This window comes from Astyanax mexicanus, chromosome 3, assembly GCF_023375975.1.
Source record: "Astyanax mexicanus isolate ESR-SI-001 chromosome 3, AstMex3_surface, whole genome shotgun sequence".
Lineage (NCBI taxonomy): Eukaryota > Metazoa > Chordata > Actinopteri > Characiformes > Acestrorhamphidae > Astyanax > Astyanax mexicanus.
The window spans coordinates 54,712,075-54,773,022 of NC_064410.1; the positions used below are offsets into that span (position 1 = coordinate 54,712,075).

Below are 60,948 nucleotides of genomic sequence, written 5' to 3' on the forward strand. Positions count from 1 at the left end.
TTTGTTCTAAATCTGGCACCATTTACATTATAAAAAAATGATGTTGATTAATGTGTATTGTCTCTGTTATTTAGACAAATAAATAAAGTAAAAAAAAATCAGATCAACTTACATACTGTTATCTCATGACTTTCGGCATGTCAGTGAATATCAATGCTGTAATGCAAAACCTTGTACCTTTAAAATGGAATTTTCTTCTTCTTCATAAACCTTCTTGAATTTTAATGAAAATCAATGTGATAAGATTTTATTTCATCATTCTGAAGCATTTCTAATCGCCTATTTATCATAAAATTAAAAAATAAAATAGTGTAAAGAAGAACTGCTATCTTCTCATAATGTCTGTAAGTGAAAATCAGACAGACAAAACTGGAGATAAAAGACTATTGCATAACAGCGGTATGCAAACCCTCATTTTTGGCTAAAGGACTTTTGAAGAAGCCGATCTTCAAGGGTGTAAAGTTTAAGAAAACAGTCTAAAGTCTAGAAATACAGTATCAAGCTCATTTATAAAAAGATTAAACAGATATCCAGGATAAAGTGGAAGGTTCTGATGGTCTGATACTACTGTGAATGTCCTATCTTCACTGACCAGTACAGTCCACCAAATCCCGTTAATCTGCTTGTCCACGTCTCCATTTCTCTTGGACGAGAGAACTGAGGGACTGCACACAGTGGGTTTAAATGATGGACGGCTTGCTTTGCTGTGAGTTAACCATCCCCCCTTTATCAGATCTATCAAATTCTACAATCGTCCAAGTGAAATAATCCTATTCCTGAGATTCAACATTCATTACCATCATCCTGGATCTACCACGATGAACTGGTCCAGCCCAGCATGCCTGCCTTCAGCTGCCACTGGACACCCTGCTCCCTGACAGCACGAAGGAGCAGGTGAGGCTGAAATAATTCTCATCAGGTTCTCAAACAATCAATACTGGCACCCACCAAGGATGTGCGCTCCACACACTGCTATTTCTGCTGTGCACTAATGACTACGCCTCCACAGAACCTTCTGTCAAAATCCTATAGTGTGCAGACGACTCTACTGTTATTAGTCTCAACTGAGAGGACAATTAGAGATGCAAAATTACTATTATAAATTTTTTGGATAAAACATAACCGAACACAATTAAACATTTTGCTTTGTTTTCCCCACCATAAATTAAATAGCCTACATGTATTTTGTCATGCTTTTACCTTAGTAGTGCTATTCTAATCACAAATTTACTTCAGTAGTGCTAATTTAGTCACAAATTTACCTCAGTAGTGCAACTCAAGTCTACTAAAGCTAAGCTACTATCCTTTCCCTGTACAGCTTGTATCTTACCGCTGGAAACAGGCCATCTGTGAAAAGGTAGGAAACTGATTGTAATAAGTCATGCTGAATGCTTTACCTCATTTCGTTTATGTAAGTAGAGTGTAAAACTGAACTTAAACCTGCAGCTTGCCATCCCTCCCTGAAAGCTCTCTCCCACACTCCTTGCCCACTCTGTATACAGCAGTGCCTGCTGCTAAAAACAAACAATCCTATTTATAAAGGAAAGACTACAATATAAAATAAAATAAATCAGTCCTTTTAATCTTGGAGTGGTTAAAACAACTTGGAAATAATGATTCTCAAAGCACCTCTGAGTGTCTGAACTGCACAATCACTTACTGTCTTCAACCGTCTGCTAAAGACCAGCTTTTCTGTGAACTCTTGTTGCATTAAGATTTATGGTATTAAAGCTTAGAATGCATTTATCATGCCTTATTCTTGTCTTGTCTCCACAGGTACTTGCAGAGGTCAGTAATATCTATGCTCTGATTGAATGAATTGAGCATTTCTAGTATAAGTACAGATCTTGGATGACTCAAAGTATGTAAAATATGTGGTCTACAATATTAGCTTTGGTTGTTCCAAGCGAATGTCTAAGCACTCTTGGTAAGTCATTTTGAATAATAGCATTTGCTAAATGGCGTAAATTTAAATGTAGAGGTAAATGTCACCTGTAGTTCTGAGGGATTATTGGGCAAATTTTCTATCCAGTTTTTTTTGATGGTGTTTAGTTTCTTGGGCTGTCAACTTTGGAATCTGAGGTATGGATTTTGCACAGTACAGTGCAGAGTCTGCTGAATCTTTCTGGAGGTCTTCTGTAATCAAAAAGGGGTTTCATTTAATTTTTTTTACAGAATGGTTTTTAATCTAATGGGTCTCAATATGACCATACTACATTATAAACTTGGGAAACATCTAGCTGAAAAAAACTGTTTCAGAGTGTTAGACAGCTGATTAGAGGAGCTCATAGCTGCTGATTATTTGGACGAGGATTGAAGAAATGACTATAGCCATAAAAATCAAACTGGGGTTTCTTTAGCTTGATAAATGTCATCTGAGAGTTCATATTACATGTTTGTGAAACTCTGCTATAAAAGCTCTACTTGTGGTCTAATACTCTTTATTTTGATTGTATGTGGTTTTTAACACAGCCAAAGCGTAACAAGCCAGAATTGTGATGAGCAGTGCTTGGGTCCCGAAACTCCAATTCCCAAAATCCCCAGTGGTGATCAGTGGCAACCATCCACACCAGTGCAGCACATTATATAAACCAAAGTCAAACCACTCATTCCCCTAGTACCTTTCAAGAGGGATGACCGGTAACAGAGGGTGCAAGACAAGACAAGACAAGACAAGACAAGAAGCAAAGAGATCCGAAACGAAAGCCATGAAAAAAGATATAAAAGATCTCAAAAGAAAGCAAAATGTAAAGCAATGAGCTGTGTCATGCCATTTTGTGGCATTTCCTTCGTTCTGTTTCCCGCCTTTTTTGTGCACCTGATCAGGGTTTTGTTTTCCACCCATTTTCCAGTCGCCTCTGTGGAGAACCAAACCAAGTTCCACAAGCACAACCTTTTTGATACAAACACTACTTAAATATTTATAAATAACTCAAATAATCAAACAAACAAATTAATAAAAATATACCTGAGTAAACATATATAATTTAAGATAGATAAATAAGTAAATAAATACATGCATGCCTACATATATATATATATATATATATATTTAGAAAAACAAGCAACCATTTTGCTCTGCACTTGGATCCAACACCACCCTCTCCCGTGACAAGGATGTAGACCCTGGAAAAAAGTTATTTGAGAGCTTAAATCGCTTGAAGCTTCTAAACACTATATACAAAAATAATAATGCCTTACAGTGTAAAGATATTACATTATCATGGTTTACTTGTTATAAAGAGTATGTCATCTTGATCCTAACATAATCTTTCTACTATTTTGACTGATGGTACCAAAACTTTTGCATGCAAATGTATGTAGTTTTGGATGCAGCCAACACAGCCTAATCACACTAGCTGATCTGAGCATGTGATTTTGGTTGAATATGGTTGGAGATGTATCAGAATCTGTGTGGGGATCAGAGGCAGTGGTGAAGCAGTGTTTGAGGAGTGGTTTATAGGAAAGTGTGAGTCGTTCTCTGGCCTCTTCTTCTCCTCCTTTCAGATCTCATTAAACTTCGCTGCAGACCAGCTCTGTCTGGATGGCAACTCAACCGTTTCATTTTCATTAGGGCTTTGGACCACAGGCTTGATTCTTCCCCCATGTCCTCAGCCAAGCTCGGGTACTGGCTCCAACCACCAGCCTGTCAGCTACTGCATCCACCAGTTAACACTGAGCTCATTCTCATTACAGACACCAATCATCTATAACTTTAATACTACTGACTTCATTTATCTTCATCCACAGTGACATCTGTCAAGTAGTGGGATTCAGTGAGTTCTTGAAGTTGATGTGATGAAAGCAGGAAAGATGGGCAAGAATAAGAATCTGAGCCAAACTGTGAATGCTTTACGATTGGAGGATCAGAACATCTGCAAAACCTCACTGAGGTCAAGCTGGTTAACCAGTTTAACTCTTATGCCAAGCTCAGACTACACAACATTTTTGTCCCTCACGATGTTCACTATGTCAGATTAAGCAGTTATCTTCGTTTTGCGTCATTCTCGGGGGACTGGCAACACTACACATTAGTCACCAACCAATCATCGTCTGCGTCCTCGCGTGAGTTCGTAGGTCATCGTGGGGGAGAAGCAAAAAATCTGACAATCATGGCTACAGAAGCCCTTTGCGTGATGGTAGCGCTTTTGTGCTCAGAAAAAAAAAAAAAAAAAGAGGGAAAAGCGACCTTGGGCTCGTTCCTGGGTGACCCAAATGGACATTACATGCTTTTTGTACTCCAGAGAGAACTTGAGGTATGGTAAATATGTAACTACTTAGGTTTCAGTGCCTGTAAACAGAATATCTCATGGAATGAAGTAGATTATTAGATGATTAATAGATTTTTCTTCGTTTTGCAGGTCCAGCAAACTGCAGGAGCACTGTGACGCTTTGTTTTCCCCTGTTTACATCTGTGCACCACAGAACGCTCTGTCTTCCTATTGGTCAGTGTCAGGGAGCACATTGCGGACCATCGTCAAACTAGGCGATAAAATCCAAAAAATTCCGGGCCTTTGACGCTCGCGACACTAAAATTCGGATCCGACGCATGCAATTTGTCAGCGCTGACAAAATCGGGTCAAAATCGAGCTAAAATCGTGTAGCCTGATCCGGGCATTAACCAGCACTGTGTATGTTTTTGTTGGAGTTTGAAGGTTAAGAAGGTCTACAAACATCTTCAACCTGACCAGGCTAATCAACCAGCATCCCTGTGCAGGTCACCCAGCTAACAAGGAAAGTTCTAAGAATGTTTTGCAATATTTTACTTCCTGTAGAGACTGATTTAAGCAGATTTTCCATCCCTCATCCTCACCATGTTCTACAGAGAGACTGTAGAGAGCATATTGTGCACCTGCATTACCGTTTGGTTTGGGAACTGCAACATCTTGGATCGCAAGGCCCTACGGCGGATAGTGAGGTCAGCTGAGAAGATCTTCAGAGTCTCTCTTCCCTCCATCACTGAGATCTACACCACATGCTGCATCCGCAAAGCCACCAGCATTGTGGAAGACCCCACTCATCCCTCACACGGACTCTTTGCTCTGATGCCGTCCAGCAGAAGATACAGGAGCATCCAAGCCTCCACTACCAGACTCTGCAACAGCTTCTTCCCCCAGGCAGTCAGACTCCTCAACACACAGAGACAGAGCTGAACACTTTAGAAAACGTTCTAGTAATCAAAAATTGTAAGCTGGTTAACCAGCATTACCAGCATAATGACACTGGTGTACCGCCATGACCAGCATGACCAAAATCAGACGTAAGCTACACTTAGCTGTTCAGGAGCTGGTCAACAAGCTAGGTTATCAACAAAAGCGTATATTTGTGTTTGAGTTTTTTTTTTTAGCTGATCAACATCACTGACATGAATTAGCTGGTCAACCACTTTAACCATCAAAGACCAGTTTAGACAATCTGAAAAAAGTTACCAATAAAAGCTAGTCTTGAGCTTGATTTCAGCACTATTAAAAGGATAAAAAATATTGATATTTCAGTATCCATCTGCCTATCACAAATATATTAATTTATATTCAAAATTAAAGGATTTTAGATGAAGCTTGTTAAATTTGAAAGCTGTGCCGATCATTTTCAGCTGAAACGTGACACGATTAGCAATTAGCAGAGCTACCCATTATCACTTCTGCTCTAAACAAACTGGAGAAATTAATGCAGTGAGAGTCTGGCACAAGGTTATTTCCAAAATGAGATCTAATTATGATTTTAGACCCACAGCTTCTGCAGCCTCTGTGATTCTACCTTGAAGGAAGAGAGTTAAAGCAATAGCATTAGCGACAGCCCTCTGTTAGCGCTAACGCTCTGTTAGCGCTCTGTGCTGAAGTGAAAATGGCAGCCAATCAGACGGCCTTGATTTTTCAAAGCGTGTTCAGAGCCATGGCCGTGCTCTTTGGTCTGGTTTCTGTCCTCCACATGCGTCGCTGTCAGCGGCTACTGAGGGGAGATGTTTTCCAGAGCTGGAGTTTAGCTTGTTCAGACAGTCGTTTGTGCTGAAAGGATGGCAGTTCATTTTAATTGAAGTAATTTCTTTGTTTTTAAAAGGCTGTTGAAGGTGCCACTGCTCCTTAAATCAAGGACAGAAATTATTTTAGCATTAAATGACTGGGAGGTTTTGTTCCTCAGCAGATTGGTTTAATAACTCACATTAAAGCTGCATCCAAAACCACATCCTGCTATAGACTATGCTAATGAACACACTGCTTGTGCAGGCTACTCATGTGACACACTTATTTGGTAGTGTGTGGTTTTGGATCGAGGCAGAGGTTCACTAAATAACATTGGCTGTGCCTAAACTTGCAAACCAGACTAAAAATAAATAATAATAATTATAATAAAAAATACATTACTAATGGCGTGTAATCTTTTTACTATGGTATGTTTAATATAATATGATGTTACAGAATGTTACACTGAGCAGCACTGCTTTTTGCTATTGTATATTTGGTATACTAGTATGTGATCTTTGGCACAGCCATGATTCTTTATTTTTAGAGAGTAACTTCTCTGTGTCATTAAATAATTTTAAATTCCTAGTTTCTAACCACCTTCAGACAGCCACTGTCCTTTTAGTTTTTTTATGATCTTTGGTATGTTTTAAGTTTCTTTATTTTTTTTTTTTAGTTTTTTTATGTTGGTTTGTTTTAGCGGGTTTTATTTATTTTTAGTTCCTTACTTTTTCTTTTATTATTAGTTATTGCTTGTTTATATTTTACTAGTTTATGTGTTTAGTTTTTTATTTATTTATCTGTAGTCTAATTTTTATTAGATCTATTACCTTTTTTTACCTATGATTTTATGATTCCTACTCTTAAATTATTATTTTTACCTTATTTGTTTCATATCTTAATATATATATATATTTTTAATTATTATCCTCTTTTTTAAAATAATTCTTATACCTTATTATAATGCTGTTTTTTATGCTTTTTTATTACTTATTTTATTATATCTACTTTTTTGTTGTTGTTGTTATCTCTGTCAGTTTCTTCCCTATGTAATTGCTCGGCTGCATTGTAAATGAGGACCACCCTCAATGTACTCCGAGTTTAAATAAAGGTTGATTGATTGATTGTACGAACCAGTACATATAAAATACTTATCAGGTCTTACTGGTACTCAAATATACAGCTCTGGAAATAATAATTTTTCAAACTGAAAACCTATGCAATGTAATCAAGAGGAAGATTGATAATCACAACCATCAAACCAAGCTGAACTGCCTAATTTTTTTGCAACAGGAGTGGCATAAAGTTATTCAAAAGCAGTGTGTAAGACTGGTGGAGGAGAACATGCCAAGATGCATGCAAACTGTGATTAAAAAACAGGGTTAATCCACCAAATATTGATTTCTGGAATTATAAAATTTTATAAATATGAAGTTTTCTTTGCATTATTTAAGGTCTAAAAGCTCTGCATCTTTTTTCCCTTGATTTAGCCATTATTCATTTTCTGCAAATAAATGTTCTAAATAACAATATTTTTATTTGAAATTTGGGAGAAATGTTGTCTGTAGTTTATAGAATAAAACAACAATGTTCGTTTTATTCAAACATAAACCTATAAATAGCAAAATCAGAGAGCTACTTCAGTACAGGATTTCCAGTCCTGCTAGAAGTGAATTTTAAACATATGAAGCCAATTTTCGTTTTTACCATTCATACAAAACATAAGTAAAATAAATTGAGTGACTTGAGTAAAGCCTACCCAACTGCCAATACAAAGGGCGAAAGTATTGTTTAAATAGTATATACTGTTTTTAAAACACACACAAAATAAAATTACAGCAGAAGTTTGGGGAAATTGCATGGCAATGTCAGAGTTACCTAATTAGGACTGTTCTTGGTTGTCCTCATTTTTTTTATTTATACCTTATTTAATATCAGTAAGGTTTGGTAAATATTTTTTATTCATTGCTTCATACACAGAAGTTAAACCATACAAGTTAAGAGAACTTCTAAACACTCATAAACGCTGTATTATTAAGACATTAATAATGTCCTGAAAACATTTCTCTCAGAACATTGGGGAGAGTCCTCAGGATTTGTTGGTTTTGCCGCAGTTTAGGAGAATAAATAATATTTTTAATGAGACTAAATTCCTGCACTGTTTTCACGTCTTGGTATAAAAGGCTCACATGGGGGAGACCAGTCACCAAAACGGCTTCAGACATTCGAGACAGAAACCAAAACATTCTGCGCCTTCATAATATGAAATCTAGGAAACAATAATATAATAAAGTTATGTCACTTTGTTCCAGAACATCTAAATTTCAAACACGACTTTATCTCACGTGTTTTGAATTTTATCTTCATCAGCCCACAGGATTCAGTTACATAATGCATTACGTTTGTTTTGATGATCCTTTGCAAACGTTTGATGTTGAATTTTGTGGTGAGGATACAGGAAAGTTCTTCCTAAATATTGAATGCGTATGATGTTTATATTTGTGCAGGTGTCACTTCAGAGTCTGGTCCCTAGTCTTTCCTAGTTCTCTAGGAACGTTTTCTTGGTCTTTCAGGCCTTAACTTGATCTTCACCATAATTTCTTTATGTTTTAAACCGAGGGAAGTGCTGCCACTATGATCGGGAGATTGCTGGTTCGAATCCTGGTCATGCAGCTTGCCATCAGCTGCCGCAGCCCTGAGAGAGAAGCACAATTGACCTCGCGCTCTCTGGGTGGGTAGATGGCGCTTTTCCCCCTCATCACTCCTAGGGTGATGTTGATCAGCACGAGGCGTCTGTGAGCTGATGTATCGGAACTAAGCCGCTGTGCTTTCCTTTGAGCGCGCTGTGATTCTACTCGGCAATTCGAATTTGAATGCGGTAGCTGACTTCTCATGTGTCGGAGAAGGCATGTGCTAGTCTTCACCCTCCTTGCGTTGAGGCATCACTAGTGATAGGGGGATATACAGCTGACAAGGAGCTTAATGGGTGGGACAATCAGCCTAGCTAAATTGGGAGAACATTATATTTAAAAAAATAATAATAATAATCTACTCCTGCATTGTGGTCATCAGTTATTTCTTATAAATGCGGTCCATTGAAATATTATGTATGCAACCTTTTTTTTTTTTTTTGGTGGCAGTATATGTATATGTGGCAGTATATGTGGCTAAAAGCATCTCAGATCACCTCCTGAAGAGGTTTGAGTGCCGGGATTTGTCTTGGGTGTGCTTTTTAAAGTTGATTTGAGTGTTTATTCTGTTTTTTTTTTTTTTTTTACGTGGCTTGGTCTTATCCAGATATAATCCTGATATTTAAGACAGAAAAAGTGACCAAGTAAGTAAGACGTCATTGATTCTTTGCTTAAATAGTTTGTAATGCCTCTAAATTAACTTTGCCATGTTCACTGTTCTCACAGGACAGCAGTGAACGTCTTCAGGGTTTGTACGTGTTGCTTCTGTAGTTTAGGAATTTAAGACTGTTTATAACGTGTCTAAATTCCAGCACTGTGTTTTCATGTCTTATTCTGAAAGGATCACATGGGAGACACCACTCACCAAAATGGGTTTGGACATCTGAGATAGAAACCCAAACATTCTGAGATGATAAAAAGATAAAATAATAGAATTCTGTTCCAGAACATTTGACTTTTAAACACAACTTTATCATAAGTGTTTTGACTGCTCAGGTTAGTGATGGCAGGAGAGTGTTGTGGAATATTGCTTTCAGTCAACTCAGCCAGAGTAGAACAAGTTTGTTTCAGCATATTACTGAAACAGTAACGTCCAGTGCTTCCAGACCCTTATCTAGATGTAACTATTCTCAATAGGTTAAGAATATCATGGTCAGTTTACCAACAGTCCACTGATTCAATGATGTCTCAATGTGGATGAGTTCTCATCACCTAAAACTCAACCCCAGCAAGACTGACCTTCTGTTCATCCCAGGAACTACGAGCCTTCACAACAATCTCTCCATCTCTTTCGAGAACTCACTGGTCACTCCATCGGCAGAAGCAAGAAGCCTCTGTGTAGTAATGGATGACCAGTTATTGTTCTCGAGCCATATTGCAAATCTGACTCGGTCATGCAGATTTCTCCTGTACAACATCCGAAGAATTCAACCGTTTCTGTCTCAGGATGCCACTCAGGTGCTTGTGCAGTCTCTTGTCATCTCAAGACTTGACTACTGCAACTCTCTACTGGCTGGTCTTCCACTGCGAGCCACCAAACCACTACAGTTAATTCAGAACGCGGCAGCACGACTCGTCTTCAATCTTCCGAAGTTCAGTCATGTGACTCCTTTGCTGCGTTCCCTCCACTGGCTTCCTGTTGCCGCCCGCATCCGATTCAAAACCCTGACGCTGGCCTACAAGGCAAAAAACGGACCAGCACCTTCATACCTGATGGCGATGGTCAAAGCCAGATCTGCACCAAGAGCTCTTAGAGCTTCCAGTACGGCTCGGCTCGAACCTCCATCACTCAAAACACACAGAAAACAGACATCCAGACTCTTCTCTGTGCTGGCACCAAGGTGGTGGAATGAACTTCCACTGGATGTCAGAACAGCAGAGTCACTCACGGTCTTCAAACGTCGACTGAAGACACATCTTTTCAAAGAGTTCCTAAACTAATAATAATAATAAAAAAAAAGGTTCTTAACATGATTAAGCTCTGTGTATCTCTTGATCCTAGTCTACAAACTAGCTTTGGATATCTTAAGTAACTTTGAAGCACTGTTGTAAGTCGCTCTGGATAAGGGCGTCTGCTAAATACCATAAATGTAAATGTAAATGTAAATGATTTGGATCCTCACCAGACCCAGCTCCTTCCCTGCTAACAGGATTTTAAGTAACAGAGCTTCTTTCTCAAGAGTATGGTTTCCATATGCAACACCTGGTTGTAGATATTAGACAGCTGTAACTTGAGGCCATCACTTAGTTAGCTAGATGAGTAAGTTAATTCACATAAGCTTGTTTATGTTAAAATGACTATAAATATTATATAAATATTATATTATTTATCTAAGTGATTGGGCTTAGCGTACTTTTATATAGTGTTTCTGATTGTTTTGGCCGTCTGCTATCAAATCGTATAATTGGAATCTTTTAACACCAAATTATTAGTGCAAATTGTCGCTGTCCAATGAAAAACAAGCATCTCCATTTTTGTCAATTTTTTTTTGAACACTCAAACTGCTCCCTACACTGTGTCAAAATGCCTTGATAATTGGAGCAGTAGAAATTCCACAAAATCACCTGAAATTGACATGTTTTACATTGACTTGCATTTAAAGAAGTTGCTGCTTTGTAAATACTTGTTTTACAGTGAACAATGACTGTATAGCTCAAATAACACAGGAACGAACTGCCATGCTGGTCCTAGCGCTGTTAGCTCCTCTCTGACGAGACGTGCCCGGCTACGTAGCTTCAGTTCTGTCTGTGGGCCAACCCATTACCATAGGTTTCAATGGAGAAACAGACAACTTTCAATCACGTTTTTTTTCCAATATACTGTAATTCTACCTCCATAATTTAAATTCAACAGCTAGTGTAACCTCTGCTTATATTGTCAATTTTTTATATCCCCACAGAATTCGTTTTTAAAACGTTATTCAGCTCTATTCAAAAAAGGTGTGGTTATAGCAAAAGGGCTGGTTATGGGCGGGACCAATAACAGACCGTCAGCTCCACCCCGCTCTGCAGTCTGTGACCGCGAGGCAGCCCTCAGGGGCGGGGTTATTTAAATGAGTAGGCTGCTCTTCAGCAGAGGCTGTCTTTGCATAGAGGCATTGCTAGGTAACTGCCTTGGGCCCCTCCCACTGCAGCCCACTGTAGGGGCCCCATGACTAGCTGCAAACTTCCCATAGGCCTAAGGCTGGTAATTGGGGCCCTTTGGACAGTAATTCACAGATAGTGAGTTCATAAATGGTGATTCTTGTATGTTTAAAATGGAAACAAAGACAACACAATAAATTACATAGAAATACAGATTCCGTCCACACCCTCTCTTTCGCGTTAAAATGGAATATTCCATCCATGCCTTGTGGCCATGCCATGAACGCACACGCGCTGCTTGTGAAAGACGGAATTAAGGTGGAATTAAGGTGAAATTAAGTGTACAAGTGGGATGTGAGCGAAAAAAGAAGGAAGAGGCTAAACTAAAAACAGATGCTCTTCCAAAACTGATACGCTTTTTTTAGTGTGTCAGCACCACCGGACCCGAATGTTTTGGTGGAGGAGGAGGACGAGGAGGTGCCATATCGTCATTTATGACCCAACATCGCGATGGATGGTAACCATTGCGATGCCACGTCCACTTTTTTGTTTTTCCAGAAACATGCACTTACCTTCTTTGGGTCTCCTTCACCTAAAACTTTAGCAGGGATTGTATGGAAAAATATCAAATCAGGGATGAAAATTAAAATACCCTACTGCTATAAATATGCCTAATTGGCATATTATTATATTATTTATTATTATTCTATTTTTATTAAGATATTATTATTTATATCTAGGTTACAGCTTGTCTTCGTTTTTTTCTACATGTCTGTATTAATTTTAAACATTTCATGTTATTCAGGCAAATAGAATAAGCCTGCTCTTGTGCGTCGGGAAACTTGCTCATTGTCAACCAGTGTTGGGCACCTTACTTTGAAAAAGTAATCAGTTATATTTACTAGTTACTAAGGAGTTACCGCACTATAAATGTAACTAGTAAAAGTAATTGACTTACTTTAAATTATGTAAATTCTATTATTATTATTAGAAAAATAACAAACGAAAATAAACCCAAAATGTTGACAAAAATATAATCTAACGAATTTTAAAACATAGAAACGAAAAACTTTAAAATGGTATTGATATAACATAATATAATATAACATCTGCATCAAACAGTTTAGCGTCAGTCACAAGGAAAGCGCGCGTGGCATTGCATTTTTTTAAAAAAAAATTAATAAATAAGGTCCTCTTAAGTGAAGTAAAATATATGGTAGTAAAAATATTGAATTCACATATTTATTGATATTTAAACAAGAGAAATCAGGCAAAATGCACCGCGCTGCACTGAGCTGCGCGCGCTCGCTCTCTCTCTCTCCCGCAGCGCGGAGCTGAATTCAGCGCAAGGCTAGAAATAATTTGAAAACTCAGTTTAGTTAAATAAATTAAGATGAGTGAGGACCTTTAAAGTTAATCAAATATTGTCAAATATAAAGGATAGGTTGAGGTTTTGGGGAGCTGTTTCAATTATTTCAAACGGAAACTAACTGAAACTGATATTATTCTGCGCACTGTTAGATAGCTTTTGATTGTGTTTTAAATGAGTTTTTATTTTATATTAATTATTTTTTATTCATTTTCAATATTTTTAGTATTTTATTGATCAATATTTATTTTTTTATTGATGGGCCCCCAAGCTAAATTCGCCTTGAGCCCCCAAATTGCTAAGTCCGCCACTGCTCTTCAGTCTTTCTCCCTCCTCTGGTCTCTACTGTGCAGACTCGGGTATCAGGATCGCCAACATGGCGGAAGATTTTGGCTTCATTTTCATTGAATGAATGGGAACGGCGACACAACGTCCATCTTTTTTTACAGTCTCTGACACAGACACTGCTTTCCCTGATCAATCGTTTTCTGAATATTTTCTTTTACTAACTACTGCAGACAACGGAGGTTGAGAAACAGATTCTCATTTGCAGCATGAATTTACAACTCAAGAGATCCCACCCCTTGTCAAATGCAACTGTAGATAAAGAAAATCAACTTTTCTCAGTGGTGCTAAAGTTATGGCTAATCAGTGTACAACGTGAGTCAAAAGTAGCTGGACACCCTTTTATTTCAGAAACGAAAAGAAAATGAAATATCTGAATACACCAGCGAGTAATAGTTGAGGGGTCCTATTTTTCAGGAGTATGGCTTCCATCTTGAAATTTCCATATTTAGTTTCTGATATAAAAGGGTGTTTAAACACTGGCATGCCACATGTCATGGGATAAGACCTAAGAAACTATAAAACGCTGCACTATGCAATGCTGCTAATCTGTTCACATGGACAATTCCAGCCAGACGCAACCAGTCACAATCATTACCATCCACTGTGGGTGATAATATTAGCCTTCTATGACATATTCCCAGTATACACAACACCATGGTTCCAGGAATGTTAAATGCACAACTTCAGAAATGGAATGCCTCATCCATCTGCACCTACTATCAGACCTCACTCCAAATCCCATAAATCCACCTGGCCAGTGCTCAACCTCACTCAAAAGATAACACCTCACAACTTATTTGTCTACATACAATCTCGAGCCATCTAATTTCGGTAAGACTTTATTATCAATTTATCTACTTATATCCCAAGACTTTTGGCATGCCTGTGCAAACTTTCAAATTCAATATTATTGCAAATAGAGACAAAAACGAAAGCCGAAAATATTTTCAATTTAGTTTCTTTAATATAATCTTATTTACACGGAATCTTTTCAGAAATGTTTAGTACATTGTAAGTTACATTATTCTTGCATCCAATAAACAGTGACACTCAGGGCCTAATAATAATAATAATATTAATAATAATAATTGTACATAGTAAATGATACTGGTCACATCGTTTGGAAAAAGTCTGTTTTTAAAAACAAAATGTACCTGCAGGCAAAGTCCATATACTCGTCTCCAAACTGACTAGTCATTCCCACTATAACACAACATTAAAATGTCCATCTCTTTTGTGTTTATCCAAGTTCCGAACAACAGATCACCGCTCTAGTCATTTTTCTGAGGGAGTACAACAAAAGCACTCGGGTCACACAAATGCTGTTGAAATGAAAAACTCTGTTCAATCTGTTACATGTAAGAAAAAAAGACATGTTAAGACAGAACAAGGAGTATAAAGGTGTCGGATTTTATTGCATATATCACAAATATGAACATGACCACCGGGGTCCAGCCTACATCAACGCTAACTCAATCCAGGCCAAAGGGACAGGCTTCTTTGAATTAGCAGCAGGTTTAAATACTTTGATTCATACATAAAATAAAAGAGAGTAGTGTACAGCTTTCACAAGAAAAATCAGGCTTTTCTGAAAAACAGGGAATAATGATAATAGCAGCAATACTTAAAAGGACATTACATAGTAATAAATAATTAGTTAAAAAAAAAAAAGAAAGATCAAGTGGTTGCAGAACACTTAGAACTAAGAAATTGGCTCATTTTTCGGTCAATTTTGTACGAAGGATAATTTATATGGTGCCATGCACATCGAGCACTACATAACGAAATCTGAGAACCCCTCACTGCTCTTTACATCCATACGGCAAGATCTGCACGCTGAAGAGATGTACAGTAAAAACGGGGGAGGATCGATCGTCACAGCTGAGAAAGAGTGACTGATGGAGGGAGGATTTTAAAAAAAGCACTGCTGTCCAAGTCATCAGCTCTCTTTTGTATCTATTATTTTCTCCTTATTATTAATAATAATAATGATAATATATCCTACACTGGGAGATCAACGACTCACGCTCATTGGAATGAGAACCAGGGCTGAACTACTTACTGAATGTGCTCGTGAAAGTGCCATAGAAAAGATGTTTGTTCCAAAAAGTGGTTTCAGTGATGGACACAGTGACGGATGAATAACAGTCTTTGCAGTGGATGCGAGTGGATGAGGGTGGATGCGAGTGAGTGCAGTGAGCGAATGCACTCCTGTAGAAGACACGATACAAACCGTTAACGTTAATGCTAATAAGAGAATAAGTCAACAAGAGAACATAAATCAGCACTCTCCGATTAGACGTTAGGACAGTAAGAGCTTCTCTGAAACATTCATGACTCCAAATACCACATTTTTCATTTTTCATAAATCTCCCACGCAATGGAAAAAGCACTACGGCGAGCAGTCTGCTTTAGATCTGCTGGATAAATCCAATAAAAGGAAACAGACCAAAAGAAGTACGTAGTTTATAAAAGGGTGGACTATTTGATACTCAATACTTAAGGATGATTGCTTCACTCACTCAATGTTATCTCTTAAAAAGGAGATTTTGCTTTTAGTTGATCAGAAGAAACGCTCAGTAAATTAAAAACTCACAAAAAAAAAAACATTTATAAAAATCAACAATCTGTGCAACGTGCAAAAAAACAAAAACAAAACAAAAAAACAAAGATGAGACGTTTAAAAAGACAGTTAAGATGTGTTAAGATTGCAAATACTGGCTTTTTTCTGGATAATGCTGACATCAGAGGAATTTCCCAGGGCTTTCCATCCCCTCTTCAGCCTGTACGAGGTCTCTCTCTGTGAGCCATAACAGATGTGTGCTTCTGTGCTTCTATGAGAACACGTTAAACAGTCCCAAAAAAAGAGGGCTAAGACTTTCCGAGCTTTCACATCCTTGATCGTGAGAGGAGGAGAAGAAGGAGGATGAGGGCGGATATCTTTTTTTTAATATATAATTATTAATTAATACCTTTCACACGCAACAAGCAATGAAGTTTATTAATAAAACGTCTAATAAAACGATGAAAAGTGGAAAAAAACGGATACCACTGAAATGTACAAGGCCATCCTATGATGGGTCGCTCATTAAAAAAAAAAAAAAAAAAAGAGCGAGGATTGGAAATATTCTAATAGATCCATAGATTTCAGTTTTGACCTCTTGTCCAGCTCCAGCTTGGACTGGGTAGACTGATCTTGGTCATGTCTTTAGAGTCTCCTGCATGGTGGAGAGCTTCACCAGGACCTCTTACTTTAGACCACAGGCTCAAAGAAGAGGATCAGAGAGGATTATTAGGTTTTAATTATTAGATTATTGAGCTGAATCCTAACCAGACTTAAGACTATGACCCACCATTTTAGTGACCAGAAAAATCATAAAAAAAAAATAAAATAAAAAAAAAAAAAATAAGCTGGATTTCTGCAAGAGGACACAAAAGGACACAGATTCTCCTATTCTCTTTTTTGTGGTACCTGTCATTAAAATAATGCAAATACGAACTTGCATTCCACATCACGATCCCATTTAATAAATAGTCCTAGAGTTGCCTGGAAGTTGTCTGTGTGAATAACCCAGGCTGCTCGAGCGTGTGTGTGTGTGTGTATGTGTGTGTGTGAATGTACGCAAGTTCCTGCCCCTGGGTACTGCCTACCCTCTCTGTGCTCCTGATAGAGGGGCTGCGGGTGATGCTCAAGCCTGCAGGGAGGCAACAGTCTGTCCACCCTGTGCTGGGGGCGGGGTCAGGAGGAGGAGGAGCAGGAGGAGGGGCGTGAGGGAGAATCAGAGGTTGGTAAGGAGCTGTTAGGTGGGTTAGTCAATGCTGGCTGGCGGGCGAGCTGGACGAGACATTTCACTCCACAGCGAAGCCACACGTCTCCTCCACGGCAGTCAGGAGCTTCTCGTAAAGCTTCTCGTAAGACTCGTAAGGCGGGATGTCGATGCGGTTGAAACTGGGGAGGGAGGGAGAGAAAGAAGAAGAACAAAAGTAAACATTAAAATGTTTCATTAAAAACTCTTTCTAGTTGGCCTTACACAATAATTACAATACCACATCATCATACAATATACAGACAACATTACTGCATATTCATTTTGCTGAACTTACTATTACCCTGAGTGTGTACTTAGTGAGGAGATCCCATTAATATGAATGAGCAGGCATGTTAAAATACACTGGTTTAATTTTATTCACATAGGATAGGATATTTTTATATTCCAATTTTAGTCTAAATATTCTTAAGTATTAATTATATAATTATATAATAAAGCATTATTATTCTACAGTATTATCAATATATCAGTGACAAAAATGGTTATTAACAGACAATACAGTTTATTGCATTTTTTTTCAGACAGTTTATCACCCCACGAAGTAGAGCTACTTTGAGCTTGTTAATGGTGTAAAAATAGCCATTTATTTCCATGGGCAATGCTATGCACCCATCTCTAGCATTATAAGCTAGTGTTTTACTACACCCAAAGTCCACTTCACACCGGATTTCTCTTCTAGGTGATGTAAATTTCAAGTCACAAGTGATCTACTGAGGGTTTCTATGTCTCAATAGGGCTTTAATTTATTGTATTAATAATGAATGTATAAACCAATTCCAGTATCTGAATACTCTGCATAACAAAAGTTAAACACTATTTAAAAGAGTGTAATCATATTATTCTTCTAAAATATAGCAACTTAAAAAAAAACACAAAATGGTCAATGTACTTTTTCTTTTTTGAGATAATAAATAATTTAAAAATCAATAATCTAGAAGCCTCACCATGTATGAGCTTTGGGCAAATTGTCCGTGTTGGCATCAATCAAATGGATTGTGAAGAGCCTTGGTCCTGCAGAACCTGTAGAACCTTACAAAGATGCATTCTAGTTATCACTGTTCCCAATTACAATACAGGTAAGACAACAACACAACCTGAAGATTTATATATGTTAAACATTTAAATTAGTTTCCTAGGAGTGTAAAGGTACAGACATCACAGTTCAGTGAGTGCAGTTGTACAAATAACATACGCTCGAAGCACATACAGCGGATAAAGACTGATGAATAATGCAGAATCAAATTTCATAAGCCCGAGTTAAACTCAGAAACCGCTGGCAAGGTCAAGACCATGTAGTAACCAAACCGTGAATATTGTGCAGCTTTACAACCCTACAGCGGCGTACTCTAATGCTAGAGATATACTTGCTGTTTGGCCATGCGTTTGATTAGACAATCGGCTGTGTCATGAACCTACTTTGTCATGTGCTACGCATATAACTTCAACAAGATGGCAGACCAGAGATCACAGTGAGAACTTCCAGATTTACACAATGTGAACCTGGCAATACTAGAGGAGATTAGTCTTTCAGACCTGCCAACCTTGAAAGAATATTATGAGTATGAGCTTTAATATAGGAGAGAAATATTAGTGTAGATGCATACTCTACCTTCAATAAAATGGAAATGTGCCAGCTCTCTCGGTGTGTGTGTGTGTGTGTGTGTGCGCGCGAGTGTGTGTGTGTGCGCGCGAGTGTGTGTGTGTGTGTGTGCGAGTGTGTGCGTGTGCGAGTGCGAGAGAGAGAAACTGCCGAAATGTGAGATCGAATGAACTATATATAAAACTATAATGAACCCTAATAAAAATAAATAAATAAATAAATAAAATATTTCCCTGGGAGATTTTGTTTACATTCCTCCCCTGTCTCTCTGGCATGCTCTGCGTTACTTTAGTTTACACCTGTTCTTGTTTTTCCGCCTGTTTCCTGAGTTCTCCATCTCCTTATAAGGGCGTTTTTGTCCCAATTCACTGGCAGGGTTTTATTGGGTTTACCTGCTTTGAATTCAACTGTTTTGCAAGTGAGTGCAACAACCCTCTGGGCTGGAGAGCTACTAGTTTGTAGCACTCGATCCCATTACACTTAATTTTTTTTTTTTTTTTTTGTGGCCCGCTATGTAATGGCTTGAAAAATATCTGGCCCGTGGTCAAACTTAGTTGCCAACCCCTGCTTTACAATATGGGACTGTACAAACGTACTAGGAGGTCAAAATTCCCGTATTCCCGTACATGTTAGCAGGTCTGGCCTTTGGATAAATTTATGATCACGGCAGAAAAAGACGTCACACAGGCTAATATGTGTCCCCGGTACTGCCGATGCAAAAAAAAATAATAATAATAAAAATGTTTTGAGGACCTTCCCAAAGATCACACTAAAAAGGCCACAGGATACGCAAGGCAGACATCACATGTACACAAACACACAGTTATCAGCAAGTATATCTCTGGCTTAAATCTAATTGTAGATGTTTTAAGCTACTTTGAAAAACTGACCTTACTATTATGAATAAAAGACAATAAGATTAGTGTAACACAATAATAAGAACAGCAAAAGGTTGCTTAAAATCCCAATTATGATGACCTGTGCAACTACTTAACTGCAGCTAAGGAAAAACAATGCAATTAAACTGAAAACGGAGGAAAACGGATCTTAAACTGGCTGATACTAATGATCTGATGTTATGATGTATAATCTAAGCGAGTAGCTTTAATTACATGTGAACAGTGTCTACAAAACTTAAGTATTAAAGGTATGCTTGAGGCTTTAATCAATAATGTACTGTGTGAGAGGAATGGTGTGCATGGCTCATCTGTTAGCCACCTTGCAATGCTTTGAAGCCTTGGAGAGGTACACGTGTTGAACCGGTGACAAACTGGAGCAGCCTTCCCCTCCTCTCCTCATCAAAAGACTCCACAGCCTGCCAGAACCATTTCACTATATTACTGTCAGCCACACAGTGCTTCAGCCGCGTGTTGGCCTTCCAGTCGTTCAGATCGATCTTTCCCAGACCGCCGATGATCAGCTGTGAAAGAGGCACAAAAGGCATTAGCTAAACAAAATGATCAAACATGCTCAACACTAATCAACACTCTACAGTAAAATGAGTAGCCAATAGTTAAAGCAAGAGAATATTATTGAGTCTGAATATGACAGACAGTATACCTCAAGCTCCTTGTTATCAAACGGTTTGAGTAGATGCTGTGGGATGAGCTCGTTGAACCCTTTCTGCAGAGCAAGGAACTGGGCCTCAATGCCTCGCATGAACCTCCAGTTCACGTAGAGTCTAAAAATAAAGAGCAGAAACAGAACATGAGAACTCTAATTAAAACCAAATCAAATCAGGTGTACAGATGAGTGACAACCTAGATGGTATAGTAAATTTGTAGTACGAACACAATATATACAAACATCAGTTTTACATTTCAAATCAATTCCAAACTACTGTGGCTTCCTATGGTCTTAATAGGGCTTTAATTTAATGTATTACTAATTAATCAATATCTGAATATTCATCGTAATAAAAGTTAATTGCTATATAAAAGAGTGCAATTAGTACAAAATGGTCATAACTGGTCACAATACGTTTAATTTCTTTGCCTCTGTGCTTACTCAGAAAATAAATCCAAGAACTAATGAACTTTTAACATAGAAAAGCTGCCTAAAAGTGAATAGTTTAAAAAAACATGCTTCTGAATACATTTAAAATGTATCTGTAACTAATGAATCCTATTGTTATACATATACACATATATATATATATATTTTAACCCATAAGAGCCCAGACCCATTTATTAATTAAAATCACATAAATTCTGTGTGCAGCTCATTAATGTTTGTTTCTTATAATGGGTAAACATTTTAAGATTCAAATTTTGATGTAACATACATGCAACTTCAGAACATATATTTTAACACTTTGTTCCTTTATAATGTTTTATAGAACGTAAAACACAATCAAACAGTTTGAATTGCTAAAATAGTTGGAACAGAACAGTAAAATAAAAAAATACACTTTTAAAAGGAGCTGCTTTTATCTCAAGCACTAACCCAGCATTCCTACATTCTGTAAATAAGGTCAGATGAACAAACACAGATTCACACACTGTCCTGTAATTATGCTTTCAGGATGTTAAGTATATGTCATGTAGGAAGTTCATGAGTTAAAGTGAAAGATAGAGTTCTGTAAGGAACTTTCCACAAGTCTACAACACACATAAGTTAAATTATTATATATAATTTAAGGACAGATATTTTATTCTAGGGTCTGCTTCAAATGCTTATATTTGCTGTTGCAGTTTTTGGCATATTTTGAATAAACAACGGACAATTGAGTGCAATATGGTGCTTCATATAATTGAGTTTGACACCCCTGGTCTACACTATACATATATTATTATTACTTTTTCAATAGACAGACAATAATATATAAACTATGAAAATACAGATGTTTACTGTATATGCATAGTACATTTCTAGACCATTATTTAAATGTACATTTATAGACCATGAGGTTGTACATTCTATGAACAACTTAAAACACTGACATTTATTTATCTTCAATAAAGACCTAACCAGCAGTGTATAAGTCTAGCATCACTTAATCAAGCTGACAGCGAAAAAAAAACAGGAGTGTTTGAACACTCTGCCAAACTTCCCGACTCTGCCAAGTGCTGCCCTCTGCTGGTAGATATGCTCTTAACAGACAGTGTGAGACACAGAAGCTGAAATTATAGCCACAGCCTAAATCCCTCTAACTGCACCTCTGCCATACCTCACATATTCCTTCTTATTCTCTTCCGTAACTGGGATGTTCCTGCCGTTGGGCTTCAGTTCATGCTGGAGGAATTTGCCAAAAGCATTGTGTTCTACGCAGAACGTGTGATCCAGAACAGACGTGATGTCATTCTCTCTGCAGGATGAAAGAAACAGACATTGAGGAATTTCTTTAAAGCCTGAGAACATTCATGAGTCATTCAGGCTTTAGTTTAGAATCTGTGCTGCAAACCAGTCAATGCTCTTGTGCTAGAGTCATGTGAAAAATAACTGAGACCCTATGAAAACCTTTATCCTTTTTTAACATATTTTGGTAAATATTTGGACATTTGATCTTTAACAGAACAATACTGAGAGATGGAAAACATGGCTACAGAGGATTTTGGAGAAGCACGTTTTATTAAAACCACTTTTCCAAGGCTTCGAGTGGCCCAGCAGGCTAAGCACTACCACTATGATCAGGATTCATGCTACATGAATCCTGTTCATGCAGCTTGCCATCAGCTACCAGAGCCCAGAGAGAGCACAAATGGATTTGCTCTCTCTGGGTGGGTAGATGGTGCTCTCTCCCCACATCACTCCAAAAGGTGATGTCGATCAGCACAAGGCGTCTGTGAGCTGATGTATCGGAATAGAGTCGCTGCACTTTCCTCCGAGCACACTATGATGATGCTCGGTAACGCTGCATCAGCCACAGTTTGAAAAAGAGGCGGAGTCGGACTTCACATGTATCGGAGGAGACATTCGCTATATATTCTCATTATTGATTAACCTGCTGATTACTCAATTCATCAATTGATTGCTACAATTTTGAGAAAATCTAACTTGTGTGATTCTCTGTTTAGTTGTATTATTTAGGCAAATGTACAAGGTATGATCATCTATTTTCATATCACAATATACCTAAAAATGATATACTTGGAATTGGATGGACCCATGAACAAGCCAGTTTGGAGAAGAAAAACAATTCTAGGTACCAAATTTGTCTAATAGAAAAGCAGTGTATGTACCACTCAATGAAAAACTCACCATAATTCTGCTTTCAGAATAATTCAAAATCAGCCATTCAACTATCTGATTAACATTAAGTGTATTATTTGTTTGTTTTAGTTACATAAACTAAAAATATGGCTCCAGGTTACTCACAGGATCCAGACGAGGCTTTTGTGAAGCTCTGGGTCCACAGTCTCCAGATCAGACAGTTGAATAGGCTTCCCCAGGAGCTGCTTGTAGAAGGGCAGTGTGAAGCCGCCATTGATGTAGTGACCGTGAAACACTGCCAGGCCCATGATCCGCCCCACAAAGTGGAAATAAGATAAGTGGTCCTGAAACACAGAACAAGTCTCAGCTCAGGCACTCAGTTTGTTGTCTCAGAGACATGACCTCCACAGGCTGCAAACGTCAGAGAGCCATCCTTTTATTTGTTTAACGTTTTCTAAACAGAGCGATTTCCACAGAGGCCGTGACGTTCAGGATAATAACCCTGCCAGAAGAGGTTACATAACTCACAGGGTTGATGGATGAGTCTGGGTTGATCTGTAGTGTGTAGATGTTGTCTGTGGAGTACTGGAACAAGCCATAGTATGGATTCAGCATCTCATGACAAAGAAGATACAACCATTCCCTGAAAAATCACAAAAAAACAAAAATACAAAAGAAAACAAGAAAGTTCATAAGCGGGCCAACTCTACACCACACAGCCTAATACTGTGATTAAATCTCAGCACAGACATTTCAGAACATGCTGGATGTTCTACCATTTCCTTTTTGGCCAAGATAAATCAAACTGTTTTACTGGCAGAAGGAAGAACCCTGAGGGAAGCATGGGGTCACTGTTATGCTAGGAATGAAGGAAGCCAAGACAATATGTCTCACCTTGCCACTCCACCATAATCTAAGCCTTCTTCCCCCCGGAATTTAACCATTAGCCGCTTCTTTAGGTCCTTGGGCCTCATTTTCATGATCTGCCTGTAGGACTCCTATGGGACACACAGAGCATTACATTTACAGCAGCAAAAATTTACAGAAAATTAAAATACAAAATATAATTTAGATTAAACAAGCTTAAATCCCATGCTGTGAACTCAAATTTCACACATTGTCCCTAACAACTATAAATTATGGAAATTTATATAATTTTTAATTATGCATACTGTCAACTGAAACACATTAAATAATTATCAGTGAGTTAAAGGCGAGTTTCCAATACCTTTACAGCCAAACACTGTAGTTCTAGAGAAAGTAAATGTCTTTATTACAGAACCTACAATGCATTATTACCACACTCTAAGCAAACAGGGATCTATTTAGGACTGGAAAACTTTTATTCAGCTCATATCAACCTTAGAATCATTTTTGGTACTACACTGAACCAAATAATATTTTTTAACAGGCATACTATATATTTGGAGCATTGCTGTAAAGATTTGATTGTATTCAGTGACAGGAGAAGTAGTAATGTAAGGAAGTGGGTGATCCCAATATTATTGGATAGTGTTTTAATAGTCATGGCGACAAATAGGCATGCCTATAAAGGGTTACACACAGGCATGACCATGCACCTGCATCTACCACATTTACTAATATATAAACCATTCTGAAAAGTAACAAGCTTTAGTCCACATCAAAATGCAAAACCAGCCTTCATCATTCACCACCAAATTTAATAACACGTCTAAACTATGACCCAAATACATTGTTCTAAGTACTTAAATTATTTATGTGTTCAAAACACTTTCTTAACCCAAATCAAATCTCAGTCAACAAAGTGTGCTTCTCTATTGTGCTGCAGATTTCTTGTTTGTGCTGCTTTCTGTCATCACCTCCAGTGTGAATGTTTTGTGTACATTTTATGGAAACTTCAGATTCAAAATGTGTACCGTATATTTCGCACTATATGGCACATTTAAAATCTTTTATTTTTCCCCAAAATGTATGAATTTTACCAGTCAGGTTGTAAGGAGCAGTTATGCCACTTCACTGAAATAGAGCGTTATACAGGAGTTTCAGTAAAGTTTCTCCAGCACACAGGCAGAAGCAGTATTAGCATTAGCCGCTAACTCTTCCGCTGCTCAGAGGTGAATATTGGCCTGTAGCGAGCTGCTAACCCCGGCTAGTGCTGCTGGAGCAGCATTAACATTAGCCACTACCCGTGCTAAGCCCAAGCTTTTCGGATGTGCAGAGTAAGCAAACGGGAACTGTTGTCTGCGCAATTACCATGTTAAAACAAGCTACGTGGGATGAACAGCTAGCTAATAGTGCCCTTGCTTACTGGAACACTCAGGATTCCTCAGTATTGGGCAGTCAGGCAATATTTGCTAACCATGGCTAGCGGTCAGGTGCTAATGCTAATGCTGCTGCATCCAGCCTTAGTGGAAATCTGGAAATCTAAGCTTACTGTAAAGAAATGGAAGCGCTTCACTCTTTTTATTTTATGAATTACAGTTTTGTTAGCTTTGCTTTTATTTACCCCAGAACCACCCAGTCGCAAGACATGATGAATTAGAAAGAAAACATGGTGAAAAAGCCCTGTTCCTTACTAGTATCGCATAATGCACCTTATAATCCAATGCACCTTATGTACGAAAATAGACGTTTATTGATCGTGTGCCTTATAATCCGGGTGCACCTTATAGTGTGGAAAATACGATACTCTTACTAATTATTTGATTACAGACTGCTTTGTGTTCTAATGAGGTTAGCTCTCTATTCTTTGTTGATGCTGAGAGTGTAAATCAGAGCTACATTGGCTGGATTGAACAGACAGTTTATATTACATATAACCCTGAAGACGAAAAAGGTATAGCAAGTCTTAATCCTGGTCCTGAAGTGCCACATCCTGGCCCTAGCAGATCCAATTCACCTCAGGAAAGTCTTGCATTGCTTAAGCTTTTCTAGATACAGGAAAAACTAAAAAATGAGCAGGCAGTGATGCTCCAAAACCAAGATTGGGTTGTACCGAGTCAGCACTTGGCTATGCATGGACTGTTCACATTGTGCTGCCGTTGTGATTATTTGCAGCCAAGTCATGTTTTAGAAAGGAACATGACGTCATGACTGGTCCAATTTATCCTCTCATCTTTTTCTGGAACTCTTTAATAATGACTACCTTTTAAAAGCTCTGCAGCAATTTCACCTAAAAGAGCAGATAATAAGAGATATTCTTTTCTTCACAATTCAATAATAATATCTGCTACAATCACAGGGTATAGTTTATAAGTTAATGGATAATTTGAGAGATATCGATGTTGTACCTCAAAGATCTCTTCTCGAGACACTTCTATGCGGCAGTGGCCAGCCTGAGGCTGCTGTAGGGAGAGCTCGTGGCGCAGCACCTTGAGCTTCTGGACCAGATCTCTCTCATAGCGCACCGGAAGCTCTCCCTCACCTTCCTCCACAGGTACCTCCATCTGCACCGGCAGAGCCTGGCTCGACTCTTTCACCTGAGAGTGCTGGCTGTTGCACACGCATACAAACATATGTTATAAACAAATGACTGGTTTGCTCACACCTCAGTATTTTATTACGGCAGGTCATGACACAGCACCTGAGTGAAACTTCCACGTGTACAGCTCAATCATATTAATTGCTAGCATATAAATCAAATAAATAAACTCAAACATAAGCAAGCCATTATCATAATTTGGGACTCAAATTACTCTGGGGAGCGTGTTCGATGTAATAAATGATTAACATAACTTAATGAGGGATCATTTAAAAGGGTCAGTAATCAGATGTTATGAGCAGAAGCACAAAGACAAACACTGGATGGTAAATCCTGTAGTGTGTGTGTGTGTGTTTGTGCATGTGTGTGTTTACCTCATGATGTGATGTAATCTGGGGTCTGTGAATTGTGTTGTTCTGTTATTGTGGTCGACAAAATAAATCCTTCCCGATACTGTGCTCCTGATCTCCCAGCCAGGTGGCAGAGGGCCCAGCTCCTCACAGCTCACACTGTTCAGATCCCTGCAGGGGCAAGGGGATCCATCACCATGCTGCTTTACACCAGTGGACCCATCAGACCACTCAACTGTTCAATTTAGTTTGGTTTGGACCTTTCATATATCAGTGCAAATCTTCTATTCATTAATGTGTTCCGTGTTCTTATTTGTATATGTTTTAAACACAGTGTCATGCTAGCTAAAGATCATGTGATTTGGGGCTAGCACTGTCTCCCATGTTTTTTTTTTTTTGGCACATCCCATGGAAGCTAAAGCTAAAGAAGACCTGCATGCTGAGGCCTCTGGCACTGAATGTGGATGTGATTTTTCAGTTCAGAGTTGCTTGTCTGTTCACTAGGGGTGTGCCATATCGTATACTACGCAATAATATCACCAACATTTTTGAAAATCGTGAATGATTGATATTATACCCTGAAATATCGTGCCATATCACCCACCCCTAATTATCACATCAGGGTGTGACTTTTTTGTTTAGCTGTTTTTAGCAAAAGAAAGTTAGACTTCTCATTTTCCATTATATATCTACTAGAGACAGATTATATCTGTCCAATATCCTTTATTTTACTTTAATCCTGAATATATGGAGATACATACAGTGCATTGTTATTATCATGACATTCTGGATCATTGACTTCTGTTATAAATTTGATAAAATTCTTATATTTTTTAATTTCTCAGTTTCTTAGGGGTGTGCCATATCATATCATATACAATAATAAAATGTAATGAAGTATTTTTTTTTAATTCAGTGTTTTGTCATATCGTCAAGATTATATTTCATGCCATTTTCGTGATAAATACAGTGATATTATTTTAGGGCCATATTGCATTTCTACTGTTCACATCATTACCGCCTACTGCACTGTCTACTGTGGGTGGTAATATCTTCAGTGACATATTCATGGAATAAACATAAAGACACTGTGGTTTGAGGAGTGTTTATTGCTTGCACAACTTCGGAAGTGGAATGCCTCATCCATTCAGCACCCACTATTAGGCTGGCTTTAACTCAGATAACTCTAATAATTCATGTCGCCTTGCCATGAGCTCAAAACTTAATGTGGAACTTGTTTTTAACCTTAAGAGTAACATGTGTCATCAAGTTAGAATATTGATTATTTAGTTAGTTGGTCAATAAATAAAATATGGGTTGATTAGTTAAGAAAAAGAGGTTCTGAAGTTTTCAAACCTACCGTGGTATTCTGGGATCATGCCAAGTGCTTACGCCAGTCTGTGTGTGCAGAAAATAAACCTGGCCCTGAACAGTGGTCCTCTGTTCTGTAATGGCATACAGAAGAAGAAAAAAGCAGATGAGCTCTGGGCAGTTAAGACAGCAGATCATAGCTGGGCCAGCTCTCTGGAGGCTCATGCTAACAGGGGTCATGCCTTGTGTCCAGCCTGAGGCTTAATTACAGCTGCTGTCTTCGCTAATCACAACATGAGGGTCATGCTGCCATTACAGAGGGTACAGCTGTTTGCTAATCTTCTGAGAATCTTAATGGTGCTTGTATGGCCAACAAAACAAGAACATAATCATTCTTTCCACAAGACACTGTACTTTAGCCGTGTCTCTACAAGCTCCCAGTGGTACAGGCAGCTTAAGCCAGTTTACTTATAACTGTTTAAGAGTGGGTGAATACAAAGCAGCTCAACCAACATAAGACAAACTTTGGACTCATTTACCATAGCCCTCAGGCAGGTCAGGTGACTGGTGCCCGTGTGGCCGGTTCTGTGGGGTGTGTGCGTGACTTCTAGACTCCTGGTTGCGGATTCGTTGTGCTTGGAGCCTCTGTTCTTGATTGGGTGACTCCAGGGCACGGCAGCTTCCCCCTCCGGCAGCCCCCGTGGGGTCCGAGTAGGGCAGAGGCTCCTCCATGAAACAGCTGAGAGGCCGTCCAGGCCCGGAGTCCTCAAAGACCGGTCTAAGAAACATTTATAGACAGTTGCAGCTCAGGAATTTATGGCTTTGAAGATAATAGTATTTCCTCCAGCAGAGGGCGGTGCTGATCAAAGTATTTCTCTAAAAAGAAAAAAGAATGGCTCTTCTACAGAGTTCTCACTCACCCTTCATTTTCTAAAAGTCCTCTACAGTCTACCACAGGCCCACCACTGCCAATCCTGTCTCTGGTCTGGAGGCTCACTGAAAACAGTGGAAAATAATATAAAATATCTGACTTCACTGAGCTTCAGAAAGCAAGATAGTGTTCTCCAAGACCGTGTTGTGTTCCATTGCTACATACCGACTATTTGACCTCGCACAGCATCACTGTCAGAGGCGTTCAGCTTGCATAAGTCCAATCGCTGGTCTGTTGAAACGACAGACATCCAAAAGGTCAGTCCTCAGAATACAGCAGATATTTAGGGAGGAAAAACGGTTCAGATTTCCCAGCTGAAGCTCTTTTTCTGCACTATTAAATATGAATAGTGTGAAGGTCACTCACAGCCCGTATCCTTGAGTCTGCTGATGGCGTTGGACAGAAGCCGAACACAGCCTAGAAAGCCAGCCCCCTGCTTCTTATGGATCTTTTTATGGTTCCATACACTAATCGTGATGGAATCTGTCTTCCCAATATATCTGAAACACACACAGAGACAAATGAAGAAAAATCAATAACAATGCACTAAAGAGTCTGGCTGGACGTTTTAAGACAGCTGCAAACAAGCCAGAAATATGCTTACAAGTCGTAATGCTGGTTCCATTTGGGGTCCAACGTGCTCTTGACTGTGTCTGTGGAGTGGCACTGACCCGAGCCATCGACGACGACTTTGGCAAAAGGGTCAGGCAACCCTGCAAGAGAAACCAGTGTTGCGGAAGAATTAAAACTGGGGATGAAAGAACGGCCATCTATTGCAGCAGAGCAAGGCTGAACGGGAAACGCCTACATGCCCTTTCCAAACTGTGCGTGAAAATTGGCCTGGGACATTTCACACAGTTTTCAGGTTTAACGGCTTGGATTTACAGCTTTCTTCATGAACTCTACTCATTCATACGGCAATCCCCATGCCCTGAAGACACAGCTAAAAATGGTCAAGAGCTCAATAGCTCTCCAATTACTACAGATTGTAAAGCAGTGAGAGTAGTAAAGCAGCATGCAATATTTGGAACCTAAAATATGAAGTGAAAAGATCAAATCTGTTTCACTGAACAATGACTAAACTGAACACTACAATATGACTTTTAAAAAGTTAATGTTAGGACTCATTTTAAGTAGTGGAGGCACACCCACATTACACCCTCAGCAGCACAGTGTGTCAGGGCGCTGCCGTTACACACTGCAGAGAGAGCCACCAAGAGCCAAACACTCTTTTAATACTCTATTCGTTTAATATGTCTTCAGAAATAGCATAGTAATGTTAGCTGAGCTAACTTTTTCTTTGCATTTGTTTGTTTAGCAAAAGACAGTGTGTCTTTTTTTTGTGTAAATTTCACCCACGTGACTTGAGTAGCACTGCAAAATGTATTATTAGAATAGCACTACTGAGGTAACTTCGTAACTAACATAGCACTGTTGATGTAAATATATTGTAATTTGTTTTCATGCCTGCTGGGATATTAAAAATGTTTTAAAAAATTGCGATAGATGAATATTTAACTGCAATTTTGCAATTGCCTTTTTCTTTAAAAAGTAAGAAAAAATAAATCCAGGCTACGTAATTTATTACCTGTGAAAAACTGTGTCAGGTATTTTCAGCCTTTGGCCAAATGTTTAATTTTGTTCGGTTCTGGACAATTTCTCAATAAATAATAAAGACTCAATTACAACCGGAAAAAAAGACTGTAAGGAAATAATTCAGAGCCAAGAAACATCCGCTACTTAGCACTCTCGAATTTGTCACAGTCGTCCTCACGCTTTGTCTCTCTCTCTTTTTTTTTTTTCTTTTAACAAATACTTCCTCATTGATTAGCTGCTGTCATGCCAGAGCTCAGCGTAATGGCTCGACATGCCAGTCCTATGGATGTGGGCTGAATATGACGCACTGTTACATCAGTCATTAGCATAATATGTGGGCCATGAATGGTTGAGGGCAGTGGGACAGGCAGTCAGGTCTGTCACTCACAGTAGCCTTGTTACTCTGTGCAATACTGACTAACTTCAGCACAGTGAGCTCCAGCCCCAGCGCTGCGTGTCCAAATATCTGTGGGTGGAATGTGATTTGGAGCTGCTGAATGAGGAGGTGAATTCCCCAGCCGACGGAACAAAGCAGCCAGGGGTAGGCGGCTCTGAAAGCTCTTCATCATTCTGAGTTTTTGGGATAATAAATGTGATAGTCAAAACAGCCTGTGCGCAAGAGGCTCTCTGGGCTTAAACGCAAGCATTCATCTGCGCTTTGTTGCTGAGCATCTGAGAGGAAAACAAACATCTACAAAGCTGCAGCAAACAACAGGGTATGGGGAACAGACACAGGAATCAGAAAGATAGATGTGTACTCACGGAAGAAGTCTTTCTTTGCTAGGTTTTTGGCACATAATACTGAAAGAGAAAGAGAAAAACATTCATCAGTACTGTAACAAATTTCAAATTTCTAATCAAACCAAAGTTCACACAGTCATACGCCAGGGCTGTGTACGGCAAGAACTTGGTGATATGACTCATATCACAGTGCAGGGGTTACTATATATATATATATATATATATATATATATATATATATATATATATATATATATATATATATATATATATATATATATATATATACACACAACACAAAATGAATCACAGTCTGACACCAATCTTAAAAATACTGTTTCTGAGAACTGATACAAACTATTAACACGCCTATCAGAAAAGGTTTAACTAGTTCTAAAAAAAATAAAGTAGGTAACTGACCAATAAGACTACTTTAAAAATGTGGCTTCCAAACTAACATATACTATTAAAACTAGAACACTGGACAAGATAAAAGCTTGTGTTTTTCAGGGCAACAGTATTATGTGTGGTAAACGAGTATTTAATAAGGAGATCATGCACTAATTGCAAAATAATTGTGAGTTCTCACAAAACTGTAGATAAAGTCCTGCCCTCTGGCAAAAGAGCCAATCAACTTGCTGGTAGACATGATCATAGAGGAGAAAGCCCCATAAACAAAGGTATTGTGGTTGGTGAATTAACATGTCAGTCAATTGTGGAGCTTAAAAAGTAACACTCTCTTTGATTCTCACTGCAACAGCAGGCAAAAGGGCAAAATTGGAAATATAAGGTTTTTAACAGACAGCAAAGAAATATAGAAGTATATACTCGAATATGTATGTTAAATATACACAACAGAGAAAACAGAAATTTGACAAAAGCAGATCAGTATATTTATACAAAGAACAATAAGAGCAAACTGCCCCAACACTACAAACGAACAGAACAAGCAGTGACCATCCTGTCTCTGAGTCAGTATGATTTCCCCATGACTCTTCCTGTGTATCTTAAGACTGAAGCCATCAGTCTGAGAGAACTTTTGTGCAACTCCCTTGGCAGCGCCTAATGGGAAAATATCAAAGGTCACTGCATATGTGGTTGAAGCGCAGTGCTTTCAGGCCACTTTACTTTATCATAGCTCACTGTATTGAGTAGCACCACCGGACGCCAGAAGCTGGGCTTGTATCAGCTTGTGTTGGGCCGTCGTGAGAGAGGGATCAGGTGTGGTCAGCACTGTAATGTGTTGCTTATCTAAAACACACTGTGTACATTGGGAAATGAAGGAACATACTGAACAGAAAATATCAAAACTGGGTTTCCCAGCACCTATTAATCATAATAGTTAATGAGCCATAGCACAGAAGAAGTGTGCAAGCTGTTATTCAAATGTTTTCCAACAGACTTTGTGACTGCTACACTTACAAACATCTTAACTTAACTTCTTGTTTAACTGTAATGGTGCTGTTGAACTGCTTCACAGTGTCACAAACACTCCTAATCACAACAATGAGGAAATTAGTTACAGTAAGGAATTAAAAACCTGTATAATACAAACACAGTGAGATTGTTACAGCAGACATAACTTTTATAACTATGAACATATTTTATGATATATAAAGTACTGTACAAAAGGTTTTCCCCAGTGCATGTGTCCAATTTTATCACCAGCTCACCTAAGTTAACCAAACCAGCTGTTGTTGTGATAACTATAAATAATACAGTACCACTTTAAAATAAGACTACCTTTATAAAGGGTATATAAATGGTTAATTACAATGGGTTTATTAATAGTTACTAATTCGTTTGTGAATACCTTAAAAATCATTAATAATCACTTATAACACATACAAAGAAAGGGCAACAACGACCTGTTGTTTGTTAAATAGTGAACCCATAGCCATCTATATTGTTGGCCCTTCGACATGTGTTATTACTGATTATTAATGATTTTAAGGCATTTACAACCTAATTAGTAACCATTAATAAACTAATCGTAAACCATTTCTAAACCCTTTATAAAGGTAGTCTTATTTTAAAGTGGGACCAATAATACTATAATAATACTACTCTCAGGAAGAGAGTTTGGAGATGTTATAATACACACAGTGACATAGCACCACTAATTTTTACGTGAATGTTATTTGAATTTTTTTTTATTTTACTGTTTTTTTGACAATATACACACTCAGATCCTGTTTACACTTGGCCACTTTATGTGACCAGTATCTAGATACAATTTTATCCACTTGCATTTACAACTACTAGCCATATGCACATCCAGTTAGTCACACTAGAATCTGATTGCTGTGAACATTGCAGAGCAGTTCCTAGTGGAATTTCGGTAGCACTGAGAGAGGTCTTGATACTCAAGATGACTTTTAAAGTGATCAGGTGTAAACAGGGTCTTAAGTATCAAGATTTAGCCTGGATAAGATAAAGCCATATAAAAACGTAACTGTAAACACAACCAAGATGCATTTAAAATGGACAAATTTGATCACTCAAAATACGATGCAACACATCCCAAAACTTTGATAATGCATGCCATACAACCAGTGAAATAAGGCTATGCACTGTATACCAACTCTACCTCATCACAACACAACTAATGCTCTTAAACACCTACATAGATTTTTCTCCTGAAATCGGTGTATTTGCATGAGTACAGCACTTCCGTTTAATTACAGTAAGCTTAGATTTCCAATATTTTCAACAGCGTGGTTAGCAACAGCACTAGCCACGGTAAGCAGCGCCTAGCGCTAGTGAATGCCGCCCAACAACGTTACACTGAAGAACTCCGTGTTCTGGTAACCCAGTGCTGGAGTAGCTTCACTGAAACCCCTTTTTAACGCTGAACTTCAGCAAAGTGGCTTTACTGCTCCTAACAACCTGACTGGTAAAATTCACACAAGGCGCACTGTCGATTTTTGGGAAAGTTAAAGGATTTAAGTGCAAATTAGTGTGAAAAATATGGTAACTCTGAACAAGTTTAGAACAGTTGTTAATTAAAAGCCATTCCAGGTGACTCTCCCACATAATATAGCTGACAGAACATCCAGCCAAGATGTCTACTAAGCAGGGAGTGCTACTTTAAAGAATCTAAAATATAAAACATTCTGGTTTGTTTAACACTTTCTTGTTCACTAAATCATTCCTATATGTTTTCCTTTATAGTTTGGATGACTTTTGACTTAATCTAGAATGCAGAAAGTTTTAACATAATAAAAAAAATGAATTTAAGGTGTGGCTAAACTTTTGACAAGCACTGTATATACAATTCTGATGGTTTCTGATTATTTACAGAAGACATTGAAGTTAGAGATAAAAACTATAATAAATACTGAAACAACCAGACTGATTACAACATACAAGATTATGTAACTGGTGAAAGAAGAAGAGGGGGAACAAAAAGACAAGACAAGACAAACGCAATGTCGGGAAGATCACGTGTGCATGATTGAGTGTCACAGGACAGTGAGGGATCGTCTGTATTCCTCATTGTACTGTGACAATGCTGACTCTGAGGAAATGCTCCAGTGGGCAGTGGAGGCTCAGTCACGTCCACATGGTGTGTGGGTAGACAAACACACATCAGCAGTGTCCTCTCTGTGAAGGACCTTCTTCAGCATGCCAAACTTCCTCACTAATTTATGCATGCCATAGGAACATACAATACTGTTCTGCTGTTTGTTCTGGAGAACATTAGAAGGACCTAACCCTCGGAATACTAATACTGAGTAGGGTTTTGCTTTTAAAACAGCCTCAATTATTCAAGGCATGTATTTCACAAGATGCTGGAAACATTCCTTTGAGATTCTGCTCCACAGTTCCTGAAGATTCTTCATGCTGTTATACTACATTACAAATGGGTTCTACTGGATTTAGATCTGGTGCATGGGAAGAACCACTAAAGATCAGAGAAGAATTATTTTTTAGACTAATTAATTTTTGAGACAACTTGCTTGACGTGCATCATTCTGTGAGTAGCCGTTAGTAGAACAAGGGTTTAAAATAGCTATGGCTTTCAAGGAATGATTGAGTGGTATTAAGGAGCCCAATGTGTGCCAATGGACTCTACCACACAGAGCTGTTCACAAAAACATAAAACATTATATGGAAAAGAGTCCAATAAACTTAATTACTGGAACCTACTGTCCCAGAATGGCCTTTCGGTAGATTTTGGAGCATTGCTGTGAGGATTTGATTGTCTTTAGCAAGATCAGTGGATGCTTACCATCCAACCTGATCCCAAAAGTATCAAACCGTGAACCAGTATTCCATAGAACACATTCCAATGCTTGACAGTTCAATGCTGCGGGGCTTTATAGCCTTCTTTTATGGCCATACCATGTGTGCACAAACATTTTGACATAGTGTCTTTATGGAGACTTGAGGTCAATAAAGAAGTCAATTAATACAGTATATGGCTGATTACTGCACAAAAACCTTTTCCTCTCATATTAACCCTCCCAAGGGGTGGACAAATAACTTGATATAAATATATATCACAATAAGAAATGTTTTAATAACGGTGATGATTTTCTAAATATATTTTAATATAATTAATTTACATTATCCAACACAGATTAATGTTCATTACAGGATGTATTACATACATTAGTGAAATCAATTATTAGAAGTTTGTAGGTACAGATATCTATTGTGGCCTTTATGTAATCATGAGCTAGCCCAAGTGTTTGAGGTGGTTTTGATCTGGTGGATTCCTCTCCAGCCCACCCTGCACAGATACAAGTAGTAATACATGCGTTCTGATCGCTTTGAGTCTTTTATTTAAAATGCACCCTGCTGAGATGTATCAGCCAGCAGTCAAGACAGCTGGATTTACAGACAATAGATTAAATAGCTGACAAACCTGTATAGCAGTTTCAGTTTCATGCAGACCATTTGTTGTTATTAAATGTAGAGTTCTTTCAGGAACTGGAATTAAATTATTAAAAGCCACTGCTAAAATAATAATGTGCATGTTACCACAAGCAGGCCTTCTTTCCAGTAGATCATACAACAGTTTGGACAAGATGAAACATAACTTCCACACAATACCCAACATTTCCCGCACTTGCAAGCATGGTACAGTTACTACAGGAATTAATGCAGGCTGAAATTCCTGACTGGATTCAGGCAGCACAGTATAAAAACAACACACAGTCACTTAATAGCCTAGTGTTTACTACAATGACAACCAGTGGATATGTTTATGAAAAGATCTGTCAGTAGTGGATGAAACCTCATTTATAATTCAAATACAAAACATAAATCACTCTGTGAGCATGATGGCAGTCCAACCACAGGTTACTTGAGCAGAAAACGTGAAGATGCAGACTAATTCAAACAGACTGAATCCTTTACAACAAAAATAAAACTTAATCTAGGGGTGTAATCATAATATGTATTACACACAAATTACATGTTCATCAATGGAAGTCCTGATAAAATTGTTTTTGCCTGTTTTTACCTTAAATGCTCACTGCTGGCTAATACTGATTATCTAATCTTTGTGTATCCATCAATAATACAACCCCACAATTTATGTAAAATATTTACAGCAAAGCTTAAAATTCAGAAAAGGCTGAAAAAATATCAAATTCTCTGTTTGTTAAGGAGTGTGTGGGTGAATCAGAGAAAGTGGTGTAGCCATGGCAATGTAAAGAAAAGTAGGGAAGTTTTTTTTTCTGTTCAGGTTTGAATCTGTACAAGAAACTATATTAATGATGCATGATGTTTGAACAACATGCAATATAGGATCATTTCTGAGGTTTTGTCCTTACAAGATCTCTTTAGATTCATGTGGCATTTAGTTCTATTTTGGGCACTAGACGCAAAGATATGTATACAGATTACGCAGAGACCCTCCTCTAGGGTGTGACGACAATCCTAAAATGCGTCTAAGATGTGTAACGAGATGCAAGCAGAGAGACCAGAGACGCAACTGACAGAATGGGAGTAAACTGAAAAAATGCTGTACTGTGAATAAACTTAGCTTAGTGAACACAGATGCTTATACACTCACCTAGCACTTCATGAGGAACACCACATTAAGACTGGGTAGGGACTCCCCTTGCTTTCAAATAAGCTTTAGATGTTTGAAATATTTATTTGAGATTCTGGACCATGTTAATATGACTGTGTCATGCAATTCCTGCAGAAACTGCAGTTTTCCTGTTGTGAATATCCTAATCTACCACATCCAAAAAAATACTAATTGCTTCAAGCAGGGTTAATGGGAAAGCCACTGAAGAAAACTGAACTTGTTTTAATGAAGGCAGTTTAAGATTTTTTTTTTTAATGGTGCATTAAATGGGTAAATTATTGTGGCTATGAAGGGATGCACATGGCCAGCAATAGAGCTGCACAATATTAGAGTTTTTTTCATTGCAAATGTTCTTTTAATAATATACATCGCAATATTAAACAATGCAGGGCCCATGACGTCACCAGTGAGGCAGCGTGCAGGTGGGGCCCACCTGCACGCTGCCTCACGTCCGGATTCAGAACCGAGCTCTCAAAACCCCGAGAAAAACATCAAAAGAACAGTAATCTGATCTTTAATCAGCCATTTAAATGGCTTTTTATAAGGTAAATAAGAGCATTTTTCAGGAATTAAAAGTGTGAATTCAGCTCTAATTGGAAATATCTGCGTAAAACTGTGCTGGACTGAGGTGCACAGCTTTCGACAAGCGCAATTACAAGCACCTGCCCACCCATGTGGATGGAGGCCATGCGGTTTGCTCATGTTGACTCTCCCCCTCATTCTCCCCCTCCTCCTGCGCTTCTTAAGCAGCAGCAGCCTGGCACTTACACAGACACAGAGACAGCACTGTGTATCTGCTTCTTGTGTCAAGAATCAATACATTGCGACATGATTGTTTAATTGCTTTTAGTGACATCGCACGTACTGCGATGTGACTATTGCACATGTGTACTATGTGATATATCATGCAGCCCTAGTCAGCAATAAACTGCAAAGACGAGAAGGTCAGACCAATTGCCGCTGCGCAATACATAGGGTGCGTCCAGCTCAGATGCATGAATTAGCCTTTACTGTAGCATTTCTACCAGCTCTAACCATTCTTATACATTTCTGAGTAAACATTTATCCTAGTAATATGGGATTTTCTGCCACTCTTATGACTGAGATCACAGAAACCCCCTCTGTGTCTTGTATCCTTGTTAAATATAGAAATCACTACATAACAGCTACATAACTGGTCAGGGGTTGCTAGACACTGACGATCATTCGGCAGTCGCTCTGATCCACCTCTAATCCAAGGCTTTTGACAGTGATCTCCAAAGACAGGCCGTCAATGTAGAGTGACACTACTGCACTTTGTGACCTTCACTACTCCAGCTTATTATAATAGTAATTAATATTTTTTCTTTAAAACATAACCATTTAAGTAAAAAGCACTTGTAGAGCAGCAGCACATGCACAGAGCTTCCCTCAGCCCCTGTAAGGGGCCATACCCACTCTGACACTACAGCTGTACACAAGCATAAAGAGAGAAAGTGCCATCTGTAATTCAAATGAGGAGCTAGGCTGTGTTAGGAGGCTGCACTGCTGCTGAATGTTAATCACGAAGCAACAGGAGCCGCTAATTGTGAGACTCATGTACAGCCTTGGCCTTGGGTCCAATTTATGATCCGGCAGCGAACGATCTGGAGAAGAATGAGCCCTGCTGAAAATGCCACAGCGGTACTGCCGTGGAAATGGAGAGGAAGGGGTGAGGGGCTAGAGAGAGAGAGAGAAAAAGAGTCACTAAAACTGTAAATACTGCAGCAAGCCTGACATCACACACCTTCTTCACCTCCCCCACCTTTTACAGCCCTCACTGTAGGGAACACCTCATTAGACCTGAGCTTCATCACAGTAGTAGGGGGGGCAGAGAGAGGCAGAGACAGAGAGAGAGAGAGTGTGTGAGAGCGAAAAAAAAAGAGGAAGACAGAGTGTGAGAGAGAGCGCGGATACCACATTCCATCTCCCGCGTCCACCATGCAGTCCATCAACACCCAATAACGGTTACTGAGGCAACCAGTGGATTAACTGGAAGAGCCACACTGCATAAGTAATGAACGTGAGATCAAAGTCCACTCATATGATTAAGCTGTGCCTCTGCCCTCCGGTTCAGCAGCCGAGGAGAAATGAAAATTACATATACCTGCTATTTCAAAGACTCCAGCAGCACGGAAAAGTCACCCTCGCCTCCCATACTCGCTGCCTTACCACATCTGTAGCCATGGAAACAAAGGCGGCAGAAACTTTGCAACAAGAAGGAGGTTTTATTAGACAGCCGGAGCTGTCAGAGCTCCAGAGCTGATGCTAGTGAGGTAGACGCCAAAGGTCAGAATCAAAACGCCAATAAAAATAATGCTGGAAGGGGTGAATTCCTCCCATTCTTCCCATTTCTATTTCTCCCTCTCTGACACTCCCATCATCCATAACCCTGAGCTTGGGAGGGTCTTAAACATTGCTCATGTACACATCATACAATTTAGAGGTGTATGATATGGATTAAAAAAAAAAAACCTTTACACAAACTACCTCAGACTGGCTCCTTCCAGCATGTAGAACAAAAAGTAAAGAGTGCAAAAACGCAACAGCTGAGTGCTCCAAACCCTGGCAGTACTTTGGTGTGAGTGAGGTGTAACAGGTTGGAACAGAGACAGAAAAAGAGCCAGGTAGTGTCAAATTTAAACAAGGTCACAGTGTCACTGATATAAAGCACCAATTTTTTTTTCAGAGATTTAAACATTTTTGCAATGGTTATTTGACCTGCATAGTAATTCACATATATAAAAGCCTGTTCTTGTGTGACTAGAAACAAGAGATGTAAAAGAAGGTTGCCAAGTGAACAGAATTGTCTAAAGTGCTATTAGCAAGAGCAGTGTTCCAGCCTACAATAAATACATTAGCAAGTATTGGTTTAAAAGTTTGGCCAAATCGATATAATTCCACTACCACCATGCATCTATGACATTACTCTACCTCAGACCACATGCTTCTTTCACTTCAAAAGCTGCTTCTGTACAAAAGTGTGATTTGTATTTTTAGCAGTGTAGTAAAAGTAAAAGAGTTACACTCCCCATGTGCAAGGAGGAACCCAGGATGCTGCTTTAAGCTTTTCAGATTGTCAAAAAACACATTTAAAACCCAAGTGTTGGCACATAGGAGAACCACAGCAGCAACCAAATTTACTTGTACTGCTACTCCAATAATTATCTGAATACAAGTGATTAACTGCCACATTAACTAAGAACATGTGTTTAATTTGTACACTAGTACTGTGTGTTAGTAGGGTTTTGCCACTAGTGTTGTGTGGAATAAGTTCTAGCCTAAAAAACAACAACATTTCTAAAAAGTGGTTATTTCACAAAACATGAGTCATCTGTTAAGAGTGTGTATTTCTGTGCACATATTAAAACATTAAAGCTTTTTTAAAAGGAACTGATAGATAATTTAAAAAGGGAAGGGAAAAAGTCAATCATTGTATCAAAGAACTGAAGTTGTTCTAACTCAATCCATTTTGGCACTGATATCAAAGCCTAAAGCGAGATGCAGCTTTAATGCAAGCTAGTGGAAGAAGATAGAAAGAAAATATCAGGTTCAGAAATAGGGACGCACAAGATATTGTCCAGTACCCCTCAAACATCTGGCAACATTCCTTCAAGCGAGTTTTTCGTCCAGGCTGAACAGACTGCAGCTGGGACCTTAAACAGAGCTCTTCTTGTTGCTTTCCTCCTGTCTTCTCAGTGAGCGAATGGCAAAGCAAACATGGACAACATGTTCCAAGTTAATGCTGCCCAAATGCACACACACACGCACACACACACACACACACACACACACACACACAAACACGTGCAATACACACAAACACTCAGAAAACCATACGTACAGGGCATGCATATGTGCAAAAATAGGAGTATTATTCGGCCATCACACATCCAGCGGCCAGCAGGTCTGTCCAAACATTCTTCCCCATCTGCTTTTATTAAGCCTTTCTGAGTGGAGGCCAAACAGTCTGCTATGGCGTTATCAGGCATGGGAGATCAGACTTAACCATTTAATTACGCTGGACTGGCCAGCAGAAACAGGGCCCACAAACAGGAGTTCAGCCCCAGCTGGAAGTCTCGCCATTCATACACTCTGCTCTCAAACCCATCTACCACCTCACTGTAACTTACTGCCTTCTGCTCTAAATTTAGCCTGCTGATCTTTATTGAGACACTATGCAGTGTCTGGGCTGCTGTGCAGGGAGCCGCTGGGGGAGGTTCAGAAGAGGCGTCCATTCCAAGTTATGGTCATGTTGCCGCCTGACTTCATCATGCAACTTCATTCCAGTTCCCTAAGGGAACATGAAGGGCTTAGTTTATTAGGTAACAGCTTAGATCCCTGGTACTCTACATGAGTGCAAGCATGTGAGCAGAGCGGGCTTTCACTATAATGCACTCATCATTCAGACCAGCAACTTAATCAATCATATTGGTTGAACTAGGAGTGTCATGTCCTTCTCAGTATCTTAGGTCATTTTCACACTTGACCCAAATAAGTGAGTCTGCAGCCAGTACCAATTTTGGGTTTGTTTTAAGGAAAGGGGATCATTATTGTTGGTTAGTTTTTACACACAAAACCACCATGGGAACCGTAGAACATTTCCAATTCCACCAATCACTTTTCTGCATGTAACTTCGCAAAAGCTTAAAACATTTGCTTCAGCCTTACAAAGACTTGAGCAGTACATTTGGGATGCTCAGCATTTCACCATGCAGGAGAAGTTCCTTCAAACCAGCAGTCATTCTTCTTGTATTAAAAGAAAGAAGATTTTCCCTGCAGGCCAGTATGAGACATGCACTGATCACCGTGCTGTCAGAAACAGCACTCACACCACAAAGCTGAGCTCATTACAGTACCCTCAACTCCAGTCCGATCACAGTTCAACTTTATTAGGATATACAGATGGATAGAGAAATAATGCAACCAGCTAAAGCATCACATTACTAAATGTGCCAATCACATAAGCCTGCAGATAGCATAAAGAACCAATAGCATTTAGACATGCAGCAGACCGCACCAGACTCAGATTAAAGTGAATCTCAGACAACTGATTTCAGAAGGAACAGATATCAATATTCTGCTCCCGGGGCCAAAACAGCTTTCAGACTTCACGAAACGTACAAAACTCTCAGGGTAAGAACTCCTGATCAAAAAAAAAAAAAAGTGTGAGAACTTCCCTACTCCAGTCAGAAACTTTATCATGATTAACCAATTCTTTCTTTACTATCAGCAGTGCCATAGACAGTGAACACACAGGCTTTGTTATTAATGGCGGATTTCTCTGAATGTGTAAAAACATAACAGGTGTAGTTTCTTAGGGCGTTTTACACAAGGCCCAGATTAGGCCCTTCACAATAATAACATTATCGACTTATCATTAAATATATATTTACATAACCTCAATAGTTTTTGGTGACCTAAATAATACCTATTGTGTTTACTTGGCAAGAAGAGCCCATTAATGTGTATAAGCTGATATGTGTACAGTATGCCACACAGTCAACATAGTTTTTATTTTATTAAAAACATTTTTATTAATAAAACTATTTCTACAATGGAATTGAAATATAAACATTCTTAGATCTTTAAAAAGTAAATGAGTACTTGTGTTGTGATGCTGCATTGTCACTTTATTAGTGGCAAGAAAAAAATCATGATAGTACTTTTAGATACGTTATTGCAACAAATCTATTCCAGAACAATGGGTCATGTGTTCTGGAATAGATTTGTTGCAATAATGTATCTAAAAGTACTATCATGATTTTTTTCTTGCCACTAATAAAGTGACAATGCAGCATCACAACAAATCTATTCCAGAACAATGGGTCATGTGTTACTATACACTTGATTCAGTCTTGGTTTTACATTGCAGTTAAATGAGTGTACCAAGTAACCTTGTATGATGCAGCTACTTACTGTCATCTATACTATTTGCGCTGCCGCATCGTCTACCCCAGAAAAAAGGGAGAGGAACTATATTGCTCAAATTATCGACTTCAAGTACAGTATTCAAACAGTGCAACAGTAAAAACAGCAGTCACTGTGAGCCTGTCTGTGCAGAGGAAGACAAGATAAGGCCGTTTTCCTGGCTGGGTAGTAGAGGGAATAATCTCCCTATCCCTGCATCCAATTCACTAAATTAACCTGCTTGTTGTGCAACAATTATATCATCACTGACTAGCGGAGTAACAGTACACAAAAGCCATGGTTCATCCTAGGTTTTTATATCGTACAGACAGTGATGCAAGTTAAAGTTGGTTCCATGTGGTACTATAAGCCCTGCCTGATATTTTAAGGATTATGTTTTCTGCTTTTAACATGTGAATGTCAAGAACGGATTGTTCACTATTGCTGCCCAATATAGCCAACGCCTTAACAGGTGCCACAATAAAGAATTAATCAATGTTATGAGTAATCAGTGCGCATACATTACAAGAGGGTGTAAATAAAAAAAACTAAGCAAAAGGGATAATGATTCATAATGCTTGTGCAGCAATTTGGTTGATAAAAAATGTTAAAAAGCTGGTAAAGTGAAAAAAAAAAGACAATGGATTCCAATGGGAAATACCACAGGGATAAGTCAAAACCCCTTAACCCCTGGCCTTTATCATTGGTATGAGCAGAGCAGCAGCAGCAACTGCAGCCGCTCTGCTCATGCTATGAGCCTAACAGTGCAGAGGGAGAGGAGATAAGACAGGTCTCCTGGCTGGGTAGAGAGAGTAATCTCCCCATCCCTCCAGCGCCAGCTTCTGCAACCTTATCAGTCCACTGTTGCCGTGCGTGAATGACAAGGCCAAATGGAGCAACGGCCAGTGGCACGGGAGTGCCGCCTGCCCGACTGGGCCTCATCTGCTCAGTTCCTCTCCTATCTCTGCCAGAACCAGAGACGCGCTCTCGCTTGCATGCGCCCCAGTCCCTCAAACAGAGCCCAGGTTTGAGTTACAGCAGCAGGAAGGCCGGGCGGATATGAGAAGGGGTCGGATCCCACGCAGGCAGCTTAAGCCCCGGCAAACGCAGGGGCTGAAACACAAGCTGCTGGGGCCCCCCAGTGAAAATATGAAATATCCATGAGCTTTTCTGTGGGCTTATCTTCTGTTCCTCCATCTCTATCTCTCTCTCTCTGTGTGTGCGCGTCTCCCTCTCTTTCTCCCTCTCTCTAAAACCCTCGACCGGAGTCACACAGATTACACTAAAGGGAGCCATTTTGTAAGGTCGCCAAAGCAGCACAGGAGCTGCAGGCTTTTTAAAAATACATTCCCATCCAGCAGCGTGCAAATGAGCGTTGTCAGTCGGGAGGCTATTTAAGAGCGCCACACGTCCACGCGTGCATGACTGGACATGACATTTCCTCAGGCTGAGAAAAGGCGGGTCAGTAGGCCCACTGCAAGAGGTGTTGGGATGGGAGCTTCTCCCGGAAGAGCCACAGCCAGGCAGACTTCCCCTGCACTGACTCACCCAGACTGAGTTCTGGTGTTAGGCCACAAAAGAGAAGGGAAACCTGAGACACACCTTGAGGGCGAACGGAAGAAGGAGGAAAACAACGCAACTCCAAAGTATTACTACTACGGCAGCAGGCTGTGAGCACATACCAATGCAATGCGTTTACTCAGATGGTGTCAGTGGAAAAGGACATCCTGGTTTCGTCGCACTGCAAATTAATCACAGGGTCCAGCCGGCTCCAAACACACACAGCAACTGGAGGCTGAACATATGCCTGCCTGTTTGATGTTGGGCCTGACTGACTGGCTGCCTGGCTGACTTGCATTCATGATGATGATATTTTAGGGTTGTTAGGCTTCTTTACACATCCTGTGGTCTCCTCTTGGCCTGCTCGCTAGAACAGCTTGACCTGATCAGGTTTACAGTTTAACCATTTCAATGACTAACCATAATACATGAGCCATTTTATATCAATGGCTAATTATGTTATCTGAGCCAATATATCTAACCTGTAATTGGCTAATACTCCTCTAAACTAGCCAATCCTGAGATCCGATCAAGATAAAGATCACAGGGACTTTGTGAGAGACTCCTCACTTAGAGCATGTTGCAGTTTCTTGTTTAATTGCTAGCTAGAACTACAACACTCTTTCAAGTCTGCAGAACCTCATAAGAGTGTGTATAACGTGTATTGCTCTGTGTGATGCAATATTTAAACTAGCTTTTTTTTTTTTTTACAATATCTGACTTAAACTTGTTTTCGTAGAACTTTCATTGTTTGGAAGGAGTACATTTTTGATGCCACTAACTGGATTTTACTATCAAAAGTCCATCACTCAGCCCAGCAGAGCTAACAAACGCAATTAACCATGTAAAACGACAAATGTTGCAGACAGCAAACATTTAACCACAACCTGAAGTACAACAGCAACAGCTGGCAAGAAAAAGGAATCACGATCAAAATGATGGAGATTTTAGCACTAGATAAGCTGCCTCTTTTGAAACTAGATATCTGCACTTTAAAGAACAAAATCCTACTTTTTTTCACATGTATAAACAAATTCCCTAAAATTAGCTCTTGGTAAGTCTGCCTTGGAATGGGACAAATGAAGTAAGCGAATTAGTTCCAGAATTCCAACAACAAACATGAGGGGGACCTGTAGGAATTAACACAAGCAGACAAGGGAAGAAAATTATATCAGCTGTTCCACAGAAAATGTGCCCTTTAGCTGATTCAGTTCACGACAAGCATGTGGAGTTCGCTTATTACAGTGCATACTACTCAAAGCGGACGACCCAGATGAAGAACTGCTCTGTGCAGTGATGACAGCGGATGAGATAGTACTGACAGAGAGAAAGAGCGAGCGAGTGAACAGTGGAGTGGGGTGAGGGAATCAAACTGGCCTAGTTTTCTGTCCCGTTTGCGAATATGAAACACAGAATTGAAACAAAGTCGGGAAATCTGAGCGAGTGCAAAATCCCTGCACACAGCTTTTCTTGTTTACAACAGCAGGGAAAAAATGCAGCCTAATGCGCCGTGTGTGTCCTAATTGGTGGAGGGAGGGGTGGTCTGGGCAGGCGGGGGGCTGACCTCTGAGCACTGGGCAGTAACCTAAATCCAGATGAGGTGCGCAGGGCGGGAGCCAGCCAGGCTGCTGAGAGAGGCTGAAATCTCAACATGAGCACTTCATCCTGTCTGGAGGCCCCACAGCGCTGCAGCCAGCACCGGACAACAACACGGCAGTGTCTGCAGCCCACCGTTCACATCCACAGGCCTGAGAGGGTATCTTTCAGAGCACTTCACAAAAGTCAACACGGCCGTGGTCAAACAGGCTGGCTGCACTTTTCCTATTTGGTCGGCGTCTAAAAAACACAAACAGAGCATTTCACGCATGCCTGCAGGGGAGGGCAGCAGTCTCGCTCGCAGAAACACATCTGGCACGGTTTATTTGGCACGACGGCAGAATTGCTGCGTGATAAAGATGTTGTGATTCTGAAACGAGGCGATTTTAGCCAACGCTCGGATCCAGACGTCAGCTGACGCTGGCTGAGGACTGTAATGCAGACAGCGAGACGGACAAATTTCAGCAGGTTCTGTGTGCTGTTCTCATCCTTGCTCTCCACAGTGCACTGCAGAGACATTAATCTAGTGAAGAGTGGCCCTCCAACACGCCTACAACGCTACAATATCCTTCCACGCAACGGAACAAGAGCTACACTCAAACACAATACACCATGAGCACACCTTTGATCTATCAAAAAAAATGTGTTATGGCTAGAAGCTTGAATATCATTAAAACTTCTGCTTTTCATAAGGACGGACAATCGCTCTATAGTACGGCACAGTCTAGTGGGGTACTGTACAATTCCTATTCAAAATCATATCAAATTTTTTTGTATAGCGCTTTTAACAACTGATGCTGTCGCAAAGCAGGCAAAAGTGAATCAGGCAAAATACTGCACATTCAATACAGAACCACCAACTGAGCTGTGTTATCTAAAAACAAGAAAGAAGAAAAACATTTTAGCTTTGTAACTGTAAACTTTTTCAAATAAAATCAAATTACTCACAAAGGTTTTTTTTATTAAAAGGACTAATTTATGCTTGGGCAGTATCCACGTTTTTCATACTGTCATGCTTTCTCTGTAACAAAATGTTTGCCGGTGTTTTTTGTTGTACACCAGACTGGTTAAACACAGTTTAAACAATTTAACAAACTACCATTTAATAACTGCATTTGTTTAAAGATGATTTTATCGAATTTGTGACAAAGAGAAGCTGTCTGGGATCAAGTTTCAGTGTGAAATCCCTGCAGCATCAAACATCAGTGCAGAATCTTTATTCAGCATCTGTGATTAAACATTAGTATATATAAGTACATTATTTGGTGTCAGTGGCTAAAAGATATAAGCAATATTTAATGCAGGAGTTCAGCCACTAGCTCATTAGTCCACTAATATTTCCAGGGTCTCACCAATATATCCATAAACGTTTTTTGCCACATTTTTGTTCCAAATGGCAAAGTTAAGGCATTTTTTTTTGTTATTTAAGAGTTTTCATAACTGGAAAAATAATCTACATATACCAAACAAATAATAATGTATTAATTATTAACGAGGTACTAATCTCCACTGAATAATGATGCTTTACTATACTTCCTACTCTGTCCCGTGACTATCAACCAGCCTGTAACTCTCCTCCTCTACTTACTGTCGTCCAAATCTAAAGCAGCATCTATTTACACAGGCCTGGTAACGGCCTAGGACTGATCAATAGTGTCAGTTTACGGAGAACGGTGCCGCAGACAGTCACTGAAGAGTACATAATTACCGCCAGCTGGATTGAACATCACACAGAGGGACGTCAGAGCCGACCGCATGCTCCGGATGCCTACACAGCCATGAACATGAACACACTCCCCAGGACCTGACCTATCTGTGTGTGGGATGGGGTGAGTGACTGAGGGAGCAAAAGAGCAGGAGAGGGAGAGAAACACAGGGAATCAGACGGCATGTGGTACTGTAGCGCTGACTGGGTTTACAGAATTAGCAGGATTCCCCAGCTCTGCACCCTTTCAAGCTCTAAGCCTATTTCGTTCTGCCACTTACCCAGTTGCTGTTCCTTCCAGGAACCTGGCACGAGCCTACCTTTGCCATCTCTCAGCCATTTGGTACAGAGCTTAATCTGATCCTGGATCAGACAAACAACAAAAAACCTACGAACACAAATACGCACATGTACCAATCAAGGGTCACAACAACCTACGTCTTTCTATGGCAACAAAACATCATGAGCACACAGCCAGTTGACCTTAGCCTACCTGACAATAGCAAGAATAAAAACTTTATAATACTAAACGTCCGTTTAATGGCCAGTAAACCATGCAGACAGCAATAGCCCAAAAAATGTGGGCTGCTTAATAAATCAGATTGTTTTTTGTTATCAAGAATATTCACATACAGGTGCTGGTCAACAAATTAGAATAATTTGAAATAGTGCAATCATGAAATTCTTTGAATGCATTTTTTGTGCAGAAAGCAAATCAGGTGTTCACCGCACCTCTCCTACTCTTTAGACTAATCACAGAACTCGTTACCTGGAAAAAAATTTGCTCAGCTGAGCTTTCCAAAAGGCCCATTTAGGCCATTTAACTGTGACACTGTTGTTTTATTGAATTAGAATAATGGAGAAGCCGTTTCATTGAATTAGAATAATTTTTATTATAATTACAATCATCACTTTCTCAGTATTTTGTGGCTGCCCCCTTGGCTTGTATGACTGCCTGAAGTCTCCGCGGCATCGATTTGACCAGCTTGTCGCAAGTTTCCGCACTCACAGCTTCCCAGGCAGTTGCGATGTTCTGCTTCAGTTGGTCCAGCGTAGTAGGCTTTCTGTCGCGAATTTTCCGCTTGACGATGGCCCAAAGGTTTTCAATGACATTGAGGTCAGGCGAGTTGGCCGGCCATGCCAAAACTTCAAGCTGTTTTTTAGTGAACCAATCTTTGGTCAACTTTGCCGCATGAGCCGGTGCAAGATCCTGTTGAAATATGAAGTCTTCTTCGCCGAACTGTTCCTCAACAGTCGGAATCAGGAACGTTTCCAGAACATCTTGATATACGGCAGCATTGACAGTCTTCTTGAGGAAGCAGAGTTTCCCTACACCTCGAGCGGACATGCATCCCCAGACCATAACGCTCTGGGGAAACTTGACGGATCTTTTCACGCACTCGTGGTTGTAGGTTTCGCCACCACGACGGCAGACACGAGGACCTTGGTCACCGAAGGAGATGCAGAAGCGTGATTCGTCACTGAAGACCACTTTCTGCCAGTCTTCAGCAGTCCACTCGCCGTGTTCTTTGGCCCACTTCAGCCGTTTCTCCATTTGTTTCTTGTTCAGCATCGGTTTTACTGCTGGAACGCGAGATTTGAAGCCGAGTTCGCACAGACGACGGTAAGTGGTTGATCTGGAGACGTCAGCACCGGTCTGCTTGTTCCACAAGTCGGTGAGCTCGGAAGTGGACTTGAACCGGTTGCTGACTGCGATCTTTCTCAGCTGCTTGTTGTCGCGAGCAGAGGTTTTTCGGACGCCGGAACAGTTGGTGCGCTTGCTGCAGTTTTTCTTGAGAGCTTTGCAGACGGAAGACTGGCTGATGCCGAGCTGCTCAGCAATTTTAGTTTGGGTCAAGCCTTGTTGGCGATTGGCTTGAATTTGAGCCACTATTCCGGTTGAGAGGTCGCGCTGCTTACCCATGATTGATTTTACAACTTAGAAATTCTACTCAACCCTGACTTTATACTGCACAGTGAACACTCTTCACAGAAAACAAAAATTCGAGCATTTATTCTAATTCAATGAAACGGTTTCTCCATTATTCTAATTCAATAAAACAACAGTGTCACAGTTAAATGGCCTAAATGGGCCTTTTGGAAAGCTCAGCTGAGCAAATTTTTTTCCAGGTAACGAGTTCTGTGATTAGTCTAACGAGTAGGACAGGTGCGGTGAACACCTGACACAACGAGCTAGAGGTAGAGTGAGGTAGAGTCCACAGTGAATGCACTCACTAAATTACTTTTTAGCCTGGGGCAAAAAAAATAAATCAGCAATGCCAGGTGCCCATAAACCTTCGAGGAGCATAAACTAATATAGGACTTTTGTTATATATTGTACAACACTACCCAAAAAAAAAAAAACCTACAAATTCAAATAAGCACATGTACCAACCAAGAGTCACAACAACTAACGCCTATGTGAGGCAGCATCCAGCAGCACTGAATCCCACCCAACAATAACAAGCCAGACAGAAAACAGCCTAATAACACTAAACATCCATTTAATAGCCAGTCCACCAAGCGGTCAGCAACAAGTTCCAAATGTAAACCAACCCGAGGTGTGGAAACAGTCCTGAAGGGCTTGTTTCCATTTTACTACCTTAATCATCCCAAATGGGATATGTGAAAATCAAAGGTTTTATACATTATTCATAGCTTCTTCTATAAAAAAACAGCCCACAGCTTTACAACCGGTCAACCTGGGAAATTATTTACGACCGTTTGTGGCAAAAATATTTACCGTCTCAACATGAACAGAGTGAGCCAAACTGCAGAGTGGTACAAGTATGTTTTGGAATACCTCATACCTGGCTCAAACAATAATGTAAATTTAAACAAACAGTTATTGTCTGCTTATCGTGACCCAGTTACAAAGTGGCTCATTACCAAGCCTAACCCTAGAGCACACACTTTCAAAAAAAAGGAACATAATTACCATATAATTACTGGGCTAGCTTTTAATACTAGATCAACAATACATACAGATAAGTACTGTATAATGCGAAGGCTTGGTCGCCTATAGTCAAATTCTTGGTCATGTAATTCTTGGTTTTCTAAGTTAAAATAAAACACACCCTCTACTTATGCACATTCTAAAGCATAGTTTAAGGTTATTTGCTGAATTTCACACTTTTAGGGGAGACAAAGATTTATGAGGCATGTGCAAACGTAAAGGCACGTTTTATATCAATTTTGTTTGTTTTTTTATATATTTTTTTAATGTTAAATTTCACAAATAATTTACCTAATATGTAATATATAATCTAATATGTGAAGTTAATTTATTGAGAATTGTTTCATTTTTTATTAAAAAAAAAACTATTTACCAGGTGTATCCAAACTTTTGCTTATGTTAAGCATGTATAGTCTGTGCATATACAGCATGTAAACTCTTCCTATGCAGTGTTTCGCTGCATTTGTTTGTCTGTAAACAAAAATATTACCAAACTTCATTTTACTCTCCATCAGACTCAGAGCCTTATGCAGCAGTTTCTCAGATTAATTCAAAAGGCCACGTTATCATTACACAGGATCAACCAACCATAAATTATAATAATTGCATCAAAGAGATCATTAATGGAAGTGAAGCAATAATAGGTTGCATAATCTCAGCACTTACATTACCATGACATTTGAGAAAAGGCTCTCGCACAACAGAATAGGCTTTTAAATACACTGTTTTACACACACTGTCTCAGAAACTAAATGTGAAGCTCACTAGAGGAGCACCAGAAGTGTGCAAATAGACAAGAGTACTGGGGCACTGCCAAACTGCCAGCTGATTGCGCTCAAAATCAGTCATGTCTGCACTGTGAAGTCAACTAATCAATACAGCTACAGGGCTGTGATTTCTGCAATGTGGGGGGGACACAGAAAAACAAAACCTGAGACTGAGGCATAAAAACAGATGCACTAAACTAAAAGCTCAAACTAGAACCTAAAATTACTCACACATTTTACCCCCTTTTTATGATGTGCTGAAAATCATTCAATCTGAACTGTAAAATTTGTGATGCTTTACAGCACTATTAAACACTGTAAACATGAAGGAAATTATAGTAATCCATATAAGAGTTACTTCCCTGTGGATGCATTTCTACAACTCAATAAACATATTTGGCTTATTTGAAGTCAATCAAAACTAGGGCTGCACAATATTGTACATTGCAGTATGCTGCTGTTCTGTAATATAAATGTGGCACTATTGAAGAATACAAGAATTTTCACCAAATTTCACTAGATGGTCCAACATGTTAAGATTTAAATAATGCAATCAGTCCATTAATGATGGGAGTAAAACAAATAATATTGGGCAGATATATTTGTTAAACTGTATATTATCATGTAAAATGGGAAGACAGAATTTTTCTTTACATTAAGCAGTAAAAATGTTTTTAAACATGTAATTTAAGCCCTTGCACTTGCGTACATTGCAATATCCATGCTGAAACAATATACTGTGTAGTCCTAATCAAAATGTATTTAAATAAAATACAATGTTTTTAACTGCAGTGCCACCTTGGCAATTAAAATGTGCACAAAAGGAAGGCATATAAAAAGAAAAAACAAATAAAGAAACAGTGTAATTTGGGAACAAAAGAAAACAGATTTCACAGGGAAGTACAGCTATTTCAAAAATGTTGTTTTTATAAAACTGGCCAGGCACAGCTCAGATTAAACACTAGTTTGGCATCCAGAGAGCCTACAAACAAAAGTCCAACTCTATCCACGTTTTAGAAAGGTAGACAGCCAACAGAGTGAGATAATTATTAACATAGAGGTTTCAGCATGACACCACAAGGCCAGTCTCCCTTTCTTCCTTCCTTCCTTATTTCTCATTACACTCAAAACTCTATTAAATGGCAACAACACACAATATCGACCCAAAACTAGACACTAGATTCAACGCAAGAATGCTATTTTATACTCTTAACAATAAAGGTGCTTCAAGTGGTTTATTGAGCGACGCCACAGAAGAATCACTTCTGGTTCTATAAAGAACTAAGGGCTACAGTCACTAGTATCTTTCTAAGAACTTTCTTGAAATTAGTTCCTGAGAAAACAGGAACAGCCAGCCTACGTGAGATTGACAATGTGTCTATTGAACACATTTTCCTTAGCAGTGCTACTCTTATCATGCATATATGTTAAGCAGTGCTATATACTGCCAAATGTACTTCAGCAGTGCTACTCAAGTCATATGTGAATGAAACTTACACAGAGAAACAAACAGAAGCTAAAGCTAGCTTAGCGGGCACTTCTCAGCTTGTATATTTCAGCTGGAAAACAGTTTGTGGAGAGGTAGTGAACTGATACCAAGTGTGATAAGTGAAGCTGAACACATTTAATTAAATTATACTATACCATAAAAATGAACTTAAACCTGCTGTTTGCAGGCACTTTCCCTGCTCCAATTCACACTGGGAGGAGGGAAAGGAGGCATCGAAAGGAAGTTTAAGAAATCAATCTGCAAGCTAAAGGTATTATAATTATGAGTATTACTGTGTAGTGTATACACAGCCTGTTTCTACATTAGCTATAGCTCTCTATTATCCATTATTTGTCCGCAACCTTTTCATATTCATAAATTAGTGCATGTTACATTAGCTATAGCTCCACATTATTTCTCTGTACTGTTGTTTTGTTCTGTTATTTGTTTGTACTCAGCGGGTCCACCCGAGGGGGATGGGTTCCACTGACTGAGTCTTGGTTCCTCCTAAGGTTTCTTCCTCTTAAAGTAAGGGAGTTTTTCCTTGCCACTGTTGTCACCACAATAATCGGCATCTCTGTGATGCTGCTTATAAGAGGCGTGGACCTGTATTTCTCTGTAAAGCTGCTTTATGACAACTTCTGTTGTAAAAAGTGCTATAGAAATAAAATTGAATGGAACTGAATTTAAAGATTGTTGGTAAAGGAGACCACATGTTTGTAATAAGAGTATTGTGACTGGAAAGATTATATTTGTAAAGAACTCTTTACATCATTCTTAGACCCTTAAAAGGTTCTTAATCAAAATTCTGTATTCTACAACATATCTCAAGGAAGAACATGAAGCACCTATATTCGTAAGAGTTTATAGAAATGTCATCTTAACTCTTCTGCTCATCTGGACATGAACAGGGAAATGACCAAAGGAAGGAGCCATCAATAAATACTATCTTTCCAGTGTATCGTCTGAAGTCATCCTGTTTGCAACAACCACGTGCCATTCATCAGAGGATTAAAAAACAGCTTCCAAGTGCTGTGGTGTCTTTATAGGTCTAAGTCACAGGCACCAGCATCTGGCTAGCACATTAAGGTAAACACAGCTGTTTAGCAGCGACAAGCAAGCCACGATGCTTTATCCCTCCTACCAAGTTTGAGTGATTAGGAGCTTACTGTACTTCCTTGTTCCCGGCACGTGAGAAAGAAAAGAGAGAGGGAAGCTTTAAGAATGTTTTGGTAAGCACGGCTTTACATTCCCACATAGCTGCATCTAGGCCTTCTAGTACATTAACACAACAATAGCTGAGGAACCGCCCCATTAATCCCCCAACCCCAGGGCTGAAATCCACTCCAGGGCGCAGTAGAAAACACACCACACTAAACGCCTTCACAGTCAAAACATCAACACTACTGTAATCACATTACAGCTGGCCAATATGACAATACTTTGTCGCATTGCGATACATTTCCTTACTATGTCAACAATTTACTTTATCGTCAGTGCTTATATAATTGATCCAACTGTCCATTTCAATATAGAGAGCATAATTAGTTCTAACGCAGTATAGGACATTATTTAAAAGTATTGTAGTTTTTCCAGCTGTCTGCATTTCTTTCTTTTTTTATACTGTATCTCCCAGGTCTTGATCAATTTTTTTTTTTTTTTTTTACCTCATCACTATTCTGACCTCTTAGACCACCAATACACAGTCTAGGCTGCTGCTGCCGCTTGCTTCAGGAATGAAACCAAAAAGCGAGACGGAGGGAAACACAATAGAATGAGGAATTTTTTTCAGGATTTCCTTTTTTACTTGTAATGAAATTACTCACAGCTGCCTCAGGCTCAGGGCCACATGTTTTCGCAGAAAAGGCTGTGGCCACAAATCCTATTCAAATCAACTCCGGTGTTCTTTCCTCAGCAAGGTTAGCGATTTGGGTGCGTTTTTACCTGAAACGCCTTGAGAGTTCTGATAAAAAGTAAATAGTTTTAATTATTTAGCTCCTTTAGTTTTATTTATTCAGGATATTAAAAGTATGTATGAATAATCCTAATTACCAAACGTTAATTGTGCTTTAAAATGGTGTGATTGCATTATTATACCAGTACTTATTCATTATATCAGTGGTATAAAAAAAAGATTACAAGCTTGCAATTCCTTCTGGGACAATATTTCAACCCTACAAAAAAAGAAAGTAAAGACATTTGGGAAATACATAATACATAAATAAAATAATCTAATACTTCCTGTTGTGGGAAAACCCCTACGCTACCTAAAGACAGCAGAGAAAAGGAACGATAAAATCCACTCAGCTGCCCAAGGAATTCAGGCAATTCTGCCAATTCAGCCCAGATTCCAAAGCAGGGGAAATGCCTTTTTCCTTTGTGCAACACCTATCCAAATACTGCTGTACTCACAGCCACTGCATTCTCCCATCCTAGTCAGTAACTGTAAAATTTACATCCCATACAGAATAAAAAAAAACTAAACACCACAGACGCTCTGTGTGCCTGTGGGAGACAGGAATCATAGGAAAACACTACAATTCAGCCTTTCAGCCATCTTCCCTTTTGTGGAGGAATGCGTCTTGGACACAGCAGAGCTCTCCACAATCTACACTGGGCCCTTCTCCCCCTCTATATGACCCCTCATTGATGGTCAAAGGCAATACAATGCATTCACAATCTTGCAGACTAAAGCTAGGTGGGGGGAGACAGAAGACAAAAGTGTAAAAGGTGTTAAATGTCAACACTGTGAGATGGCGTAAAGCCATAACATAGAGAAACGACTACCAAAAACTGTCCTGTTAAGACACACTCACAGACAGACTAGCCATTCACCCCTAAAAAAAGAAAGACCTTAATGATTTTGAATGGTTTTAATGGGTTGTTAATCAAAAATAGCACTTTAAGTTTTTTTTTTTTTTGAAACCCAAAAAGAGCCATTTGATTAGTTTTGCATTATAGTACAAAAAAACAGCTCCAGACACCAAATTTGGTCAATTAAAAGGTTTAACAAACACATCTAAACATTTTTTCCCCAAACTAAGCCATTAAAACACTGCCAAAATGTGAAGATTCCACATCTACACATCTTCTTCAAACCTCCATGCTGTCTGCTCCTTCTGGGGGTGGAACAAAGCACTGTTTTGTACTCTCTAAGCACTGTGCCCTAAACACTTCAGAAAACAATGGTCTTCATATGGGACAACAAAATTATTCTGCTTCAAAACAAGGGTCACGTGTTTGCAAAAAATAAAAGCACATCCACCATGTTTCTTAGACAGAAAACAAAGCAAAATAAACTTTTTTTAAGAAATTACAACATACTGAGATTAATGTAACATATGACTTGCCAGGCAAATCCTTAAAACACAATTCAAACAAGTTTTTAAACAACATCCAGTCAAAACATTTCATCTTCAAATATAGATCTCTAAGAGCAATTTAGATTTTTTTAAATATTTCATTAGATCTGGCTATGCAGCCAGTTTATATTCATTATTGACGTATGGTTTATGTGTAAATCTAAGTGTGAACACAAAAATCAAACATTCTTTGACATAAAACAAAGCTTATAATGACATTTTTGTTCAGTTTTAACCTACAGCGATATAAGTAAGACACAATATTAGTAAGAACACCAATTCATGATCAAATTCCATAAAATGATAGAAGCAACGAAATACAGCTCAGATACAGCCTTAAAAAACAGGTACAAGCAACCTAGAGATCAGCAGCCAAAGCTTCCACTTTTCTTAATCTGGCTAAACCCTAAATATCATGTCTGATTTCAATGTGACCAACTAGACTTTACTTGACTAATATAAGGTGCTTTCCAACAGATCCATCACTCAAACAGGATGCACGACTGGATGATTAAGGAGCATTAGTTCATAATGTAATTTTACAGTCAGTTTTAATATGCAATAATATAAGTATCCACAGTGCTATCCTCTCCTCTGTCAGTACTTCTCACCAATCTCCCCCATTCTAACATCCTAGATGACTGTGTAAAACCCAATTCCCAAAACATTCCAAATGATAAATTCCTTGAAAATACGGAAGCAACGACAATATGGCTCTATTCTAGCCTTGAAGAAACTGATATAAACAATCCAGAGAACAGAAGCCACAGCTTGTACTGTTTTTAATCTGACTGATCCCTAGACATCATGTTCCTTAATTTATCTAACATTTGTTTCGTCAATTTAAAATTACGTTTAACTGGATATTTGGGCTTTGTTGAGTGTCTATAACTTCATGTGACTAACAGAAAGCTTCCAATGAAATTGAATGTTCAGGTTTACCCTACAGTGATTTAGTAAGATTCACTGCTATGCTCTCATACAGCAGAACTCCCATTCATGACTAAATTCTATGAAATGATGTAAGCAAAGACAGTACAGCTCAGACTTAGACTTGAGAAAAGTGTTATAAGCGGTCTAGAGAACAGCAGTCACAGCTTCCACTGTTCTTAATCTGGCTAAACCCCAAGAGATATCCTGATCTTTAGGGTTTATGACATTTTAGACCCTGATTACTTGATAAACGTAATGTTCAATTGGACACTGGAGTACATTGCTTTGTTGAGTGTCTGTAACTTTTAGCAACATAAACAGAAATTTTTTCATCATGAAATTTTATGTTTGGTTTAAACCTACTGGGCTATATAGGGCTAAACTCTCCTAAAATGTAGCTAATCCTATCACAACTAAAAAGTCAGTACAGCTCTAATGTGGCCCTAAAGAAAAGTGTTTTAGGCAATCTGGTAAAAGAACAGCAGCCTCACAGCTTGCACTTTTCTTAAAGTGGTGAAACCCTAGATAGCACTTTGTTATCCCCATCAAAACAAAAGGGAAAGAGAAATAAGGGGTTTTCCACTAGATCCATTACTTAAACATAATGCACGACTGGATTATAAAAAAGTCAGCATTGTCGAGTGTAACTTTCAGTTAGTCTTTTAACTGTAATCAAAGCTCATAAATGTGGCTGCATACTCAAAAGCAACCACAGACAGAGTCAGTAAAACCATTCCATCTTCACTAGATCAGTACAGATCAGTTTCCCAGAAAAGAATAAAGCAAAAGCCTACAATATTTTTTTCCTGTCAATGAAAAATCTCTATTTAAATGCTGTGCAGTCCAAGACTAGGCTTAATGCCTGTTTGGTAAACTGCCCCCGAAAATCTTCAAATTACTTTGTTTGTGTTCAATCTAACGCTCAAATTCTCAAAACATAAATGCCAAATTCTTGGAAAGATGGGAGCAAAGACAGTATGACTCTCTTGTGGCCTTGACAATAGTGCTATAAACAACCCAGAGAAGAGGAGACACCATTTCCACTGTTCTTAATCTGGCTAAACCCTAGACATCAGGCTCCTTAATGATTCTGACTTTTTTTTTTAAGTTGACTTCCTGGAGACACACTGCTTTACTGAGTGTCTGTAACTTTCAGCAACCTTAGTACAAACATGATAATGTCATTTTTAGGGGTGGAAGAAAACACTGGATCACAATACTTCTAGAATAGCCCTGGACAAATGTTGCATCATGTCTCTGCTAGAATTTTAATGTATTTAACATTTTTAGACCTTCCTAAAGCAAAAGGTAGAGGAATAAAGGATGTGCCTCTATATACATCACTTAAACAGGACTTAAACGGAGCACTTTGTTTTGCTGAATATTTGTAACTTTCAGCAACTTAAAAAAAAAAAAGCTGATAACAAAATGTTGGATGTTGCAGATCTTTTCTTTGTGCTTTCTTGAGTGAGGACCTAGAGCTTAGAGCAACTTTAATACAAAGCTCTTGCTTACTTGCAGAGTGCAATTTTACACTCACGTTTAAACCAACAGTAATATCACTATCTAGAAGCTGCTCTGCAAGCTGCTAAATTGCATGACTATTATCCATAACCAAGCTGAATAACTATAACTAACGGTTTTTAGTTAAACTAGAGAGAGAAATATAAATTAGAGACAAATACGTTTCTGAATCAGTTTGTCTGATTTTGCTATTTATATGTTTGAGTAAAATGAACATTGTTGTTTTACTCTTTAAACGACAGACAACATTTCTCCCAAATTCCAAATAAAAATATAATCATTTAGAGCATTTATTGGCAGAAACGCAAAGTAAACAAGTTATATATATTCATATTCATAAAGGTTTAGAAGCTCAGAAATTAATATTTGGTGGAATAACCCTGTTTTTTAGTCACAGTTTTCATGCCTCTTAGCATGTTCTCCTCCACCAGTCTTACACACTGCTTTTATCCACAAACCAAGCTGAATAACTGAAACAGCTAAGTTAACCTTGTTTAAAACTTAACACTCGACTAATATAGTTAACAAACTAACTACTTAAATCGGTGAGAAATCGCCGTAAGTACCAGGCAGCCAAACTCAGCTCATCTCAGCGGCTAGCTGATAAAAGAGCGACCGTTTTTCCAGACTGGGAGCAGCGAATTCAACCCTACTATACTGTTTAAGAGTTTAACGCGCTAAACAAATTAACTTACACATTATAAACCACATGATATAAATTAATATTAATCATATTATCGAATTAAATCACTCAGTAAGCCTGCAGACCGACCCCAACCATCTGATCTCCTTACCAACAGCCAGTTAACGTTAGCGAACCTAGCTAAGCTAACCGTAGCTATGCTAAGCTAGTTAGCTAACCTAACCTAACGCTCGCTCCCCGTCCGTCTGAAGCCGGGCTCAGCCTGCCCGCTAGCCCGCATTAGCCGCTATGTTAGCCGCTAGCCGGATATGTTAGGGATTCAGTTAGAGAGCCATTTAGGTTACTCAGCAGCCCACGAAGCACGACACGACCAACTGTAGCCTTTTTATACACAAACTGCCGTCAAATAAACCCCGTAGAGCCGAACCCCGCACACCCGCAGCTCCCCGCCGAAGCGCTTTACCTGTCAGTCTGATCTTAATGCTTGACCCGTTCCTCCGAGTCCCCGGGTTCGACATCCCTCCTCGAAAATATCGCCCAAACTTCCTCCAGCAGAGTCCCCAGGCGCTCACCCGAAGCCCAGCCCGCGGTTAAAGCCGCTCAATCCAGGAGTGCGGCGTTTGTTCGGGCGTTTCTCGGCGGAAAATTGATATTATTTCCGTCTAACGATTCCTCCCGTCGCCTCCAGATTTAACTACATACGCTAACATTTTCGAGCTCAACGGCGTCCTGACGTCACTCCACTACGGCGAGTACGTGCTCGCCCACAGGAAGCGCGTGGCCGCGCCGCTTCGGCTTTTCAGAGTAGGTAACTACAGTAGGGGAGCGTGCGTGTTTCTTACAATATTTTTTCTGATATACAGTTTTTCACCAAGAGTGGCAAAACGTTATCCAAAAGCAGTGTGTAAGACTGGTGGAGGAGAACATGCCAAGATTCATGAAAACTATTCCACCAAATATTGATTTCTGAGCTCTTAAAACTTTACGAACATGAATATGATTTTTTTCTTT

The 60,948-nt window shown here is 39.2% G+C and overlaps 1 protein-coding gene across 2 annotated transcripts; it reads right to left on the bottom strand.

Moving 5' to 3' along the window:
• Positions 1-14,839: 14,839 nt before the first annotated feature.
• Positions 14,840-60,668, bottom strand: smurf1 (SMAD specific E3 ubiquitin protein ligase 1). Of its 2 annotated transcripts, none has more exons than XM_007247810.4 (18): positions 60,401-60,668; positions 31,447-31,485; positions 29,693-29,801; positions 29,455-29,588; positions 29,254-29,319; positions 29,078-29,153; positions 28,697-28,935; positions 28,207-28,291; positions 26,871-27,017; positions 26,306-26,507; positions 23,928-24,031; positions 23,562-23,676; positions 23,199-23,377; positions 22,051-22,188; positions 20,442-20,562; positions 20,100-20,301; positions 18,226-18,301; positions 14,840-17,400 (listed from the first exon to the last, which is right to left on the bottom strand). In XM_007247810.4, exons 1-18 carry the CDS (start codon positions 60,453-60,455, stop codon positions 17,301-17,303), a joined length of 2,187 nt encoding a protein of 728 aa, XP_007247872.1. In that variant the 5' UTR covers positions 60,456-60,668; the 3' UTR covers positions 14,840-17,300. The 2 variants fall into 2 exon arrangements, with proteins under 2 accessions (XP_007247872.1, XP_007247871.1); XM_007247809.4 differs by having other exon boundaries at positions 18,226-18,310.
• Between the last annotated feature and the right edge of the window lie 280 nt (positions 60,669-60,948).

Coding starts and splice junctions, on each gene's coding strand:
- smurf1 (XM_007247809.4), bottom strand. CDS start 60,455: ATGTCGAACCCGGGGACTCGGAGGAACGGGTCAAGCATTAAGATCAGA. Junction 29,320..29,454: donor CAGACTCAAGGATACGGGCT/GTGAGTGACCTT, acceptor TCGTTTCAACAG/ACCAGCGATTGGACTTATGC. Junction 27,018..28,206: donor CATGATCCCAGAATACCACG/GTAGGTTTGAAA, acceptor TTGCCCCTGCAG/GGATCTGAACAGTGTGAGCT.